The sequence below is a fragment of the Oncorhynchus nerka genome, linkage group LG10, assembly GCF_034236695.1.
Source record: "Oncorhynchus nerka isolate Pitt River linkage group LG10, Oner_Uvic_2.0, whole genome shotgun sequence".
Taxonomy (NCBI): domain Eukaryota; kingdom Metazoa; phylum Chordata; class Actinopteri; order Salmoniformes; family Salmonidae; genus Oncorhynchus; species Oncorhynchus nerka.
The window spans coordinates 83151071-83212018 of NC_088405.1; the positions used below are offsets into that span (position 1 = coordinate 83151071).

General features: G+C 42.2%; 1 protein-coding gene across 4 annotated transcripts; it reads left to right on the forward strand.

The window, feature by feature from the left end:
- The first annotated feature begins 29332 nt into the window (after nucleotides 1–29332).
- smfn (small fragment nuclease) lies at nucleotides 29333–41462 on the forward strand. Of its 4 annotated transcripts, none has more exons than XM_029671577.2 (8): nucleotides 29333–29743; nucleotides 30901–30984; nucleotides 31188–31265; nucleotides 35410–35521; nucleotides 35972–36080; nucleotides 36615–36668; nucleotides 40849–40978; nucleotides 41224–41462. In XM_029671577.2, exons 1-7 carry the CDS (start codon nucleotides 29345–29347, stop codon nucleotides 40964–40966), a joined length of 954 nt encoding a protein of 317 aa, XP_029527437.2. In that variant the 5' UTR covers nucleotides 29333–29344; the 3' UTR covers nucleotides 40967–40978; nucleotides 41224–41462. The 4 variants fall into 4 exon arrangements, 3 of the variants coding, with proteins under 3 accessions (XP_029527437.2, XP_029527435.2, XP_064879911.1); XR_010464936.1 differs by having other exon boundaries at nucleotides 29336–29743; nucleotides 40849–41017; nucleotides 41082–41462; XM_029671575.2 differs by having other exon boundaries at nucleotides 29340–29743; nucleotides 40849–41462.
- The last annotated feature ends 19486 nt before the right edge of the window (nucleotides 41463–60948 follow it).

Below are 60948 nucleotides of genomic sequence, written 5' to 3' on the forward strand. Positions count from 1 at the left end.
ACAATTAATCTTAATGGTTGTACAGTCGTCTCAAATAAAACTATGAAGGACCTCGGCGTTACTCTGGACCCTGATCTCTCTTTTGACGAACCTATCAAGACTGTTTCAAGGACAGCTTTTTCCCATCTACGTAACATTGCAAAAATAAGAAACTTTCTGTCCAAAAATGATGCAGAAAAATTTATCCATGCTTTTGTTACTTCTAGGTTAGCCTACTGCAATGCTCTACTTTCCAGCTACCCGGATAAAGCACTAAAAAAACTTCAGTTAGTGCTAAATACAGCTGCTAGAATCCTGACTAGAACCAAAAAGAAATTATCATATTACTCCAGTACTCGCCTCCCTACACTGGCTTCCTGTCAAGGCAAGGGCTGATTTCCAGGTTTTACTGCTAACCTACAAAGCATTACATGGGCTTGCTCCTACCTATCTCTCTGATTTGGTCCTGCAGTACATACATACACGTATGCTATGGTCACAAGACGCAGGCCTCCTAATTGTCCCTAGAATTTCTAAGCAAACAGCTGGAGGCAGGGCTTTCTGCTATAGAACTCCATTTTTATGGAATGGTCTGCCTACCCATGTGAGAGACGCAAACTCGGTCTCAACCTTTAAGTCTTTACTGAAGACTCATCTCTTCAGTGTGTTGTATGATTGGTGTAGTCTGGCCCAGGAGTGTGAAGGTGAACGAAAGGCTCTGGAGCAACAAACCGCCCTTGTTGTCTCTGCCTGGCCGGTTCCCCTCTTTCCACTGGGATTCTCTGCCTCTAACCCTATTACAGGGGCTGAGTCACTGGCTTACTGGTGCTCTTTCATGCCGTCCCTAGGAGGGGTGCGTCACTTGAGTGGGTTGAGTCACTGATGTGATCTTCCTGTCTGGGTTGGCGCCCCCCCTTGAGTTGTGCCGTGGCGGAGATCTTTGTGGGCTATACTCGGCCTTGTCTCAGGATGGTAAGTTGGTGGTTGAAGATATCCCTCTAGTGGTGTGGGGGCTGTGCTTTGGCAAAGTGGGTGGGGTTATATTCTTCCTGTTTGGCCCTGTCCGGGGGTATCATCGGATGGGGCCACAATGTCTCCTGACCCCTCCTGTCTCAGCCTCCAGTATATATGCTGCAGTAGTTTATGTGTCGGGGGCTAGGGTCAGTTTGTTATATCTGGAGTACTTCTCCTGTCCTTTCCGGTGTCCTGCGTGAATTTAAGTATGCTCTCTCTAATTCTCTCTTTCTCTCTCTCTCTCTGAGGACCTGAGCCCTAGGACCATGCCTCAGGACTACCTGGCATGATGACTTCTTGCTGTCCCCAGTCCACCTGGCCGTGCTGCTGCTCCAGTTTCAACTGTTCTGCCTGTGATTATTATTATTTGACCATGCTGGTCATTTATGAACATTTGAACATCTTGGCCATGTTCTGTTATAATCTCCACCCGGCACAGCCAGAAGAGGACTGGCCACCCCACATAGCCTGGTTCCTCTCTAGGTTTCTTCCTAGCTTTTGACCTTTCTATGGAGTTTTTCCTAGCCACCTTGCTTCTACACCTGCATTGCTTGCTGTTTGGGGTTTTAGGCTGGGTTTCTGTACAGCACTTTGAGATATCAGCTGATGTACGAAGGGCTATATAAATACATTTGATTTGATTTGATTTTGATTTGAATGCTGATTGGTTAAAAGCTCATTCCAGCCTATGACTATTCCACAAGTTACCAACAGCTAAATCTATGACGTTAAAATGCCTATTTATAGTGGCTTGCAATTGTACTCACCCCCCTTGGCATTTTTCCTATTTTGTTGCCTTACCATTTTGATTTAAAATGGATAGATGCCAAATATTTTTTATTGTGAAACAAACAAGAAATAAGACAAAAATACAGAAAACCTGAGCGTAAATAACTATTCACCCCCAAAGTCAATACCTTGTAGAGCCACCTTTTGCATCAATTACAGCTGCAAGTCTCTTGGGGTATGTCTCTATAAGCCTGGCACATCTAGCCACTGGGATTTTTGTTTTTTCTGTGTTTATGTCTGTACGCTACTCTTGTTTGGGTCAATGTGACAATATTTATTCAGTTCACTCCCTGTATTTGCTTCCCAATTCTTAGTGTACACGTTAATGTTCAGATTTTTCACAACCTTCTTGTTGATGGAGATAACACTTGAAGAAAATTGAAAGTCCTTTACTCCATTTCTATACAATTTTAAAACTCTAAAATGCCATTTGGAGAACAGCAAAAACAAGCAAAAAATTACCCCAGCTATTATCACCTTAGTTGCTGTAGCTTCATTCACCTCAATCGATGTACAAACACACAGCCTAATGGCACATATACACAATCCATTTCTTAATTGTCTCAAGGCTTACAAATTGTTCTTTACCCTGTCTCCTCCCCTTCACCTACACTGATTGAACTAGATTTAAGAAGTGACATCAATAAGGGATCATAGCTTTCACCTGGATTCACCTGGTCATTCTACACAGAGTGCAGAAAACATTAAGGACACCTGCTTTTATTATTAACATAGACTGAAATCTTTAAGCCTTAAGACAATTGAGACATGGATTGTGTATGTGTGCCATTCAGAGGGTGATTGGGAAAGGAAACATTTTAAGTGCCTTTGAACTGGGTATGGTAGTAGGAGCCAGGAGCACCGGTTTGTGTCAAGAACTGCAACGTTACTGGGTTTTTCACACTCAGTTTGTGTCAAGAACTGCAACGCTGCTGGGTTTCACGCTCTACAGTTTCCCGTGTATCAAAAATGGTCCACAACAAAAAGGACATCCAGCCAACTTGACACAACTGTGGGAAGCATTGTAGTTAACATGGTCCAACATCCCTGGGGAACGCTTTCGACACCTTGTAGAGTCCATGCCTCAACGAATTTAGGCTGTTCTGGGGGTAAAAGGGGGGTTGCAACTCAATATTAGGAAGGTGTTCTAATCATGATCATGATTTTACAAAAACAACACAACCTTCTGGTGGTGAAAAAAGAGAGAACGATAGTAGTATATCTCTACCTTATCCAGACATTAGGATTTACACTACATGACCAAGAGTATATGGACACCTGCTCGTCGATTAGGCTTGGCTCGCTGTTGCCGTTCCAATTAATCCCAAAGGTGTTTGATGGGATTAAGGTCAGGGCTCTGTGCAGGCCAGTCAAGTTCTTCCACACCGATCTCAACAAACCATTTCTGGTTTGGGGAAAGGACCTTCCCCAAAGTGTTGCCACAAATTTGGAAGCACAGAATCGTCTAGAATGTCATTGTATGCAGTAGCGTTAAGATTTCCCTTCACTGGAGCTATGGGGCCTAGCCTGAACCATGAAAAACAGTCCCAGACCATTATTCCTCCTCCACCAAATCTACAGTTGGCATTATGCATTCGAGTAGGCAGCATTTTCCTGGCATCCGCCAAACCCAGATTCGTCCATCAGACTGCCAGATGGTGAAGCGTGATTCATCATTCCAGAGAACGCGTTTGCACTGCTCCAGATTCCAATGGTGGAGAACTTTACACCACTCCAGCCGACGCTTGGAATTGCGCATGGTGATTTTAGGCTTGTGTGCAGCCTGTGTGGGGCCACTTAACAATAACAGCACTTTTTGACAGTTGACAGTTGACCGGTACAGCTCTACAGGGCAGAAATTTGACAAACTGACTTGTTGGAAATGTGGCGTCCTATGACTGTGCCACATTAAAAGTCACTGAGCTCTTCAGCAAGGCTAGTCTTCTGCCAATGTTTGTCTATGGAGATTGTATGGCTGTGTACTCAATTCTATACACATATCAGCAATGGGTGTGGCTAAATTGCTAAATCCACTCATTTGAAGGTGTGTCCACAGTATATGAAGGCGTGCCCATAGTGTATTTACTCTCTTCAGTGTCTTGCATTTGCAAATCGACACATACAACAACACAGAGTTACACATGGAATAAAAAAACATAGTCAATAATACAGTAGAACAAAAGAAAACAAAAAGTGCAAATAAGGTAAGATAAGGGAGTTAACCTGTTAGTCCTCTAGGGTCATTATTTCATTTTTGGATAAAAAGACGTGCCCATTTTAAGCGCAATATTTTGTCACGAAAAGATGCTCGACTATGCTTGGAATTGATAGCTTTGGAAAGAAGACACTCTGACTTTCCAGAACTGCAAAGATTTTCACTGTGAGTGCCTTAGAACAAACGCTTCAGGCAAAACCAAGATGTTTCAGCGACCAGGAAATGAACAGGATTTCCGAAGCTACGTTTTCCATGATCTCCTTATATGGCTGTGAATGCGACAGGAATGAACGGATCCTTTCTATCGTTTCCCCAAGGTGTCTGCAGCATTGTGACGTATTTGTAGGCATATCATTGGAAGATTGACCATAAGAGACTACAATTGCCAAGTGCCCGCACAGTGTCCTGCGTGCAAATTGGTGCGCAAAACTCACCTACTAGTATTTTTCCATCCGAATCTGAGAACAATGCAGGCTTCCAGGAACGGCATTTCAATGAAGAGATATATGACAAAACAACTTGAGGATTGATTCAAACAACGTTTTCCATGTTTCAGTCGATATTATGGAGTTAATTCGGAAAAAAGTTCGACGTGTAGGTGACTGAATTTTCGGTTAGTTTCGGTAGCCAAATGCATAGTAACAAAACGGAACGATGTGTCCTACACAAGAATCTTTCAGGAAAAACTGGACATCTGCTATGTAACTGAGAGTCTCCTCATTGAAACATCTGAATATCTTCAAAGGTAAATTATTTTATTTGATTCCATTGCTGGTTATTGTGAATATGTTGCGTGCTAAATGCTAACGCTAAATGCTAAGCTAGCTATCACCACTCTTACACAAATGATTGATTTTTTCTGGTTCAAAATCATATTTTGAAAATCTGAGACGACAGGATTGTTAAGAAAAGGATAAGCTTGAGAGCAGGCATATTTATTTCATTTCATTTGTGATTTTTAGAAATCGCTAACGTTGCGTTATGGTAATGAGCTTGAGGCTGTAGTCACGATACCGCATACGGGATGCGGCGTACTATGAGTTCACTCATATGAACGGAAAAACATCACTTCATACAGTTTACTTACTTACAAGATATTCTAATATTAGGAAGGTGTTCTAGTGTTATATTTAAAAAAAATCTTCAGTCTATTTGTCCGAAATCATCTGATATTGTGTGAGTTCCTTACATTGGCATTTTACATACTTACTTACATTTTACAGTTTAGCAGGTGATCTTATCCAGAGTGATGATCATTTAAATGGTTTTAATACTGAGGGCCTCTTCTGAACATATTAGTCCATTTCAATAGGAAATACACCAGGCTAATAAGTTTCTCTGTCATCTCATATCATCTATTGAACCAATGAAAAATATAACAAAGAAGTGCAAATGTAATTTAAGTGTGAACAGAACACTGTTACAGGCCTACTACACTGGACACAAGATTGTCCAGTGCAGGGCTCTCCAGAGGGTGGTGCGGTCTGCCCAACGCATCACCGGGGGCACACTGCCTGCCCTCTAGTACATCTACAGCACCTGGTGTCACAGGAAGAAGATCATCAAGGACAACAACCACCTGAGCCACTGCCTGTTCACCCTCCTATCATCCAGAAGGCAAGGTCAGCACAGGTGCATCCAAGCTGGGACCGAGAGACTGAAAAACAGCTTCTATCTCAAGGCCATCAGACTGTTAAATAGCCATCGATATTCAGCCTCCACCTAGTACCCTACCCTGAACTTCGTCACTGTCACTAGCCTGCTACCACCCGGTTACTCAACCCTGCACCTTAGAAGCTTCTTCCCTATGTACATAGACATGGAACAGTGGTCACCTTAATAATGGAACACTGGTCACTTCAATAATGTTTTACCCATTTCATATGTACAGTTGAAGTCCGAAGTTTACATACACCGTAGCCAAATACATTTAAACTCAATTTTTCACAATTCCTGACATTTAATCCTGGTAAAAATTCCCTGTCAGTTAGGATCACCACTTTATTTTAAGAATGTGAAATGTCAGAATAATAGTAGAGAGAATGATTTATTTCAGCTTTTATTTCTTTCATCACCTTCCCAGTGGGTCAGAAGTTTACATACACTCAATTAGTATTTGGTAGCATTGCCTCTAAATTGTTGAACTTGGGTCAAATATTTTGGGTAGACATCCACAAGCTTCCCACAATAAGTTGGGTGAATTTTGGCCCATTCCTCCTGACAGGGCTGGTGTAACTGAGTCAGGTTTGTAGGCCTCCTTGCTCGCACACACTTTTTCAGTTCTGCCCACAACTTTTCTATAGGATTGATGTCATGGCTTTGTGATGGCCACTCCAATACCTTGAGTTTGTTGTCCTTAAGCCATTTTGCTACAACTTTGGAAGTATGCTTGGAGTCATTGTCCATTTGGAAGACCAATTTGCGACCAAGCTTTAACTTCTTGACTGATGTCTTGAGATGTTGCTTCAACATTTCTCCAAAAAGTACAATCTTTGTCCCCATGTGCAGTTGCAAACCGTAGTCTGGCTTTTTTTATGGCGGCTTTGGAGCAGTGACTTCCTCTTCAACTGTTGCTGTATACAGTGCATTTGGAAAGTATACAGACCAATTGACTTTTTCTACATTTTGTTACGTTACAGCCTTATTCTAACATTGATTCAATTGTTGTCCTTCTGGAAGATTCTCCCATCTCCACAGAAACACCCTGGAGCTCTGTCAGAGTGACAATCGGGTTCTTGGTCAAGGCCAAGGCCCTTCTCCCCCGATTGCTCAGTTTGGCCAGGCAGCCAGTTCTAGTAAGAGTCTTGGTGGTTCCAAACTTCTTCCATTTAAGAATGATAGAGGCCACTGTGTTCTTGGGGACCTACAATGTTGCAGACATTTGTTGGTCCCCCTCCCCAGATCTGTGCCTTGACACAATCATGTCTCGGAGCTCTACGGACAATCCTTTCGACCTCATGGCTTGATCTTTGGTCTGACATGCACTGTCAACTGTGAGACCTTATATAGACAGGTGTTTGCCTTTCCGAATCATGTCCAATCAATTGAATTTACCACAGGTGGACTCCAATGAAGTTGTAGAACATCTCAAGGATGATCAATGGAAACAGGATGCAGTTGAGCTCAATTTCGAATCTCATAGCAAAGGGTATGAATACTTATATAAATAAGATAATAACCTGTTTTCGCTTTGTCATTGTGTGTGTATAGATTGATGAGGAAAAACATTTATTTAATCCATTTTAGAATAAGGCTGTAATGTAACAAAATGTGGAAAAAGTAAAGGGGTCTGAATATTTTCCAAATGCACTGTAGTGTTGCCAGACATCATTTTTTTAACCTTTATTTAAATAGGCAAGTCAGTTTAAGAACTAATTCTAAATTTCAATGACGGCCTAGGAACAGTGGGTTAATTGCCTTTTTCAGGGGCAGAACGACAGATTTTTACCTTGTCAGCTCGTGGATTCGATCTTGCAAACTTTCAGTTACAAGTCCAACACTGTAACCACTAGGCTACCTGCTGCCACACTATAGCAAGATACACAGGTCCTCTCTAGCGTACCCAACATGAGACATGTTTGTTTTGACAGAGGCCTCAGGGCCAAAGTGCACATATCATTAATTTATTGCCACCAGGGCCCACCGGTGTAACTGCTAAACTGCTTTCTGACTGTACACTGTACTGCATGATTGTAGGGATTTTACTAAAGTGTAAGTTCTAGTATGTTGACTATGACATGACAACTATGTAGGCTGTGGGTAGCGGTTAGCAGTCATGATATGAAGGTTTGGCTTGGAAAGGTTTTTTCGCCTGTTCACAGACAGCTGATGTGTTGTACACTGAAGTCCACAAGTGAATGGAAAAGGTGAGAGGAGGAGAGCGCATCAGTAGTTGCGAGCATAAATTATATATACAATGAGCAAAGTCATCATGCTGTTTTAAGTGGATGATATGAAAGTGAACAGTGTTTGTTTGTGATCAGGGGTGTATTAAACATTTTAAAACATTTCTTAAAAGGAAGCAAACAGAACAAAACGGGGAATGAATCCAATATGCTGCAATAGAAATAAGGCCATGATCATTAAAAATAATAATCCTCCTCCCTCATCTTAAACAGGACCGACCACCACTGATGCACACACACACACACACACACAGAGTGAGAGAGAGAGAGAGAGAGAGAGAGAGAGAGAGAGAGAGAGAGAGAGAGAGAGAGAGAGCGACAGAGAGCATCCCTGTAGTTCTTGATGGACCAGGTTTCCTAGGATCTACGAGAATCTGCACCTGTTATGTGTCTTTAGGATGAGACACTTCCACCCCATTGCTCTTTATGATGTGCATGACAAATGCTGAACAGAGCAGATCACAAAACAAAGCATATCAAATGCACCATATAACACCGACAACATTAGCAAACCTCCAAGGCGTGTCTGATTGGTTCACATCTCGTTTCGTCATCCCTTTTCCTCTGATTTCACGCTTCATCTTACTTACGACAAATTATCGTAACAGCAAAGGCAATTTTCTTTTGTCATGGTCAAAAGAACACGAAGAGAACAGTGTGTCTTAACAAAGTGCAACATAAGAAAAAAATACTTTAATTCCCTGTCATATCAAGCGTATTCCCATTTCATATAAATTTTTTGGGATTCTTAAGTCATGGAGTCAATCATGGAGTGAGTTGAAGAGGAAGATGAACTGGTTGTTTTATAGATGCTTTCCAATATGCTTTCAGATGAAAACAACTATCTTATTCTTCACTTGTCTAAATTTATGCTAACGCTAAACCAAAATTTGCATGAATTAACCTGTTAAACTACCCTCTCTGGTGAAATTGTCTAAATAACGCATAATATTGTATACTAATGTTATGCATTAAGTAAACCTCATTAAGTACATTTCGATTTCAAAACTATAAGTCTTACAAACACATGCTTAGAACCGTTAGAAAGGTAAGAACAGTGGGATTCAGATAATGGTGTCAGAAGCAATGTGACGACCACAGAGTCCGAGATGCAGCAGACCTATAAAAACTGAAAGGTACTTTTTTTTTTCTTTGGGTGGTACAGGTGCTCCCAATTGTCCCCATGTTGGGGAGTGAGAGACTTGAAAGTCTAGGTTTGAGATAAAATATGCCACCAATTACTGTTCCAAAAGGAATTTTATAAAAATCATCAAAACTTTTACCTTATGGTGGCATTGTAAACATGCGCAAATTCCCATTGGAACAACTTCCGGCGCCAACAGAGATGGACGTCTCGCTTCGCTTTCCTAGGAAACTATGCAGTATTTATTAATTTTTTTGATGTGTGTTATTTCTTACATTGTTACCCCAGGTAATCTTAGGTTTTATTGAAAACAAGGCTCCCCAAATTCTATCAGCATATCGATTGTGCTACCAGGGCTGGCAAAACCCTAGACCACTGTTATTCTAACTTCCGCGAAGCATATAAGATCCTCCCCCGCCCTCCTTTTGGAAAAGCTGACCACGACTCCATTTTGTTGCTCCCAGCCTATAGACAGAAACTAAAACAGGAAGCACCCGCGCTCAAGACTGTTCAACGCTGGTCCGACCGATCTGATTCCACGCTTCAAGATTACTTCAATCACGTGGACTGGGATATGTTCCACATTGCGGCGAACAACAACATTGACGAATACGCTGATTCGGTGTGAGAGTTTATTAACAAGTGCATCGGTGATGTTGTACCCACAGCGTCTATTAAAACATTCCCCAACCGGAAACCGTGGATTGATGGCAGCATTTGTGGAAAACTAAACAGGCGAACCAGTGCTTTTAATCAGGGCAAGGTGACCAGAAACATGATTGAATACAAACGTGTAGCTATTCCCTCCTCAAGGCAATCAAACAAACTAAGCGTCAGCATAGAGACAAAGAGGAGTCGCAATTCAATGGCTCAGACACGAGAGGTATGTGGCAGGGTCTACAGTCAATCCCGGACTACAAAAGAAAAACCAGCCCCGTCGCGGATCATGATGCCTTGCTCCCAGACAGACTAAACAACTTTTTTGCTCACTTTGAGGACAATACAGTGCCACTGACACGGTCCGCTACCAAAACCTCCAGGCTCTCCTTCACTGTAGTAACATTTAAACGTGTTAACCCTCGCAAGGCTGCAGGCCCAGACGGCATCCCCGGCCGCGTCCTCAGAGCATGCATCAGACATATTCAATCAATCCTTATCCCAGTCTGCTGTCCCCACATGCTTCAAGAGGGCCATCATTGTTTCTGTTCCCAAGACAGTTAAGGTAATTGTGCTAAATGACTATCGCCCTGTAACACTCACTTCCGTCATCATGAAGTGTTTTGAGAGACTAGTCAAGGACCATATCACCTCCACCCTACCTGACACCCTAGACCCACTCCAATTTGCTTACCGCCCCAATAGGTCCACAGACAACACACTGCACTAACTCATCTGGACAAGAGGAATAGCTATGTAAGAATGCTGTTCATCGATTACAGCTCAGCATTTAACACCATAGTACCCTCCAAACTCATCATTAAGCTCTAGACCCTGGGTCTCGACCCCGCCCTGTGCAACTGGGTCCTGGACTTCCTGACGGGCCGCCCCCGGGTGGTGAGAGTAGGTAACAACATCTCCCCCCCGCTGATCCTCAACACTGGGCCCCCACAAGGGTGCGTTCTCAGCCCTGTCCTGTACTCCCTGTTCACCCATGACTACGTGGCCACGCACACCTCCAACTCAATCATCAAGTTTTCCAGACGACACTACAGTAGTAGGCTTGATTACCAACAACAACAATACAGGCTACAGGGAGGAGGTGAGGGCCCTTGGAGTGTGGTGTCAGGAAAATAACCTCACACACAATGTCAACAAAACAAAGGAGCTGATCGTGGACTTCAGGAAACTGCAGAGGGAGCAGCCCGCTATCTACATTGACGGTGTCACGCCCTGGTCTTAGTATTTTGTGTTTTCTTTATTATTTTGGTCAGGCCAGGGTGTGACATGGGTGATTTATGTGTCTTGGCTTGTCTAGGGGTTTATTAGATTTATGGGTTTGTGTGTAGTATAGTAGTCTAGGAAAGTCTATGGTTCCATGGAGTGGTTCTCAATCAGAGGCAGGTGTTTATCGTTGTCTCTGATTGGGAACCATATTTAGGCATCCATATTCTTTAGGTATTTTGTGGGTGATTGTTCCTGTCTCTGTGTTTGTTGCACCAGATAGGGCTGTTTCGGTTTTTCACGTTTATTGTTTTTGTATATTGTTCGTATTTTCATCTTTTTAAAGATGTTTATGAATAACCACGCTGCATTTTGGTCCTCCTCTCTTTCGACAGAAGAAAACCATAACAGATGGGACAGTAGTGGAGAGGGTGGAGAGTTTTGTTCCTCTGCGTACACATCACGGACAAACTGAAATGGTCCACCCACACAGACAGCGTGGTGAAGAAGGCGCAGCAGCGCCTCTTCAACCTCAGGAGGCTGAAGAAATTTGTCACCAAAAACACTCACAAACTTTTACAGATGCATAATCGAGAGCCTCCTGTCAGGCCGTATCACCGCCTGGTACTGCAGCTGCTCCGCCCATAACTGGAAGGCTCTCCAAAGGGTAGTGAGGTCTGCACAACGCATCACTGGGTGCAAACTACCTGCCCTCCAGGACACCTAAACCACCCGATGTTACAGGAATGCCAAAAAGATCATCAAGGACAACAGTCACCCGAGCCACTGCCTGTTCACCCCGCTATCATCCAGAAGGCGAGGTCAGTACAGGTGCATCAAAGCGGGGACCGAGAGACTGAAAAACAGCTTCTATCTCAAGGCCATCAGACTGTTAAACAGCCATCAAGAACATTGAGTGGCTGCTGCCAACATACTGACTCAACTCCAGCCACTTTAATAATGGAAAAATTGATGTAATCAATTTATCACTAGACACTTTATATTATATAATGTTTACTTACCCTACATTACTCATCTCATAAATATATTTACTGTACGCTATACCATCTACTACAGCTTGCCATCTTGATGTAATGTATCACTAGCCACTTTAAACAATGCCACTTCATATAATGTTTTCATACCCTACATTACTCATCTCATATATATACTGTACTCTATACCATCTACAGCATCTTGCCTATGCCGTTCGGCCATCACTCATTTATATATTTTTATGTACATATTCATATTCATTCCTTTACACGTGTGTGTATAAGATATATTGTGAAATTGTTAGGTTATAATACTTGTTAGATATTACTGCATGGTCGAAACTAGAAGCACAAGCATTTCGCTACACTTGCGTTAACACCTGCTAACCATGTGTATGTGACAAATACATTTGATTTGATTTTAAAAGTGCAGGGCTTGTGCAACGTGCCATACCTTCATTTGATATAGTGTACATATGAGGAGAAAGCTGAAGTCTCTATCCATTTTGTCTGCAGGAACTCGTTCTTTTTCACTCGGTCCACTCGTCCATATGCTGATGTACACTGCTCAAAAAAATAAAGGGAACACTTAACAACACAATGTAACTCCAAGTCAATCACACTTCTGTGAAATCAAACTGTCCACTTAGGAAGCAACACTGATTGACAATAAATTTCACATGCTGTTGTGCAAATGGAATAGACAACAGGTGGAAATTATAGGCAATTAACAAGACACCTCAATAAAGGAGTGGTTCTGCAGGTGGGGACCACAGACCACTTCTCAGTTCCTATGCTTCCTGGCTGATGTTTTGGTCATTTTTTAATGCTGGCGGTGCTTTCACTCTAGTGGTAGCATGAGACGGAGTCTACAACCCACACAAGTGGCTCAGGTAGTGCAGCTCATCCAGGATGGCACCTCAATGCAAGCTGTGGCAAGAAGGTTTGCTGTGTCTGTCAGCGTAGTGTCCAGAGCATGGAGGCGCTACCAGGAGACAGGCCTGTACATCAGGAGACGTGGAGGAGGCCGTAGGAGGGCAACAACCCAGCAAGACCACTACCTCCGCCTTTGTGCAAGGAGGAGCAGGAGGAGCACTGCCAGAGCCCTGCAAAATGACCTCCAGCAGGCCACAAATGTGCATGTGTCTGCTCAAACGGTCAGAAACAGACTCCATGAGGGTGGTATGAGGGCCCACGCCCACAGGTGGGGGTTGTGCTTACAGCCCAACACCGTGCAGGACGTTTTTCATTTGCCAGAGAACACCAAGATTGGAAAATTTGCCACTGGCGCCCTGTGCTCTTCACAGATGAAAGCAGGTTCACACTGAGCAATTAAAGGAATTTGACACTCTAAACTATATTTTAGTATTTTGTCAATTAGTCCACTGTAAATATAAACCCAGAAAAGTTCAACTTTTTAAGATAAAACACTTACAGGAGAGCAGAAACTTGCCCTGACGCAAGATTTGATGCAAAAAGCATCACCTTGTAGTATTCAAAAAAGGGGGAAAGACTATTATGGTTCAATAAAGTACCTACCAAAAGGGACACTGCAATACAGTAATTATACAAACAAATGTACAGATCTTCCAACCATTTCTACACTTACAGCAATATGAAACATTAGCAATGCTCTTGCACCATCCAAAGGCTCAGATTGGAACTATCCTTGAGAAAAACTACCCTACTCTTGTGACAAATATAAAATATGTGGCCATATTGTTTCAGTAGATAGGCCTATACATGTCTGACTACTGGGTATTCTGAGGGGAATGAATCAGCTAATGTGTTCGTACCTCAGACTAAATCTCGAGCCAAATCAAAATGAACTATGTAATCCAGAAGTAGGGCCTTTAATAAGTGCCTTGCAGCTGTACGGTGTCCATATTAGGATATTCTCAGCAGGTCACCAGACAACTGTATGGTCACTGAATCAGCCTTCATGGCACCTGTACATTAAATTACCATTATGTGAAGGCACTAATAACACTGTTTTTACTAATTCAGATGCCAGTTGATCTTTCTTGTCAAATTATTTAACTTTATTCCACAAGCATCCGTGTGAAATAAACCAACAACAAAAGGTAGCGGAGAAGAAGAAAATGTCCTAACGCAACACACAGCAGTGAGAAAACACTCAAATCTACTAATTCCCACAGCTATTCTCAACATTATTATCCATAGTAAATGTAATGCTTTTACTAAATACGTGAAATATCTTATGTTATATTCTAAGTATGTCAACATGCATTAATATGGATATGAACGTGGTCGCTCCAATTCTAGTCTTGGCAGCGGATGCACATGGCAACCTCAAATAATGTCAATACTAATATCCACGAGGTTTAGAGACTATTTTCCCCAGTAAGTGCTTATTTGTTTAATATTTTTTGTCATTATGCCTGTTAGAATTCCACCAAAAGAACAGAAAAGGAGAGAGAGAGAGAATGTGTGCATGCATGTATGTATGTAAAAGAGGGACAGAGAGAGTGAAACAGAGGGAGGGATAGACAGAGTGGGGTTGAAGGAAAGACAGAAGAGAGAGCGAGATATAGAAAGGCATAGAGAGACAGAGAAAAAGAGAGTGCATGTGAGAGAGAGAGAGAGAGAGAGAGAGAGAGGGAGTCGGGGTGCGATAGATCTCAAAACAGAGAGAGATTAGAGACGGAGTGCTCAGAACACACAAAGGCATTGTGTGTTCCCGTGATGGGTTAAAGGAGTGAGCAACTGCCACCTGGTGGTCCTAGACAGTAATGTGAGAACAGGGCTCATATTCATGAAGCATCTCATATGAGTGCTGATTTAGGATCAGTTTAGCCTTTTAAGTCACAATGAATAAAGTTACATCAGTTCTTCTATTCTGATATGCTTGATACATACGACCCCAGGTATAATCTACGGTTATAGCAGTGGTGGGATACAGAAGGGGAGAGGTATCAAATGGATAGCCATGCTGCTGCTACTGCCGCTAGTGTTGCTAATTAGAGTTCTCTCCATGCTTTATTAGACAGCAGCAGTGGCAACCGATCATTCGGGGAAGGTGCCCCACCTGTTGCCTGTTGTCTTTTTTGTATGTTATTTTGGCATATTTGTCACATATCAGTTTACAAACCATGTAAAAAAATAACTAAATATTGACTTAATAAAGCCGCGTCTCTTTTTTGCTGTCTTGAGTAAGGCAGCTCCAAAATGACGGTGTGTCGTCATCAAATATTGTAAGAGCTTCATTGTCTGCTTATATGCACCCTTATCCTACGGTTCTGACTTGGTGTACAGGGAGAATACTGTAAGAACGGCCCATGTTCTGAAATCTGTCGCTGTACATTTCAAAAGTGCTGAACAAATAGTTAAATTGACCGGGTCTGTCTTAGCTCGCTCATTAATGTCTTAATCAGAATTACTTATTGCGTCTTATTCACTCATCGTTCCCTCATGCCATAGTTTGTAAATCTCAATTGTCAGTAGAAACCACATTTACTTTTTTTTAAAGCAATAAATGAGGCTGAATGAACTGTTTTGCGTGTTAAGGATTCACTCCATGGTGCTGAAAAGAAAGCTCTGCTGTTTATTTTTTATTTAACTTTACAAGTCAGTTAAGAACCAATTCTTATTTACAATGACAGCCTAACCCAGACAACGCTGGGCCAATTTTGCGCAGCCCTACGGGACTCCCAATCATGGCCTGTTGTGATACAGCCTGGAATCGAACCAGGGTCTGTAGTGACATCTCTAGCACTGAGATGCAGTGCTTTAGACCGCTGTGCCACTCGGGGACATCTTTATAAGGCCCTAACAGTTTGTGGGCACCGTTTGGCACCATTATAATTAATGTATTGTTTAGTGTTGTGTTGTGTAGTGGCTTGGCTGGCATGCATGCATTAAAAAAAAGTTAGTTTCCCACCAAGATTTACATGCAAAAATTGCCAGCAGCAATCAAAAGTAAGGGAAAGAAAATGCAGACTTATTATTGAGTGGGACACCCAAGGGGCCTGGTTACCCTCTCTGCCTCACATTGGAATGCAGGATTGGCTTCTAATCTTTGAAATGTGTGTACCGGTAAGAGGTGACTTGTTTCTGTTAAATCCCCTATCTATCCTACAACTCTGCCTGGACTGTAAAAAAACAGACTGGTTTATGCTCTGAAATGCTTGTTTTAAAGCTGAAGAGAGATGCTATTATCGTCTGATTAAGAGCACCATTGCTAGTCCATTGCTAGTTTCTTGTGCGTTTGCCAAGGCAGAGCTGTGTTGCAATAGATTTCCACTAATACACTGCAGCACTGGCGTTACGCAGTTTCTCTGGGCCCTTGTAAGGTCGGCATTTGCCTAACATTTCACAAAGCTATATAGTGCCGCAATGCTGCCATTTTTAGACTGCTGACTGGTGGCAATAATGTAATTACTTTTTCAGTAATTAAAAGTTGGAAATTCAAACATTGCAGATTGTCAAATCAATTTTCGTTACAACAGAATACTAATCAGCTACCAATTGATTTTTTATATATACAGCTGTCCTGTATAGGCTAGCTGAACCTGCATGACATGAGCTGTCCTCGCGCCCTCTCCCAGCATGGATAGAAAGTTGTTGTGAGGAAAAACCAGTCTATTAATGCCAAATAATAGTCAGTCCACACTAGCTAACTACAGATTGTTTCATTATGTAGTATACTATCTATACCTACAGTATATACTGTCTTTAGCTAAGATTTAGGTGCTAAAAATTACACATCAAATAGCCTAACAATGAGGAAAAATGAATCGGCTTGAGGATAAATTCAGCCACTATTTCTTGTTGAACTCAGCGGGTTTTTGTCACATCTGCTCCTGCCACACCCCCTAGTGGTCATCCAGTGTCTGCTTGACCTGCAGCCATTCCCCCAGTACACTCTCTCTCTCCCCCTCCCTTTCTGTTTGTGTGTGATTGTGTGGTTGGAGACGGGTGTGCTGGAGTCAGAACAGATCCCTACCAGCCGCAACTCGTTCCATTATCAACACCTCTACAAATACTCAGTTCTGCCACTTCCACTCAGAGTGGAAGTGGGAGAACTGATTATTGGCAGAGGTGTTGATAATGGAACGAGTTGCGGCTGGTAGGGATCTGTGATGCTTCTAGCCATTATTATTCACGATCCTGTTACCCTGCTGTACCTGTTTCCCTGCTTGATGCTGTTTATCCTCTCACTGCAGTTTTGCCCCCTGACTCTGGCTCCTGTCTCCTGTTCCACATCTCACCACCCTGTTCCGGACTCACCACACCACCACTCCCTTGGATTCCCCTCTGGACCTGTTTACCCTGTCCCAACCCATCACACTCCATCCTCAGCCTCCACATCTGGTTTCCTACAACTCATCCAAGCTTCCCCGGATCTGCACTCCGTATCTCCCTGTGTTACAATAAATACCTTGGTTCATTCATCTGTTTCCTCATCTGAGTCTGCTCTTGGGATCCCCTGTGCTGCTCCGCGTAACAGTACGATCTGGCCAAGATCTGAACCCAGCGGACTTGGATACTCTCCATCATTGGTATAGGCGCCCTGCTCAATCAACATGACCAGGCTCCGGGAGCAGTTTGTTCCTCAATGGTACTCCAGAGCGCTACGATGGTAATCTCGGAACCTGCAGAGCCTTTTTGGTACAATGTTCACTAGTTTTTGAGCAACAGCCCAACTCTTATGCTAGTGAACAAGCCTAGATTTGGTTTTTGATTGGTTGCCTCTGTGGAGCAGTGCTTTCCTGGGCCACTGATGTGTGGGAGAGAGTTGCCTATTTGCTTCTCCTATAGTAGATTCACGGAGGAGATGAAGAAGGTTTTCAACCACCCGGTTTGCGTGAAAGACGCCGCTAAACGAATCCTGTCCCTCTGTCAAGGCTAACAGAGTGTTGCTGAAATGGCATGTGAGTTCCGTACCCTCGCCGCAAAGAGCGGCTGGGATGAGGCTCTTCAGGGAGCATTCCGTAACTCACTCACTGAGACCCTCAAGAACGAATTAGTGTCCAAGGAGGAGCGTGATGATCTTGATGAACTCATTTCTCTCACTATCCGCATTGACAAGTGTCTCTGGGAGCTGCAGAGAGAGAGGGTAGCTAAGGTTGCAAATTCCTTAACATCTACTTCAGTGCTTTGTTATTCTCCTCCGACTGTATCCCAGGCATGTTCTGAACCTGAACCCATGAATCTTGGCCGGACCTATCTATCTCCAGAGGCGAGACAGCGGCGTGTCGATGCTAGGAGCTGTCTATACTGTGGTCAGGTTGGTTACCTGTTTTCCACTTGTTCCCTGAGTCCAGTAAGAAGAGGCTCGGGTGATTATGGGGAAAATACTATTGGGTCAAATTGCCTGCCCATCTTCCCCTAGACCCCTGTTTGAGGCCAACCTTGTGTGGCAGTCAGGCATTTCCTCCAGCTGCTCCTTTAGATTCAGGTGCCGACAAGAGCTTTCTGGACCGAGGTGTTGTCAACCAGTTGGGCCTGGACACTGTTCCACTTAATTCACCTCTCGATGCCTACGTTCTCAATGGTAAGCTTCTCTCCCGTGTCTGTAAGAACAGTTCCAGTCATCCTGCGTCTCTCTGGTAATCACCAAGAAAAGATCAGTTTCCACATAATCGACAGTCCCTGTTCTCCTCTGGTTCTGGGCCATCCATGGTTAAAACTACACAACCCACAGATTGACTGGACCACCGGGAGGGTTACAACTTGGAGTGCATTTTGTCATTCCAATTGTCTACATTCTGTCCTTCCACCTGCCTTGTCTGTACCCCAGTCCATTCCAAAACCCCCGGACCTGTCTTCTGTTCCTCCAGAGTATCACAGTTTAGCTCCTGTGTTCAGTAAGCACCACACCCTGTCTCTGCCGCCTCATCGCTCATACGACTGTGCTATTGACCTCAAGCCTGGAGCTCCCCTCCCCAGTAGCAGGTTGTATAACCTTTCTCGCCCCAGATCTAAGAATACTAAACCTGACACCGTCTCCTGTCAGTTCACCGCATACAACATCAGTACCGAGATAGAAACCATTATGCCATCCTCCTGCATCGTTGCTGCTGTCTCCTGGGAGATCAAGTCCCGTGCTCGTCAGGCTCAGCTGAGCCAGCCTGATCCAGGAAACGAACCTTGTAAGGCTCTCTTTGTGCCAGATTCAGTTCGCTCTGAAATTCTTCAGTGGGCCCATGCTACTCACCTGACCTGTCACCCTGGCATGAACTGGACTCTCGCCTTCCTGCGGCAGCTTTTTTTGTGTTTTTTTGGTGGCCCACCATGGTGAGAGAAGCTTGGGAATTCATCTCAGCCTGCTCGGTCTGTTCATCTCAGCCTGCTCCGCCCATTCGCCCTCTTGCCGTAACTCAGTCCAGGACCACAGGCACTGTTGTCATTGCACCTGGAGGAGGGACCAGTCAGTTCTTCGTGTCTCCGCCAGGACCCAAAAGCAAGCTAACCGTTACCATGCTTCAGCTCCAGTCTACACTCCAGGTCAAAAGGATTTCCATACCTCACACCCTGACAAGCCAGGTTGTGCGCCAGGTGGCACCCGTAGAGGGGGGGGGTACTGTCATGTCTGCTCCTCCCACACCCCCTAGTGGTCATCTAGTGTCTGCTTGACCTGCAACCATTCCCCCAGTACACTCTCCCCCCCCCTCCCTTTCTGTTTATGTGGTTGGAGACAGGTGTGCTGGAGTCAGAGCAGATCCCTACCAGCTGCAACTCGTTCCATTATCAACACCTCTACAAATACTCTGCCACTTTCACTCGGCCAGATCGTAATCTCTGCTCAGTCAGTTTATGCTTCTAGCCATTATTATTCACGATCCTGTTTCCCTGCTGTACCTGTTTCCCTGCTTGACGCTGTTCATCCTCTCACTGCAGTTTTGCCTCCCCGAATCTGCATTCCATTACAATAAATACCTTGGTTCATTCATCTGTTTCCTCGTCTGAGTCTGCTCTTGGATTCCCCTATGCTGCTCCACGTAAAAGTTTTATCTGGCTAATAGCCTACATAAATGGGCTGCAATATTCAAGGTAAATCAAATTGAATCCAATTTGAGAGACTCTCCTGAAGTACTCATTTTGTGTGTGCATACGTTTTCACCAGTGCCTGTAGGTCCAGGGTGCTCGCTCAACTGTTTTCTATACTAAGTATTGCCAACCCAGACAGTCTTTCCTGAGACATTCATTGTGCATTATATATCCATTGTACTGCACACAATTGAAACTTAGTCTTGAATGATACATGCCAAGATGCAGTGCCGATGTAAATTATTCCGACCTATTTTTCATAATGTTACCTTAGCCGTATTGTAAAAAGTATTAAATGTTTGATTAAATCTACACACAATAGCCCATAATGACAAAGCAAAAACAGATTATTTAAAAAAAAACATTTTTGCAAATTCATAAAGTATTCAGACCCTTTACTCAGTAAAGTTGAAGCACCTTTGGCAGTGATTACTGCATCAAGTATTTTTGGGTACGACACTAGCTTGGCACACCTGTATTTGGGGAATTTCTCACATTCTCTGCAGATCCTCTCAAACTATGTCGGGTTGGATGGGGAGCGTTGCTGCACACCTATTTTCAGGTTTCTCCAAAGATGTTCGATGGGCCCCTCAATGGCTGGGCCACTCAATGATATTCAGACTTGTCCCAAAGCCACTCCTGTGTTGTCTTGGCTGTGTGCTGTTGGAAGTGGAACCTTCGCCCCAGTCTGACGTCCTTAGCGCTCTTGAGCAGGTTTTCATCAAGGATCTCTCTGTACATTGCTCCGTTCATCTTTCCCTAGATCCTGACTAGTCTCCCAGTCCCTGCCTCTGAAAAAACATCCCCACAGCATGATGTTGCCACCATACTTCACCTTAGGGATGGTGCCAGGTTTCCTCCAGACGTTACACTTGGCCTTCAGGCCAAAGTTCAGTCTTGGTTTCATCAGAGCAGACCATCTTGTTTCTCATGGTCTGAGAGTCTTTAGGTGACTTTTGGTTAACTCCAGTTGGGCTGTCATGTGCCTTTTACTGAGGAGTGGCTTCAGTCTGGCCACGCTTCCATAAAGGCCTGATTGGTGGAGTGCTACAGAGATGGTTGGAGTCTCATAGCAAAGGGTCTGGATGCTTATCTAAATAAGGTATTTCTGTTTTTTTCGCTTCATTATGAGGTAGTGTGTGTAGATTGTTGAATATGTATATATATTTTTTATCTACTTTAGAATAAGGCTGTAACGTAACAAAATGTGGAAAAAGTCAAGGGGTCTGAATACTTTCCGAAAGCACTGTATACCAGAGATAAGAGACTGTTGATATCACTACCACACAACTCAAACTCCGGTTCACCAGTATGAACAAAAAAACGCAAACAACTTTTTTTGTTCAAGCCCTCAAAAACTGTTGTCAGCTAACTATGATCATCTCTTTGCATCTGCCAGTTTATATGCAGTCCAGTATCCAGATTACCTGTCCCCAGAGCTTCCTATACAGTTCATCTCTTTACATAACGTGTTGAGGCCGGCAAATAAGGAGAACGAGAGGCTCAATTAAAGATGCTGCAGAACTGCTGTATTTGAAGCATTCCTCTCTTTTTCCCAGTTTCCCTGGTGTTGCTATGGCAATCAAGCTGTTTTTACCATCCCTGTAACTGTTTCTCCTACAGAGAGATTGTTTTCTAAACTAAAATTCAGAAAGAACTAGCCTACATAATAAACACTGGGCTCTCGGTATGATATGAGCTTTCGAACACCTGAGTATTCTCCATTCATTGTACTGGTGCCATCGTAGCCTTGACCACGGCATTTGTTCACAGATATCCCCTTATACTTTAAATCATTTTTCCTTTTCAAGACCTGGGGCACTGCAGTACTTTGTGATTGTTGGGATGACTACATGTTCACCCTAGCAACACTTTCCTCTTAGTTACAGTTAAAGCCAGCTCACCAGCACCAAACAATCACACCTATCAAGCTTAGTATGTATTACCACTCACTCACTTTCTTTCTCTCTCTTTCTTTCTTTCATCCCTGCTTTTGTAGGCATTGTCATGTTCGTCGTAACGAGGAGACCAAGGCGCAGCGTGATGAGAATAAATTCCTCTTTATTAAAAAATAATACTTAAACAAACTAACAAAACAATAAAACGAACGTGAAGCAGTAAACACTAGTGCTGACACAGGCAACTATACATAGACAATAACCCACAGATAAACCAAGGAATATGGCTACCTAAATATGGTTCCCAATCAGAGACAACGATAAACAGCTGCATCTGATTGAGACCGATCTAGGCAACCATAGACATATAAACCCCTAGACTAGAATAACCCCTAGACATACAAAAACTCATAGACAATTCAAAAACTAAACACACCACCCTTGTCACACCCTGACCAAACCAAATAATAAAGAAAATAAAGATAACTAAGGTCAGGGCGGACTCCCGGCCGCAAACCTACACCTATATGGGAGGGTCTGGGTGGTATCTAACCTTGGTGGCAGCTTTGGTTCTGGACGCCGCCCCCCTTCTTTACACTGAGGGCTGGGGACCCTCGATGGAGACCCCGGGCTGGGGACCGTCGCGGGAGGTTCCGGACTGGGGACCGTCATGGGAGGTTCCGGACTGTGGCCTGTCTTGGGAGGTTCCGTACTGTGGCCCGTCGTGGGAGGTTCCGTACTGTGGCCCATCGTAGGAGGTTCCGGACTGTGGCCCGTCTTAGGAGGTTCCGGACTGTGGCCCGTCATAGGAGGTTCCGGACTGTGGCCCGTCGTAGGAGGTTCCGGACTGTGGCCCGTCGTTGGAGGTTCCGGTCTGTGGCCCGTCGTTGGAGGTTCCGGACTGGGTACTGTCGCCGGACGCTCTGGACTGGGTACTGTCGCCGGACGCTCTGGACTGGGTACTGTCGCTGGACGCTCTGGACTGGGTACTGCCGCCGGATGCTCTGGACTGGGTACTGTCGCCGGACACTCTGGACTGGCGAGGCACACTGTAGGCCTGGTGCGTGGTGCCGGCACTGGTGGTACCGGGCTGGGGACACGCACTTCAGGGCGAGTGCGGGGATCAGGCACAGGACGTACTGGACTCTGGAGGCGCACGGGAAGCCTGGTGCGTGGTGCTGGAACTGGTGGTACCGGGCTGGGGACACGCACTTCAGGGCGAGTGCGGGGAGGAGGAACAGGACGTACTGGGCTCTGGAGGTGCACAGGAGGCCTAGTGCCGGAACTGGTGGTACTGGACCCTGGAGGCGCACTGGAGGCCTGGTGCGTGGTGCCGGAACTGGTGGTACCGGGCTGGGGACACGCACTTCAGGGCGAGTGCGGGGAGCAGGCACAGGACGTACTGGACTCTGGAGGCGCACGGGAAGCCTGGTGTGTAGAGCTGACACAACCCATCCTGGCTGGATGTTTATTTGCAAATGAAGGGCGCTGGCACAGGACGCACTGGGCTGTGCAGACTCACCGGAGACACAGTACGCAGAGCCGGCGCAGGATATCCTGGTCCAAGGAGGTATACTGGAGACCAGGAGCGCTGAGCCGGCACCCTCCTTCCAGGCTGGACAGGCATACTGTTTTGTATTGCATGAATTACCACAAGTAATGAATGTAATTCCAAGGTCTCATTCAAGGGCCATTGTGGAGATATGTTCATTATTGTTGTCATATTCTTTATACAACAATATGACAATTTCTTCCTCTACTAATTATAGCAGTAGTATCGTCAGAAGACTTGCATGGCAAATAGTAAAAGCGATTATTTTTTACAATTTCACCCATCACTGCTTTTCCAAGGCCCTGGGTTATTACTTTTTAGATGCCCCCTGGGCAGTGAACTGTGTAAATTGAAAGCATGCTCTCACACTGAGAAGATAGTGTTGCCTGGTGACTATAGTGAGATACACAGGTCCTCTCTAGCATACCCAACATGAGGCACATACTTGCATATATGAAGTGCAGATACCTGCGTATATCAAGGTACTCCATGTACAGATACAGACACACACACACACACACAGGGGTGGCATCGTCTGCCTCTGATAGCAGTTCAGGCCTGAGATAGAGAGAGGTTTCCTCTCAGGCCTCAGGGCCAAAGTGTACACATAGGTCTACAGTACCTACATACAAATGATGAACAGAGCACATCACAAAATAAAAGCACATCAAATGCACCAAATAACACTGGTAACCTTAGCAAACCTCCCAAGGCTTGTCTGATTGGTTCACTTCTCATTTCGTCGTCCCTGTTTTTCTTTTTCCTCCGATTTCAAGCTTCGTCTTTCTAATGCAAAATTATCGTTACAGCAAAGCCAATTTTCTGTTGTCAGGATCAAAAGAGCATAGGAATAGAACAGTATGTCTTGAAAAAAATGAAGCACAATAAAATTACAATATATTATAATCAAGTTCATACTCGTCGCCAAACACACTGGCTCCACGTCATCTACAAGACCCTGCTAGGTAAAGTCTCAGCTCGCTGGTCACCATAGCATCTCCCACCTGTAGCACACGCTCCAGCAGGTATATCTCTCTAGTCACCCCCAAAACCAATTATTTCTTTGGCTGCCTCTCCTTCCAGTTCTCTGCTGCCAATGACTGGAACGAACTACAAAAATCTCTGAAACTGGAAACACTTATCTCCCTCACTAGCTTTAAGCACCAACTGTCAGAGCAGCTCACAGATTACTGCACCTGTACATAGCCCACCTATAATTTAGCCCAAACAACTACCTCTTTCCTAACTGTATTTAATTTATTTATTTTTCTCCTTTGCACCCCATTATTTTTATTTCTACTTTGCACATTCTTCCATTGCAAAACTACCATTCCAGTGTTTTACTTGCTATATTGTATTTACTTTGCCACCATGGCCTTTTTTGCCTTTACCTCCCTTCTCACCTCATTTGCTCACATTGTATATAGACTTGTTTATACTGTATTATTGACTGTATGTTTGTTTTACTCCATGTGTAACTCTGTGTCGTTGTATCTGTCGAACTGCTTTGCTTTATCTTGGCCAGGTCGCAATTGTAAATGAGAACTTGTTCTCAACTTGCCTACCTGGTTAAATAAAGGTAAAATAAATCAAATAATATAAAAAGTGTTCCTTTTCTAGCTTCTTCAGTCATGAAGTCAATCATGGAGTGAATTGGAGAGGAAGATAAACCGATTGTTATATGGATGCTTTCCAATATGCTTTCAGATAACAGCAACTGTCTAAATCTATGCTAAAGCTAAACCTGAATTTGAATTAAAACGTCAGTTCATTCCTCAGTACTCCCCTGATGTTTTCCTGACCACGTGACTTGACAAGGAAAAATCTAATTGTATTTGTCACATGCACCGGATACAAAGACTATTATGGTTCAATAAAGTACCTACCAAAAGGGACACTGCAATACAGTAATTATAAAAATTTGTTTACAGATCTTCCAACAATCTCTACACTTACAGCAATATGAAACATTAGCATTGCTCTTGCACCATCCAAAGGCTCAGTTTGGAACTATCCTTGTGAAAAACATACAGCTACGACCAAGCTCCGGGGTGAAGTTTCTCCTATGTACAGATCTAGGATCAGCTTCCCCTCGCCCAATCCTGACCTTTACCATGTGTGAGGAAAATGCAAAGCCTACCCAAGATCAGCAATAGGGGAAACTTACTCCTGCTCCTGTGACCAATACAGAATATGTGGCCATATCGTTACAGTACATAGGCCTATACATTTCTGGCTACTGGGTATTCTGAGGGGAATGAACCAGCTAGTGCATTCGTAACTCAGACAAGATCTCCAGCCGAATCAAAATCAACTATGTCATGCAGAAAAAAAGATCATATCCAAGTTTGAGTAGGACCTTCAATGAGTGCCATGCAACTGTACTGTGTACATATTTGTTCAGCCTGTCTCAGCAGGACACTGAAGCAGCCTTTAGCACCTGTACAGCATATTAAATGACCTCTGTATTATTCAGAAGTCATCTTGAATGCATTTTGTAGGACATTTATGCTACACAGGGCCATCACTTTAAGTCAACCTGTGCTGTCATGTCCCATTGCACACATTGTGCTGCAAAGAAGTGACTGTAAAATGGCTGAAATCAAACACATCATGCTCCAAAGAAGTGAACGCAATGTCTGACTATCTGTTGCATCACATTGCTGTGATGACAACACTCTGTCCAAAAAGGCACGCTTTTCCATATATAGTGCACTTATTTTGACCAAGCCACCTTTTGTTTGATGCCCAATGAATATGGGTCATATTCATTAGTGCACACCGTAGAGAAATGTTTTGAAACGGAAAACAAAAAATAGTGTTTCTTATTGGAAAAGTGCTGGCATAGTCCCTCCTCGTTTTAGTCTGTTTTCTTCCATTTGGTGCCTAGTGAATAAGACCCAGATGTCCCTGGCCTTTTACACTGTTCACTCGCCAGGGCCAGCTGGTGCAATTTCCTGTCTCGCTGGTATCACAACCCATGTCCCATGGTCGCCTGGTCGGGCAGAAGAACATTGATGCTGTCACATACGGCCAGTATCACTTCAGACATGGAGATGGCCCCAGAGTTCAACTGGTGTGAATTTAGGTGCGTCCCAAATGGCACCCTATTTCCTATGTAACTTGGTCAAAAGTAGTGCACTAAATAGGAAATAGGGTGCCATTTCCAAGGCAGATGTTGACTCATACATCATTCTGTGCCCTAGAGTTCATTCACACCGGTGAAGAAGATAACTGCTTCTCCCCAGTCTGAATACAAATATGCCTATGGCAGTTTCTTCAACAGCAGCAATGTACATCAGGATCTGTTTTTTGTTTTTCTATGTTTTAGAATGTGAGAAACAGGGGGATTTGATTGTGTGAGCCCCACTGTGGATTAAACTTTGAAGAGTGTCTGCGGAAACTGCTTGTTGTTATGTACTTGGCTAATACTGCTGTTTAGCCATCCAGCAAAGTGGACCTCTGTAAGGAATACCTAGGATAGGATAAAGTAATCCTTCTCACCCCCCCCCCCCCTCTTAAAAGATTTAGATGCACTATTGTAAAGTGGCTGTTCCTCTGGATGTCATAAGGTGAAAGCACCAATTTGTAAGTCGCTCTGGATAAGAGCGTCTGCTAAATGACTTAAATGTAAATGTTAAATGATCAAACCTGTCGGCGTCTGACGTAAGCTGTTTTGTGTGACGGCCTGACAGACGCTCCTGTTTATCTGCACTGCACTTGGTTTTAAATATATATTTTAATTATATAAAATCTCAATATATTTTCAGAAAACCCTTTTTGGATGTTAGGTACCAAAATAGGTGACACACTTCCTCAATGCAACCATCATGTATTTTTAATCTTGGCAAGAAAATGTAGTGTTGTACATATACATACAGTGCCTTGCGAAAGTATTCGGCCCCCTTGAACTTTGCGACCTTTTGCCACATTTCAGGCTTCAAACATAAAGATATAAAACTGTATTTTTTTGTGAAGAATCAACAACAAGTGGGACACAATCATGAAGTGGAACAACATTTATTGGATATTTCAAACTTTTTTAACAAATCAAAAACTGAAAAATTGGGCGTGCAAAATTATTCAGCCCCTTTACTTTCAGTGCAGCAAACTCTCTCCAGAAGTTCAGTGAGGATCTCTGAATGATCCAATGTTGACCTAAATGACTAATGATGATAAATATAATCCACCTGTGTGTAATCAAGTCTCCGTATAAATGCACCTGCACTGTGATAGTCTCAGAGGTCCGTTAAAAGCGCAGAGAGCATCATGAAGAACAAGGAACACACCAGGCAGGTCCGAGATACTGTTGTGAAGAAGTTTAAAGCCGGATTTGAATACAAAAAGATTTCCCAAGCTTTAAACATCCCAAGGAGCAATGTGCAAGCGATAATATTGAAATGGAAGGAGTATCAGACCACTGCAAATCTACCAAGACCTGGCCGTCCCTCTAAACTTTCAGCTCATACAAGGAGAAGACTGATCAGAGATGCAGCCAAGAGGCCCATGATCACTCTGGATGAACTGCAGAGATCTACAGCTGAGGTGGGAGACTCTGTCCATAGGACAACAATCAGTCGTATATTGCACAAATCTGGCCTTTATGGAAGAGTGGCAAGAAGAAAGCCATTTCTTAAAGATATCCATAAAAAGTGTTGTTTAAAGTTTGCCACAAGCCACCTTGGTCAGATGAAACCAAAATTGAACTTTTTGGCAACAATGCAAAACGTTATGTTTGGCGTAAAAGCAACACAGCTCATCACCCTGAACACACCATCCCCACTGTCAAACATGGTGGTGGCAGCATCATGGTTTGGGCCTGCTTTTCTTCAGCAGGGACAGGGAAGATGGTTAAAATGAATGGGAAGATGGATGGAGCCAAATACAGGACCATTCTGGAAGAAAACCTGATGGAGTCTGCAAAATACCTGAGACTGGGACAGAGATTTGTCTTCCAACAAGACAATGATCCAAAACATAAAGCAAAATATACAATGGAATGGTTCAAAAATAAACATATCCAGGTGTTAGAATGGCCAAGTCAAAGTCCAGACCTGAATCCAATCGAGAATCTGTGGAAAGAACTGAAAACTGCTGTTCACAAATGCTCTCCATCCAACCTCACTGAGCTCGAGCTGTTTTTTGCAAGGAGGAATGGGACACAATTTCAGTCTCTCGATGTGCAAAACTGATAGAGACATACCCCAAGCGACTTACAGCTGCAAATCGCAGCAAAAGGTGGTGCTACAAAGTATTAACTTAAGGGGGCTGAATAATTTTGCACGCCCAATTTTTCAGTTTTTGATTTGTTAAAAAAGTTTGAAATATCCAATAAATGTCGTTCCACTTCATGATTGTGTCCCACTTGTTGTTGATTCTTCACAAAAAAATACAGTTTTATATCTTTATGTTTGAAGCCTTAAATGTGGCAAAAGGTCGCAAAGTTCAAGGGGGCCGAATACTTTCGCAAGGCACTGTATACGTATTTTATATACAATACATATTGAGCAATTCATGTAATTTTCTTAAATCACATTCAACTCAGCAGTTTAGGAAAAAACATACATAACACAATATACATTTATTTCACATGTAGTGTTCCCTCTTGTTACAAACTATTTCCCTTTGTGCATATTGATTGCTTGTAATTACTTGTTTTTCTTGCACAATATTGTCATGTTCTTTCGTTTTGAATGGGAGTTGTGGGTAGTGGGAGAAAGGGAGTGTAATGTCACAATCTGGGGCACAATAAGACGCTGATAAGATGGCCGTTTATTACAAGTTTTACACAACACGTCGAGCAGCACCCACCTCTCTCAAACCATGCCATTGCTTCGATATACAACCATTCAGTACAAACAATAGTTAATGCTATGCCTTGTAAATACCCGATTATTTGCTTATTTAAATCGGTGCAGTTGCTGGACATGAAAATACTTTCTACATCTAATTAGTAGGAATGCTTGGGAACAACATTCCATACACGCTTGAGATGTTGCTGACGCAATGGTTTTACGACAGTTTAACGACAGTTTTGATCGGAAGTTGTTCCAGTATGCCGGCGTTCTTGTGCACTCGAGCATCGGCGTGGTCTTTCAGCTCGAAACTTCTTTGCAAGTTTGCGAATTTTCCTACTCTTCGCCCAAGCAGCAGTCAAAGGTTTTCAGCAAGTCGACATTTATTTTTGCAGTCAAGCACAAGTCTGAACTGCGCTATTTCTGAGCAGAGGAAAGGCCTAGCGCCAAGACGGACCGGGCTGAATATTTTTGTACATAATATCTCCACATACCGCAAGAAAATGTCATCTTCGCGGTCAGACCCTGGCATGAGGCAGAGGATGGTGTGGGTAGACTTGGAGGTAACGTTAACGTGCCTTGCTAGCTAGAAGCTAGCAGTTGCAACGGGTTTGTTCATTACTGGTAGTTAGCGAACAGCTGTTAGCTGTTAGGTAGGCTATAGCTAAGTGAGCTAAACAAAAACATACTAACGTTAGCTAGCTGTTCAGATAGAACTTGGCCTGACATTGACAACTGTAATGAGGTAATTTGCGGCTAACAACTTTTGATAGCTAGCCAGCCAGCTATGGATACCTAACTAGTGTTAGTATAATTAACACCATGGTGTTAGCTTTTTAGCTAGTCTACATCAAATATCTGCTTCTCTCATAATAATTTTTGCAGACGTCATAGTTAGTTATTGTCTTTATTAACTAGCAAATTACTAAATCTGTTATACATGCGTTTTGCCACTAATCCATCACTCCCACTGCAGTGAGCTGTCAACCTAGTCATTATTTTGTCAGTGTAATGTAATGGTTTTCGAAGGTTGAGATTCAAATGCTGTACTGTATCTAACTAGCTAAACATACGTGCCATTTTAAGTGTCATGATTAACGTTAGTATCTAACGTAAACTCACTCACTTTTGTACATCTCCTTGCTCCGTACAATTGACCTTATTTTAGCGCCCCAAAAACGTATTCCAGATCAACTGTAATTTCAATACCACTGTAAAGCACAATTTCTCCCCTTTCCAACAAAATAAATGACATAACCTAAACGCTGCCCGTTTCTGTATAATTCAAGCAGGCAATGAGCCCCGTCAGAAATAGTTGCTTTATGCCTGCTGTACGTTATGACATGACACGTCACGATGTAACGGAGGGTCCGTTTTTAAAAACTTTTCTCCAATACTATAGAGCCATTACCATGTCGATCAACGCTTGAATAGAAACCTAGTTCACACCCCCGATTTTGAAGTCAACACAGTGGCTACAGTCCCATTAGTTTTCTTTGTAGCCTCGTTTGAATGTTTACGTTAGCTTTTTAATTTTAAACGTCTCATGATTCTCTTGCATGTTATGGAAAGCAAGAAAAGGCCAGAGCAGAATGATGGTGCATTTTCGGTGATCTAGTTGTTTACTATAGCATAGCATTTTGAATGGGAATGTTGTCTTTGCATATTAGCTACAGTAGACCTACACCATTTTCTCTTATTGTGTACATTCTTTTTTCAGATGACAGGACTGGACATAGAGAAGGACCAGATCATTGAGATGGCGTGCCTCATAACAGATTCAGAATTAAATGTTTTAGCTGAGGTAATTTGCGTTCTGGCTGCCACCCAAATTCCTATTGCCTACTTAGTGGTCTATGTTTGACCAGAGCCTTAAGAGCCCTGGTCAAAAGTAGTGCACTACACAGGGAATAGGGTGCCATTTGGGATGCTAGACTGTCATTCAATTGGTTGCATTTAATTCCTCTGTACATTACGTGAAGAATGACGTGAAAGTTATGTTGACAGGGTCCCAATTTGATAATCAACACAACCGGCGAACTGCTGGATGGGATGGACAACTGGTGTAAAGAACATCATGGCAATGTAAGCATAACTTGTGGAACTTTGTCTAGGTCCCGATCCTCTACCCTTTTCCTGAAATGTGAACGTTGACACTCCCTTGTCATGGATTTCAAAGCATAGCATTGGTGTAAATGTTGGCTGGAAGAAATTAGCACCACTGTAAAAATCCATGTTAGAAAGTTTGCAAGTGAATGGAGAATTGGGACTGCCTATGCCACCTCATTGCAAGTTGTCTCAGACAGACTAAAATGGTCAGATGCGTTTTGCTTAATGAACAAGATGCTGCACCAGCACAAATAAGTCTCCCAATTCAAAAGTAATCAGTTTAATTACTCAATACATAAACCAAGCAAGCTGAATAGTTAATACATTCATATTGAACATACAGTTGAAGTTGGAAGTTTACATACACTTAGGTTTGAATCATTAACTCGTTTTTTAACCACTCCACAAATGTCTTGTTAACAAACTAGTTTTGGCAAGTCGGTTAGGACATCTACTTTGTGCATGACACAAGTAATTTTTCCAACAATTGTTTACAGACAGATTATTTCACTTATAATTCACTGTATCACAATTCCAGTGGGTCAGAAGTTTACATACACTAAGTTGACTGCCTTTCAACTGCTTGGAAAATTCCAGAAAATGTTGTCTTGGCTTTAGAAGCTTCTGATAGGCTAATTGACATCAATTGGAGGTGTACATGTGGCTGTATTTCAAGGCCTACCTTCAAACTCGGTGCCTCTTTGCTTGACATCATGGGAAAATCTAAATAACATCATCCAAGACCTCAAAGAAAATTGTAGACCTCCACAAGTCTTGTTCATCCTTGGGAGCAATTTCCAAACGCCTGAAGGTACCACGTCCATGTTCTGTCTCCTAGAGATGAACTTACTTTGGTGCGAAAAGTGCAAATCAATCCCAGAACAACAGCAAAGGACCTTGTGAAGATGCTGGAGGAAACACGTACAAAGTATCTATATCCACAGTAAAATGAGTCCTATATCGACATAACCTGAAAGGCCGCTCAGCAAGGAAGAAGCCACTGTTCCAAAACCGCCATTAAAAAAGCCAGACTACGGTTTGCAACTGCACATGGGGACAAAGATTGTACTTTTTGGAGAATTGTCCTCTGGTCTGATGAAACAAAAATAGAACTGTTTGGCCAGAATGACCATCGTTATGTTTGGAGGAAAAACAGGGGGTCGTACAAGCTGAAGAACACCTTCCCAACCGTGAAGCACGGTGGTGGCAGCATCATGTTGTGGGGGTGCTTTGCTGCAGGTGGGACTGGTGCACTTCACAAAATAGATGGCATCATGAGGCAGACACATTTTGTGGATATGTTGAAGCAACATCTCAAGACATCAGTCAAGAAGTTAAAGCTTGGTCCAAATGGACAATGACCCCAAGCATACTTCCAAAGTTGTGGCAAAAGGGCTTAAGGAACAACAGTCAAGGTATTGGAGTGGCCCTGACCTCAATTCCATAGAACATTTTTGGGAAGAACTGAAAAAGCGTATGCAAGCAAGGAGGACTACAAACCTGACTCAGTTACACCAGCCCTGTCAGGAGGAATGGGCCAAAATTCACCCAACTTATTGTGGGAAGCTTGTGGAAGGCTACCCAAAACATTTGACCCAAGTTAAACAATTTAAAGGCAATGCTACCAAATACTAATTGAGTGTATGTAAACTTCTGACCCACTGGGAATGTGATGAAAGAAATGAAAGCTGAAATCAATCATTCTCTCTACTACTACTACTACTACTACTACTTCACGTTATTAAAATAAAGTGGTGATCCTAACTGACCTAAGACAGGGAATTGTTACTAGGATTAAATGTCAGGAATTGTGAAAAACCGAGTTTAAATGTAGTTGTCTAAGGTGTATGTAAACTTCAGACTTCAATTAAATTATGTTCCATAAGTCTTTACTTAGTGACATTATCTTAGTGTCAACAACCACAATACCTGTATTGTGTGTAGATGAGTAATACATTTAATTTAATCAATTTGAAAAAGAAGGGGTCTGAATTAATTCCGAATGCGTATATACAGTGCATTCGGAAAGTATGCATGCCCCTTGACTTTTCTCCAGAGATGTTTGAGTGCGGCCTCTGGCTGGGCCACTCAAGCACATTCAGACATGTCCTGAAATCACTCCTGTGTTGTCTTGGCTATGTGCTTAGGGTTGTTGTCCTGTTGGAAGGTGAACTGTTGTCCCAGTCTGAGGTCCCGAGTGCTCTGGAGCAAGGATCTCCCTGTACTTTGCTTTGTTCATCTTTCCCTTGATCCTGACTAGTCTCCCAGTACCTACTGCTGAAAAACATCCCCACAGCATGATACTACCACCACCATGCTTCACCGTAGGGGTGGTGCCATGATTCCTCCAGAAGTGACGCTTGTCATTCAGACCAAAGTGTTAAAATCTTGGTTTCATCAGACCAGAGAATCTTGTTTCTCATGGTCTGAGAGACTTTAGGTGCCGCGTGGCAAACTCCAAGCGGGCTGTCATGTGCCTTTTTTTTACTGAGGAGTGGCTTCTGTCTGGCCACTCTACCATAAAGGCCTGATTTAGTGGAGTGCTGCAAAGGCAGATTACTATCAGGTTCTTGGTCAGTTCCCGGACCAATGCCTTTCTCCCCCGATTGCTCAGCTTGGCTGGGCGGCCAGCTCGGAAGAGCCTTGGTGGTTCCAAACTGCTTCCATTTTAAGAATGATGGAGGCCACCGTGTTCTTGGGGGCCTTCAATGCTGCAGACATTTTTTTGTTACCCTTCCCCAGATCTATCCTCAACACAATCCTGTCTCGGAGCTCCACGGACAATTCCTTCAACATCATGGCTTGGTTTTTGCTCTGACATGCGCTGTCAACTGTGGTACCTTATATAGACATGTGTGTGCCCTTCCAAATAGCCACTCAGATTTTTTACAAGCCACATTTTCTTTTTTGCCTCTAACAAAACAAAAAACGAATGAGCATGCTTTGTAATGTTTCTAAAACAGTAAATGTATTACTAGTAAGAAGTCGTGGTATATTGTTTAATTTCATTTTTTGTTGCCTGAGTTTTTTAAACTAAAATATCACACGAGACAAACATTTTCACTACTCCAGTAACGTGACTGTAGTCGGGTTTGTGCCAATGTGATTGAGTCTGACTAGTAGAAGCGTTGTCGTCTTCCTTAATAGTTGATGCGCAAACATAGAAAAACAACCTAGCTTGTGAACAAAACAATGTAAATAGCCAAGAAACACAAGGACAGAGTCTCACAGTAGAACTTCGTTTCAAGTAAATTAAACCAATTTCATGCCTGTGCGCAGTGCTTCTAAAAATGATTATTTCACTCAGCTCTTCACGTGCGCACAGCCCCCAGCCAGGCAGTGTTGCAGCGCGAGTTGGAATAGGCTACAGGATTTGTAGTTATTTGACTTTGTGCGATTCATTTACCAGCTATGAAACAAAACGGCAGAAATACTTTTTTGAACAGCTGCTGCAGCATTTATTTTACTATACATTTAATCATACTTGACTATTTTTTTATTCGGAAATGCATGTGGAACCCTGACACCCACCGATGTGGCTGGTGAAATTGACATTTTACCCACCAATGTCAAAATCTACCCGCAGGTGTTAATTTTAAGCCCTGATCTAGATTATGTTGTCACTATGCTCAGCACTTATGACCAGTTGTCTACTCTTAGACGCTTTGTGGATACGGCTCAGCTCTGACTCAAGCAAGATAATATTTCAGAACCCTTCCATTGAGAACAGCTCATCCATATTTTACGCTGTCATCTAGCCAGCTACATTGTGTATTAAATTGCCTAGTAAATATTTGCTTCAGTCTTTGTTTCCTTGCTCTCAATTTGCTTTGAGCAATGATCAGTAGAATTATGAGCTGGGATCTTATCAATAAATAAAATGTACAACTTTGTAGGGTTCACAAGGAGAGCATGTGTTAAGCTATTTTATAATGTTCTATAATAATGTTGCATAATCACCTTCCGGTGTAAAAAACATTAAAAAATGAGAATAGGCATTGGTCTAAAGCTGAAAAATAATGAGCACCGCAATGCCTATTCCACTTTTTCAGATTCAGAAAAAAAATTTGGAGGGGGGGTTTAATAGTGTATACTTACCCCTGTGCATTCTGTTTCCCAGTCTGGGTTGACACAGGCAGTGAGGGACAGTAAGATCTCGCTGCAGCAGGCCGAGTACGAGTTCCTCTCTTTCATCAGACAGCACACCCCACCTGGCCACTGTCCCCTTGCAGGTGAGTGGCCCTCTTTCTTCACTGGACTATAAACGTAGAGAATACCGTCATTAAAACTGTCACACCTGGGTCGTATTCAGTAGAAAACACTCTGAAAACGGTGAAACGGGGAGTTTCCCTGGGTGCCAGATCTGTTTGGGTTATCATGCAGACTCTTTGTCACTTGTTGTCATGCCAAACATGTTTGACTTGACAATAAGCAATGGAGTTGGCAGGAGTACAAACCGTTCTAGGACAAGGCTAGGTGTTTTTGGTACCACCTTGTTTAGAATGTTTTTAACACTGTTACCATTTTATTTTGTCACTTTGCAAAATTTAACTTATCCTTTGCCATGCAAAGGTCCTCCTATGCCACAGAGTGGAAAATATAAATTTTTCTTGCTGAGGAAGCATTGTAGCACTTTCGGCACATCCAAAACTGAATGACTGATGCTTTCTTTTTCCCTGCAGGGAACTCTGTGCATGCGGACAAGAAGTTCCTGGACAAGTACATGCCCCAGTTCATGCACCATCTCCACTACAGGATCATCGACGTGAGCACGATCAAGGAGCTCTGCAGGTGTGTGTGTGTCGATAAGGCATAGGTACTTCACCTGTTTACCCAAGTCAGTCAGTATTTCTTCAGAGCGAGTTGTCAGTCCAATGTGTCTCTGGCTCAGTCAACTCAGATGGATAGGTAACAGGCCTTAAGTTAGCTGATGTTTGTAATGGCTGTTTAAAGAGAGCTGAACCATGAACTACAGTTTCTCCCAGCCCATAGACTACTTTCAGCGTGAGAAACCATCTAACATCAAGTTGTAAAATAGTGAACTACTCCTTTAATGGCTATTTATCCATTTTCACATGCCTTGATGTGAACTGTGGTATTCATGCACTGTCATGCATTTTGTTAATTTAGCAGATTCTCTTCTGCTTAGCAACTTCCTTGTACGAGGTTAAATTTAACTTTCTAAAGGCAAAATGACCTATTCAATGCCTTACTTCATAAATGTATGAAACAACAGTGTCTTCAAACAGACAAATATTGCTGTTATGTGATGTCATTTCTGAGAAGGAGCAGAGTTTAATTTGTGTATGTGTCCCGCTACTCAAGACGGTGGTTTCCAGAAGAATACAAGCTCGCACCACAGAAGAAAGCGTCTCACAGGCAAGTCTGACAGAAGTGTTTTAATAGTCAAGCTCAAAGTACCATGGTCATGTTAGAAATGTCTGGCCTTTGACAGATGTCTATGAGCTGTGCCATGTTATACGCAAAGTGAACAGTCCAGTAAGAGCATTGGATCAAGTAGATATTGATGCATAGAAGTGTTACTGTTGTATGAATCTCCCAAATGGGGACTGAGGTTCGATTCCCATGCCCACCCTTTCCATTGTTTTTCCAACCTGCCTGTATCCGCACTTTTTTTCATGAACTGTCAATACATTTATAAAATACCCTTAAATACAGTGCCTTCAGGAAAGTATTCACACCCCTGGACTTTTTTCATGTTTTGTTGTCTTACAGCCTCAATTGAAAATGGATGACATTGAGATGTGTTGTCACTGGCCTACACACACTACCCCATAATGTCAATGGAATTATTCTTTTAGACTTTTTTATTTATTAAAAATGAAAAGCTAAAATGTCTTAGTAAGTATTCAACCCCTTTGTTATGGCAGGACTAAATAAGTTCAGGAGTAAACATTTGCTTAACAAGTTGAATAGTGAAGTTATTACACTTTGGAAGGTGTATCAATACACCCAGTCACTACAAAGATACAGGCATCCTTCCTAATGGAGAGGAAGGAAATTGAGGCTTGATCACCATGAGGCTAATTGTGATTTTAAGACGGTTGCAGACTAATGCCTATGATTAGGAACTGCGGATGGATCAACAACATTGTAGTTACTCCATACGAGTAACCTAAATGACAGTACCTGCAAAACACCAGCATCAACGTCAACAGTGAAGAGGCGATACTGGCCTTCTAGGCAGAGTTGCAAAATTATCATTTTCTCTGGTTTTACTATTTATAGGTATGTGTTTGTGTAAAATTTATATTTTTGTTTTATTCTATGAACTACTGACAAGATTTCTTCCAAATAAATGAATGAATCAAGCCACGTACAAGGTTGTTCTGGAAGAAAACTTGCTTCCTTCTGCTCTGACAATGTTCCCCAACTCTTGAGGTTTGTTTTTTCCAGCGGGACAATGCTCCATGCCAAAAACTTCTGGAATGTGATCAAGAAGATGTATGGGTCACAAGTCATCAAACAAATGCGCCAGGAGTGGCATAAAGTCACCCAACATCAATGTGAAAGACTAGTGGAGAGCGTGCCAAGACGTGTGATGAAAGATGTGATTGAAAGTCAGGGTCATTCCACCAAATATTGATTTCTGAACTCTTCCTAAGTTCAAATATTAGTATTGTGTTTAAAAATGAATATGAACTTATTAGGGTTAGTAAGTAGTCAGTAGTTTATAGAATAAAACAAAACATTTCATTTTACCCAAACACATACCTATAAATAGTAAAACAAGAGAAACTGATAATTTTGCAATGTTGTCTTAATTTATATAAATATACATTTCTATTTTTACCTTTCGTTTAACTAGGCAAGTCGGTTAATAATATCCTCTTTGGGAAAGGCGTGCCGCTAGCGGGACACCTCGACAACATCCGGCGAAATTCAAACTACTGTATTATAAATATTTAACTTTCATAAAATAGATCGAGATAAAGCTTAACATCTTGTTAATCCAGCCGCAGTGTCCGATTTCAAAAATGCTTTACGGCGAAAGCAAACCATGTGACTATCTGAGGACAGCGCCCCCGCATACAAACGCATGAAAAACATATTTCAACCAGGCAAGTGCGACACAAAAGTCAGAAATAGCGATGTAATAAATGCCTTACCTTTGATCTTCTTCTGTTGGCACTCCAAAAGGTCCCAGTTACATCACAAATCATCATTTTGTTCCATAATGTCCTTTATATCCATAAAAACTCAGTTTAGCTGGCACGCTTCAGTCAATAATCCAACCAGTTTCCCTCCCATCAAAATGCATACGAAATGAATCCCAAACGTTACTAATAAACTTTTCCAAACAAGTCAAACAATGTTTATAATCAAACCTCAGGTACCCTAATATGTAAATAAACAATCAAATTTAAGAAGGAGAATCGTTAGTCTTTACCGGAGAAAAATACCAAAGACCGCGCTCTCTTCCACGCGCTTGGAAAACACTACAGCCAAAATGGGAGCCACCTAGAAAAACTACAATTTCTGGCTCATTTTTCTAAAAACCAGCCTGAAACTCTAAAGACTTGACATCTAGTGGAAGCCCTAGGAACTGCAATCTGGGAGGACTTCGCCTTACAGTAAAAGTGATAGCCATTGTAAGTAGTGGTGGGATGGTTTGTCCTCTGGGTTTTGCCTGCCATATCAGTTCTGTTATACTCAGAGACATCAGTTTAACAGTTTTAGAGGCTTTAGAGTTTTCTATCCAAACCTACCAATTATATGCATAGCCTAGCTTCTGGGCCTTTAGTAACAGGCACTTTACTTTGGGCGCGCTTTTCATCCGGACGTCAAAATACTGCCCCCTATCCCAAACAAGTTTTAAGAACAAATTCTCATTTACAATGGCAGCTTACTCCGGCCAAACTCGGACAACGCAGTGGCCAATTGTGCTCCACCCTATGGGACTCCCAATCACGGCCAGATGTGATACAGTACCAGTCAAAAGTTTGGACACCTACTCATTCAAGGGTTTTTCTATATTGTAGAAAAATAGGGAAAACATCAAAACTATGAAATAGTCATGTAATAATAAAAAAAAGTGTTAAACAAATCAAAATATATTTTAGTTTTTCATTCTAGCCACCCTTTGCCTTGATGACAGCATTGCACACTCTTTGCATTCTCTCAACCAGCTTCACCTGAAATTATTTTCCAACAGTCTTGAAGGCGTTCCCACATATGCTGAGCACTTGTTGGCTGCTTTTACTTTACCCTGCGGTCCAACTCATTCCAAACCATCTGAATTTGGTTGAGGTCAGGTGATTGTGGAGGCCAGGTCAACTGATGCAGCACTCAGTCACTCTCCTTAGTCAAGTAGCCCTTACACAGCCTGCAGGTGTGTTGTTTCATTGTCCTGTTGAAAAACAAATGATTGTCCCACTAAGCGCAAACCAGATGGGATGGCGTATCGCTGCAGAATGCTGTGGTAGCCATGCTGGTTGTGTGCCTTGAATTCTAAATAAATCACCAACAAAGCACCATCACACCTCTTCCTCCATGCTTCACGGTGGGAACTACACACGCGGAGATCATCCATTCACCCACTTTGCGTCTCACAAAGACACGGCGGTTGGAACCAAAAATCTCAAATTTGGACTCATCAGACCAAAGAACAGATTTCCACCAGTCTTATTATTGGTGGCCTTTTAGTAGTGGTTTCTTTGCAGCAATTCGACCTTGAAGGCCTGATTCACGCAGTCTCCTCTGAACAGTTGATGCTGAGATGTGTCTGTTACTTGAACTCTGGTGCATTTATTTTGGCTTCAATTTCTGATGCTGGTAACTCTAATGAACTCTGCGTCTTCCTTTCCTGTGGCAGTCCTCATGAGAGCTAGTTTCATCATAGCACTTGATTTTTTTTACGACTGCACTTGGAGAAACTTTAAAAGTTCTTGAAATGTTCCGCATTGACTGAGCCTTCATGTCTGTAAGTAATGATGGACTGTTTCTTTTTGCTGTTCTTGCCATAATATGTACTTGGTCTTTTACCAAATATGGCTGCTATCTGTATACCACCCCCTACCTTTTCACAACACAACTGATTGGCTCAATTGCATTAAGAAGGAAAGAAATTCCACAAATTCACTTTTAACAAAGCACACCTGTTAATTGAAATGCATTCCAGGTGACTGCCAATTGTACAAAGCTGTCTTTTAAAAATGTTTGAACTTTTATTTAACTAGACATCAAGGCAAAGGGTGGCTACTTGGAAGAATCTCAAACAAATGAAATGTATTTCATTTTTAACACTTTTTGGTACTACATGATTCCATATGTCTATTTCATAGTTTTGACGTCTTCACTATTATTATGCAATGTAGAAAATAGTTTATTTTTATATATATATATATATATTTTTTTATGTGTAGGTGTCAACTTTTGACTGGTACTGAATATTCTCTATGTATACATATGTGTGTACATACAGTGTAGAGTTAGAAGTCATGGAGAATATACCCAAAATAGAACAGCTTAAAATGATTATACAGATTGTGTATGAGTTATAAAGTGCCATCTTGTATAATCGTCTTTCCCTTTCTAGAGCACTGGGCGATATTCAGGAGAGCATCAAGGAACTGCACTTCTACAGAGCACATGTTTTCAAATCACAAACAGAGGAAAAGAAGCGCAAGATATTGCAAAATTGCGACAGTGTTTGAGGGGGTTCCAAGGTGGGTGTTGAGGTTAAGAGATGGAGTAAGAGGTATTGCCTGAGTCCCAAATGGCACCCTAATTCCTTGTCAAAAGTTGTGTACGACATGGGGAATAGGGTGCCATTTGTGCGCAGCCAAGGTTTTAGATTCTGAAAATAAATACAATTTGCACCGCTGAATTTGAACTTTAATCTCCAGTCTGCCAAGAAAACTGTGATCATTGTTTTCTGATTCACACCTGTCTTTCCTCAATCCGTTTTTAGTTCCTATTTGCATTTGGCTGCAAAGGCATCTTGGTTTCCAGGTTCAACGTGGACATTTCCTTGTTTGGAAAAAAGCTGCTTTGCACTTGTTTTGGCTTTTTATGGGGATTTAGCCATTGTGATTTTGTCAATCTAAAATGTGTCCTTTCAGTTCTGTTGCCAATATTATCTGGGATTGATTCATCATTTTCATATTTTATCAGATTATACCAGAAACAATAAACTCCATTTTCTTTGAACCATCTTGTGCAAATTTCTGGCATGTCTAAATTTGATGTACTGATTCTAACACTAGATGGCAGTTTGTGCTTATATAAGGGATACCAATATTAAGAAATGCGACACAAATAGACAGTAGTGTGTACTGTCTATCCACTCAGTCATTGTCTGACTATGCCAGTTGGTGTAGGGTGACTTTTCCTCTAGACACTGATCTTGAGTCAAATTGGGTCATTTTCCCCACTTGTGTAAATTTAGAATTGGGCAAGGGAAGCTAATCCTAGATCTGAACCTAAGGGAAATGTCACCCTGGTGACTGGAAAAACTGCTTAGACTCACCACAAAACACACAACTGATGGTTAAGCTAAGCCCCTGAGGTGACAACGGGGTCTTGTTTAGAAGGGTGCAACATATAACATTGCAGATAGAAATGCTATGAATAGAGTTGAACCGATTCCTTGTCAGTGCAGAGCCAATCATTCTTTACACAATGTATTTCTATCTGAGCGTAGCCCTTGTTTTAGCCAGATCGTCTCTGTTCAATTGAAGAGCAAAGTGTTGTCTACTACTTTTCGTATCTGAAGGTTTTCAAAGGTAATTTGATCTTCGTGCATTTTAGCTTGCAATTGTTGAAGGGTGGGTGTGTGTTTTGTAAAATACTACTTGAGACAGGGTTTCCATGCTCTACTTTGAAAAACAACACATCAAAAATGTCAAGACTTCAGTAAACAACTGTATCATCGAATGACCTTGGCCAGTAACGCATTTCTGCCGAGGTTCAGAGCGATGGCATATGATTGTCAACTCCCAATCTCCACCGTGTTATTTCCTGCATGTGTCTCAAAGGGCTTTTATTAGGATTAAGATGACACTCTGCTTCAAGGCAAGACTTACAGCACTCTGTACAGCGATGTGACACCTCTTAAGCTACAACGTAGCCAACCAACTCTTAACATCCAGCTTCTTCCTCTTTGGGCTAGATAATTATTCAGGAACTGTTAGTAGGCTGAAAGTATGATCATCATAGCAATATTTGAAACACAACTTGTCTTGAACAAATTCTGTGTGAATTTGAAATGTAACCAAATGCAGTTCCCAATGGTTGATCTGTGTGTGTGCTTTGCTAAGTGCAGTGTGGAGTTAATGGCCTGTCTTATTATAGTGTTTCTCTAACCTTACCTCCCTCCTTCTCTGGGACTGCCAGCCAGGTGGATAACTCCAGGCTTTTTTTTACACCCCCTGCTTGACCTCTGCTTTTTTTAAACCCACTGAGACCTTGGGAGAATCATTTTTTAAAACACAGGCCATGACCCAAATCTGTCTAGCCTACTCCTTACTAAAACTACAGAAATCTAATGTGATTTGTCACATCCTTCTTAAACAATCGGTGTAGTATAGTAACAGTGAAATCCCTACTTACGGGCCCTTCCCAGCAATGTAGAGAGAAATATAGAACAAATAACACAAGAAATAAATGCTTTGTTCACTGCGGCAGGTAGGTTACCGGTTAAGAGCATTGTGCCAGTAACCAAAGTGTTGCTGGTTTGAATCCCTGAGCCAAGTAGGTGAAAAATGTCTGTGCCCTTGAGCAAGGCACTTAACCCTAATTGCTCCTGTAAGTCGCTTTGCATAAAAGCACTGTCACTGTCAACTGCGTTTCTTTTCTTCAGCAATCTTAGTGTAAATATTTGTATGAACATAAGATTCAACAACTGAGACACACTGAACAAGTTCCACAGACATGTAACTAACATAAATGGAATAATGTGTCCCTGAACAAAGGTGGGGCGGGGGTGGGTTCAAAAGCAAAAGTAACAGTATCTGGTATGGCCACCAGCTGCATTAGTACTGCAGTGCATCTCCTCATGGACTTCGCTGGCCATGGCAGAGCACTGACATTCCTGTCTTGCAGGAAATCATGCACAGAACGAGCAGTGTGGCTGGTGGCATTGTCATGCTGGAGGGTCATGTCAGGATGAGCCTGCAGGAAGGATACCACATGCGGGAGGAGGATGTCTTCCCTTTAACGCACAGCGTTGAGATTGCCTGCAATGACCACAAGCTCAGTCCGATGCTGCTGTGACACACCGCCCCAGACCATGATGGACCCTCCACCTCCAAATAGATCCCGCCTCGGTGTAACGCTCATTTCTTTGACGATAAACGCAAATCCGACCATCACCCCTTGTGAGACAAAACCGCGACTCGTCAGTGAAGAGCACTTTTGCCAGTCCTGTCTGGTCCAGCGACGATGGGTTTGTGCCCATAGGTGATGTCTGGTGAGGACCTGCCTTACAACAGGCCTACAAGCCCTCAGTCCAGCCTCTCATCCTATTGCGGACAGTCTGAGCACCGATGGAGGGATTGTGCATTCCTGGTGTAACTCTGGCAGTGCTTGTTTCCATCCTGTACCTGTCCCGCAGGTGTAATGTTCGGATATACCGATCCTGTGCAGGTGTTGTTACACGTGGTCTGTCACTGTGAGGACGATCAGCTGTCTGTCCTGTCTCCCTGTAGGGCTGTCTTAGGCGTCTCACGGTACGGACATTGCGATTTATTGCCCTGGCCTCATCTGCAGTCCTCATAACTCCTTGCAGCATGCCTAAGGCACGTTCACACAGAGGAGCAGGGACCCTGGGCATCTTTCTTTTGGTGTTTTTCAGAGTCAGTAGAAAGGCCTCTTTAGTGTCCTAAGTTTTCATAACTGAACTTAATTGCCTACCGTCTAAGCTGTTAGTGTCTTAACGACCGTTCCACAGGTGGTTCATTAATTATGGTTCATTGAACAAGCATGGGAAACAGTATTTTAAACCCTTTACTATGAAGATCTGTGAAGTTACTTGGATTTTTATGAATTTTCTTTGAAAGAGGGTCCTGAAAAAGGGACACTTTTAAAAAAAAAAAAAAAAATTACATTTCACACTATAATATGTTCTAGTTTTGCGTCATCAAAAAGTACTATTTAGAACGCAAGTATTGGTATTCGGACACCACCATGTTTTGAAAAGGAGGCGAGAAATGACGTGAGTTACCTTGCCAGGCCTCATCAAAGTATCTGGCTGCCCCACTAACCCCACTTTGATTCAAGTGTCCTCGTTCCTGTTCAGAGGCTTCTTATACAGGACAGACAAACAATCAGCAGATGAACACCACATCCCAAAGGCACCCTATATTCCCTTTGGGCTCCCGAGCGGCGCAGCGGTCTAAGGCAATGCATCTCAGTGCTAGAGGCGTCACTAGAGACACCCTGGTTCGATTCAAGGCTGTATCACAACCCGCCGTGATTGGGAGTCCCATAGGGCTGTGCACAATTGGCCCAGTGTCATTCGGGTTAGGGTTTACCCTGGGGTAGGCCGTCATTGTAAATAAGAATTTGTTCTTAACCGACTTGCCTAGTTATTTTTTTTTAATTGAACCTTTATTTAACCAGGAAGGGCTCATTGAGATTAAAATCTATTTTTCAAGAGCGCCCTGGCCAAGATAGACAGCACCAAGTCATTACAAAAAAATTGCAGACAGACAACATGAAAAACTACAAGTAATCTAGTAAAAACCATTGAATTCACAAGAGTATAAAACAGCAAATTAAAAACATTGACAGGTCAGGGAATCAGCCTCAAAATCCTTCATCAGTGATTTAAAAACACCAATCGGGACAAGTTCTTCCAGTTTAAAAGTATTTTGTAAGGTGTTCCAAGACATAAAAGCCTTTTTACCAAATTCAGTTCGGACATTTGGAACAGTTAGCAGGATTAAGTCCAGCGAACGAAGAGAGTACCCACCACATTTCTGAACAATAAAAATGCACAAATAAAAAGGTAATAAACCCAAAATGGCGTTGTAAATAAAAGTATACCAGTGACTTAGCCTTTGAGTGACTAGAGAAGGCCAGCCAACCCTGGTATACAAAGTGCAGAGGGGCGTAAGGGTTTTGCCATGGTAAAGAGTGTCAATTGATCTCAAACACTGAGCGGAAGCATTCATATATAAAATATCCCCATAGTCTAGTAAAGTCATAAATATAGCTGATACTAGCCTCCTGGCTTCAAAAGAAAAACAGGCCTTATTCCTAAAATAAACTGTAAAGTTAAATAAATTAGTGGGAATGCACTCCTTTTTACCAGGGCACTATGACAGGAATAGGGTGCCACTGTACAGTAAGCATGTTCTGCAGGTATACTGGTGCAGACAATTGGGAGGTTGGGTTGGTTGGAGGCATATGATGGGCTGTATACTGGGGGGACTGTTTATGTGAGTCTCTAGCTTTGAACAATCCTTACTTGATTTCACACAGCCTGTCTGTTTGAGAAGCAGCAGAAGCCTAAGAGCGAGCTTTTGAGGGAGGGAATGTGCATGTGAGGGATTGTGTATGCCAGTGAGTGTGTTTCTCATGTGTACTAGTGTGGGTTTACAGTTTGTGCGTACACTCTTGAGTCTTACTCTTCCTGAGTAAGTGTGTCTCTTGCCACTTCGGCGCTGATTCATCCCCTCACTTCCTTCGCTCAACTGTCCGTGCCCCCGGAGAGGTAACACCTGTGCACTCTTTTCCTCAAGTACAAATCGATGAAGGGGCAATCTCACCGCCTTGGAGGGCATGCGGTGTGTGACGTGCTTCAGCTCTCTGGGATTCAAACTAATCTGACCTGGCAGGTCAGAGAGAGGAGGAGAAGAAAGATAAACATCTGACCTGGCTTCACAAGGAGAAGGGTGCGTCTGAAGTAGCCTCCTTTTATATTGCACTACTTTTTACCAGATCCCATAGGGCTCCTGTCAAAAATAGTGCACTACACTATATATTCAAACGTATGTGTACACCCCTTCAAATTAGTGGGTTCGGCAATTTCAGCCACACCCGTTGCTGACAGGTGTATAAAATCGAGCACACAGCCATGAAATCTCCATAGACAAACATTGGCAGTAGAATCTCCTTACTGAAGAGCTCAGTGTCTTTTAAAATGGACCATCATAGGATGCCACCTTTCCAACAAGTCAGTTCGTCAAATATCTGCCCTGCTAGCGTTGCCACGGTTAACTGGAAGTGCTGTTAATTTGAAATGGAAATGTCTAGGAGCATCAACGGCTCAGCTGCGGAGTGGTAGACTATACAAGTTCACAGAACGGGACTGCCGAATGCTGAAGCGCACAATGCGTAAAAATTGTCTGTCCTCGGTTGCAACATTCGCTATCGAGTTCCAAACTGACTCGAAGCAATGTTGGCACAATTGTTAATCGGGAGCTTCATGAAAAGGGTTTTACCCTGCACCTGTTCCGGACCATGTGAGCTGTCAATTTTACTGCAATGGCACACAGCTAAGAGGGATGGACAAAAAAATATACTTACTAGGAACACTCTTTGGGTCACACATTGTCATATTTACATCCTTATGCTACATACTGTATCTCTTAAGAGTATAAAGGAAAGCAGACCATTATATTGTCACTTGCTCTGAGTATGTATGTTGTAACGTTTTTTCTTGCATCTGTCAGAATTAAACCACTCATTCAAGAAAGTCGGCATCCATGCGCGACCTCCCCTCCCATACAGGCCCAATGCTAAATCAACCCCTAAGCCCTACACATTATTCACTTGTAGAGATCCCATGGACTTTTCCCAGATTTTGTTGTTACAGCCTGAATTTAAAATGTATTACATTTAGATTGTCACTGGCCTACACACAATAACCGATAATGTGAAAATAGAATTATGTTTACAAATGTAATCAATTAAAAGCTGAAATGTTTTTAGTCAATAAGTATTCAACCCCTTTGTTATAGAAATAAAAATGTGCTTAAAAGTCACATTAGTTGCATGGAATAATAGTGTTTAGCATTATTTTTGAATGACTACCTCATCTCTGTACCCCACACATACAGTTAACTGTAAGGTCCCTCAGTTGAGCAGAGCATTTCAAACGCAGTTTCAACCACAAAGACTAGGGATGTTTTCCAATGCCTTCCAAAGAAGGGTACCTATTGGTAGATGGGTCAAAATAAAAAAGCAGATGTTGAATATCCCTTTGATCATGGTGATTTATTAATTACGCTTTGAATGGTGTATCAATACACCAAGTCACTACAAAGATACAGGCTTCCAACTCAGCTGCTGGAGAGGAAGGAAACCACTCAGGGATTTCACCATGAGGCCAATGGTGACTTTTTAAAGCAGTTAAGAGTTTTAATGACTATGGTAAGAGAACTGTGGCTGGATCAACAACATTGTAGTTATTCCACATTACTAACCTAAATGACAGAGTGAAAAGGAAGCCTGTCAGAATAAAAAATATTCAAAAACATGCATCCTGTTTGCAATGAGGCACTAAAGTAAAACTGCAAAAAATGTGGCCAAGAAATTAACTTTATGTAATGAATACAAAGCATTATGTTTGGGGCAGATCTAACACAACACCTTACTGAGTTCCACTCTTCATATTTTCAAGCTTGATGGTGGCTTCATCATGTTATGGGTATGCTAAGACTAGGGAGTTAAGACTGAGATTAGGATACAAAATAAAAGGAATAGAGCTAAGCACAGGCAAAAACCTTCCAACTGACACAGAGACAAAGTAACCTTTCAGCAGGACAATAACCTAAAACACAAGGTCAGATACAGTATACACTGGAGTTGCTTACCAAGACGACATTGAATGTTCCTGAGTGGTCTAGTTACAGTGTTGACTTAAATCAGCATGAAAACTTATGGCCAGACTTGAAAATGGCTGTATAGCAATGATCAACAACCAGCTTGAAGAATTTTTAAAAGAATAATGTTCAAATATTTTACAATCCAAGTGTGTGAAGCTTCTTAGAGACCTACCCAGAAAGACTCACACCTGTAAACACTGAGGTGATTCTAACATGTACTGACATAGGGTAGTGAATATTTATGTAAATTAGATATTTCTGTATTTCATTTTCAATACATTTGCGAACACTTACTAAAAACATGTTTTCACTTTCTCATTATGGGGTATTGTTTGTAGATGGGTAAGATTTAAAAATATATATTTAATCGCGGCTGTAACACAATGTGTAATAAGTCGAGGGTATGAATACTTTCTAAAGCCACTGTAGCTCCACCTTACCGTATGAATAGGCTAGGTGGAAGTTTCACCATGTTGCTTCTACCAATCAAATCCTCTGATCTTCAAGTGCGTAGGCCTTAGTTGTCGATTTGGGATTGGTGAATCGGCACCTCTGAGGCAAACTCAAAACCCACATCCGTCTTATCGATAAACCCCCGAACACCCTCTGGCACCCGATTTAGGTCCTTCTTTTAATGCTCTTCTGTTCGTACTTCGCCTCCACAGCAACTGTACAGCGACTCCTACTCTGCACTAGCAACCTACGCTCCAATGCCACTGATTGTCCTCAGAACCCCATTAGAAGAGCTGTTTGATTACACAGATTAAGAGCTGTGATTAGGGGGATTGATAGGATAGGGACACAGGCGGCGCAATAGATGGAATCAGGAGAGGCAACTTCCCATATGCCCCTGACTGCGTGTCGCATCCCAAATGGCACCCTAGTCTATGAAGTGCACTATTTTTGACCAGGGTCCATATGGGTCCCCGTAGGGTGGTGCCCTACATATTGAATAGGGTACCATTTGGGACACTACCTGCCTGGAAGGAGGCAGTGTTCATGTCGTCAGCAGCTTTCTCATCCTCAACTAAATCTGTGTTCCCCTTGCTTGCTCACTCTGTGTGACTGCCCAGGGAGAATTAATGATCCACTAGCACCGGTATGGCACGAGGCCTCCTTTATAGAGATGTCATTGCTGAGATGTGATTTTTGCACTGATTAATTAAGGAATGCTATTTCATTACATCTGCGGTAATTGATACAGATTGCTAGTCTTTTCCCTCAGATTTTTCCCCTATGTTGTGTTAATCTCATCCCTGCATTGGGTTTCCAACATATGCTAACGGCAATGGGCAAATCCAACCTTGAATGTTATCAGCGTATTTTTTTGAGGTTTTGGTCTTGAGTGACTGTGATAATATCTGATGGTGAACAGGCAGGAACCACATGAATAATGTTCATGTACTTTGGCCTAAACTGTTACAATTGGCCATGTAATCCTTTGGGCATTTTTACTGTAGTTCTGTCAGAGTGGTCATTGTATTCTTGGTCACCTCATTGACTAAGATCCTTTTTGTCCAGTTTCTGAGTTTGATCGGATCACCAGCTCTAAGGAAGGGTAGTTTCATTTTTTTTTCATTTCCCCAATGATGGAGACAATTGTCGTGTCTTTGGCTGTGCCCGATTAAGTTATATGACATGCTATTCTATAAAATCCTTTCTCTGTAATTAATATTACCTGATTGAGCTAATCATGTAAATGTAATTAACTAGAGAGTCGGGGCACCACAAAATAATATTTATAGAGCTGTTATCTTCCGAATAAACTCTTAAAGACCTAGTAATATTTTACATCAATAGCAGTCAATATTAATAGTCACTTTAATTCAGTCTCATCTGAAAGTTGGAAATTATTGGTTATCTTCATGAACCCTGCCTAACAAGTTGAATCAGCAATACAAAATTTGGTTTAATTATTTATTTACTAAATACCTAACTAATCACACAGAATTACATATACACAGAATTAATTATACCTTGATTACAAATGACGTCATAAAGGAAAACGTCCCTGGTGGGCGGAACAGATATGACAGCTGGTTACACAAAAGAAAAGGGGCTGGGTTTGAGTGAAAGAGCAGGAAGACTGAGGGACAAAGGGAGAAGCTGTGCTATCGTAAATACAGTATCTTATGCATTCTAAATTACCGCCCATTTGGAAAAGGAAAATGCAATAAATATTTACTCTGAGCTGCGCTTCGGTAGGTTGGTGGTAGATGGAAGGCCGTGTTGCCAAACCGAGTCCTTTGTCCTTTGAAGAATGTCTCTGGTGGTCAGTACGTTGTAGTAATGTCGTTGTGTGGTAGACGGGATACTCTGTCTGTTCTTTCCTAGCCCGTGTTTGCAGCTGCTGTTGCTAACTCAACGGCTAGGAGTTATCACTTTTGTAGTGAATAAGAGTTCAAAGTTCATACCATTCGCAACCAAAGCTCACGCTGAGGTTGGCTTAGTTCTGTAGTTGACATGTTAGTCCTTTTAACGCAGAGGCTGCAGACCTCATGTACTATCACGTAATATCCACTAGGTACAATGTGTAGTGTTTCAGATGGGAATAAAATGGATAGAGAGACACACAGCCCTGTATACCACATGAAAGACCATTGTGTTGTCTTCGGGCTGCATCCCAAATAGGGCTCTGGTGAAAAGTAGTGTACTTTGTAAGGAATAGGGTGCCATTTTGGAAGAAACCTCTGCGTTTTATAATCAAATCTAATTTCATTTGTCACATGCGCCGAATACAACATGTGTAGTAGACCTTACAGTGAAATGCTTACTTACAAGCCCTTTTAAGAAAATACCTATAAAAAAAGTAACAAATAATTAAAGAGCAGCAGAAATGCCTCTAACGTCAAGCCTATTGACCCACACAGGCAGGTAGCCAAAACATCTTCCTCCTTTCTCTCATCACATCTTGACTAAATGCTTGGGGAAAGTATGAATTTGTGTGGCCTACCTAAGGAAATGGGTGTCGGATGGGAAGGATCGATGCCTCTTGAATCCATACGCTTGACTTACAGAGCTGTAGCTAAATGACTCAAAGCCTATGCTGCTATTCTTCACCCCCAGTCTGTCAGAATGACTAGATTCATCAAAAGTGAGGGTTTACATTAACCCATGATTAATTCTATCCCAATTACTGGCATTTAATAGAGTGCATTTGTACTGAGAATGAGCCGTGTATAAATACTAAAGCTAGTTATTTAGTGAAGAGCACAATGCTAAATGCCTGATTAAGTGGCATGTGCGATGTTCAGTACAGTGTTGGTCATATAATATAGCAAACACCTCCGGACTTTGTGGTGGTCAGGGGCGGTCGGACCAGACATCGTTGCAGGCATTTCTGACACACTGTCCTTCTTCATTTTCCCATCCATGAGAATGGGCCGTTCCAATAAACTATTTTGGGGCCGGTGTCTGTGAAATTGGACAGCAGCTAATTAGCCAAATTATGATTATTCCGCACAAAAAGTGTGCTTACGATGGACTATCCCACCAGGCATTAGCCCGAACTGCCCCATGTCTAGTCTGTTTCTGGTGGCGGTCATATGAGGATCTGTTGCCGGTAATGTATTCAGAGATAAACCGAAGGTATGCGCACCTGAAAAGGTCAAATTCCATAACAGTTATTATGAGCAACATACTCACTGCACAAATTCAAGTTAAAACATAGCCATACATTTTTTACAAGCAAACTTCTCTTTGAACAGCTTCAGTAGCTAGTTTCCATGAACTTGTCCAGTGTTTTTTTTTTTTTTTACATTTATTAAGTTTTCATAGAATATAGCGTGCATTTCCATTGAACTGTCTTGTCAATAAAAATAAATTGCTGAATGTAATGACGTCACACCCCATTTAAAAAATATGTTTTAGCAAAAAAATAGTGTCAAATAAAATGGAAGTGGTTGAAGTGTTATCCATTTAGGCATATTACAGATGAATAAATTGCTGACAGCCTGTATGTCCTCCCATCTATCTGTTTCATGTCTCGGGTGGCCTGCATATGTACTTTGGTGTCCGTATTGATCGTGTCCCTGCTTACAAATATCTGGATAAATGAAAAGCTGTCTTATAAAAAGCATATTAATGAGTTAAGAAGCTGAGAATAAAAATAGGCTTCTTCTATAGAAATAGGTCCTGCCACTCGCTAAATAGTAGAAAGCAGATTATTCAATCAACGTTCCTATCGGTCCTGGACTATGGCGACATCATCTATATGAACACAGCTGCAACTTCATTAAAGCTGTCAGATGCCGTTGATCATAGCACACTGCACTTTATTACGGGCACCAATTTTAGTACTCATCACTGCATTCTCTACCAGAAAGTTGTTTGGCCCTCTTTAATGTCACGTAGGTTGGTACAGTACTATGTTTTCATTTATAAATCCCTTTCACAAAAAGTCCCACTGTACCTAACATCTTTACTGAACTAGACCTACAAGTTTCCACACCTGGTCTCAGGGATGGTTAACTCTGGAAATGCCTTTGGTGTCCACTGAGTTAGGTAAATCAGCTTTTAGTTTTCTTGCACCTTATTTGTAGAACAATCTTCAAAATGTTCTTACATTTGAAGTTCTTATGCCTCTAGGGCAATTCAGAAAGCTGATTGAGAACATTATTACTGATGAATATGTTTGTTTTTTATGGCTGTGTTTTTCTTTCTGCTTACATTTTTATTTTATTTTTTATGTGTGTATTTCTGTCATTTCTGTAATTCAAGGCTCATCTCTAAAATATACCCTGGTCTCAGTATGACTCCCTGCTAAAAAAAAATTAAGAAGGTTAAAACATTTTTTTTAAAGGTTTAAAAATATAAAAAAACTACAAGCCAGCATGGATAGAATGCAATCATTTAATAATTTTGCCATATTCTAATCATTCTCATGTGCCAATGTATCACCAGGGTCCGTGCCGTGGTGAAACTTGCCCTCCTGTAGATCTGAAATAAATTATTATTTTATACACCTGTCAGCATCCTGGTGTGGCTGAAATAGCCGAATCCACTAATTTTGAAGTGGTGTCCACTTACTTTGAATGAAGTGCTCTGGGGACCTTTAACAGAATGTGACTGGCAGAACGGATGTTGTATGTGGAGGATGAGGGCTGCAGTAAACATCTCAGATAGGGGGGACAAGCAAGGCCCAACTGACAGAGCTGTCATGAATTTCAGGCTGCCGCGAACCTGAAGCTAAATTCAGCTAGACATATTGGACAGTTTTCCATGTAAATGGACATATCTAGAAGACTTGTGTCTACAGTGTGTTTGATCAAACACCTGCATATAGTAATTCCCCATCATGTTGAAAATGTCATAAGACTGACTTCAGATTTCAGCTAGGCAAAGCACTGTCAGGTCGCCCTGGACAGAAACATAGACTGTGGCTCAAATGGCACCCTATTCCCTATATAGTGCACTACTTTCACCAGTGCGCATATGGCTCTGGTCAAAAGTAGTTACTATGTAGGAGATAGGGTGCCATTTAGGATGCACACCCTCTTACACATCCTTTCCAGAGCAGCATCAACAGTCACCCTGTCAACCAACCGGGGAGGGGGAGGGCCCTTTGTCAGGTTGTCAATCACCTGTCTGACCTTGTCAGTTAAGGGACAGACCTGGGAACTCAGCTCTTTTGAAGGCTGAGCAGCAACATGTACCGCAACTGGACATGGCATACCAGACAGCACTGGGCACAGGAAAAAGATAGGCTGACAAATGTCTGGACCAGTGGTAGTTCTGCCGAGTGTCGACTCCTGCCCCCTTGGACATGTTCAAAACCCGCCCTGCAACCTTTCATTCTGTCTCTCCCCATATCTGTTTCCCCATCTCATTCTGTACCTAAACGAAAAAGAAAATATACAAAAGGATAGTGCATGTTGACAATTCTTTAAAAAGAAAAAAGAAGAGGAAAAGATAGGCCAGCAGGAAAGTAGTGTTTTCTTTCGGAGTGATTGGGGTATTGGAAGGATGCATTTTAGTATCCAAACATGACCCCCATTAGGTTTGATAGGGGCCCTGATTGAATACTTCTAAAATGCATCCTTGTCTTGGTCTTCCTTGAAGTAATCACTGATCAAGCATGATTGGATTGTTGAGAGCAAGTGTTCCCCTGCGTTGATTCCACCGATCATGTCATGCTCAATAATTCTCTCAACCGTGACCATTTTCATGATGATATGTTGAACCTGTTGCCGCCTCATTGCATGTTCGGGTGACTGAATCTTTACTCGTTGTTACTCTGACTTTTTGTTTGGTATTTGTCTGCTTTCATTTTTTATTTGTTGTTGTGGGCTCTCATCATGTGCCAACAGCCACCATCTTGGTGTATTGTCCTTGCTAAGGATCAATCATTCAAATGTATTTATAAAGCCCTGTGTACATCAACAGATGTCACAAAGTACTATACAGAAACCCAGCCTAAAACCCCAAACAGCAAGCAATGCAGATGGAGAAGCACGGTGACTAGGAAAAACTCCCTAGAGAGGCAGGAACCTAGGAAGAAACCTAGAGAGGAACCAGGCTCTGAGGAGTGGCCCATTCTCTTCTGGCTGTGCCAGGTGGAGATTATAAGAGTACATGGCCATTAAGGCCAGATTTTTCTTCAAGATTTTCAAACGTTCATAGATGACCAGCAGGGTCAAATAATAATCACAGTGGTTGTAGAGGGTACAACAGTTCAGTACTTCAGGAGTAAATGTCAGTTGGCTTTTCATAGCTGAGCATTCAGAGGTCGAAAACAGCAGTTCCGGGACAAGGTAGCACGTCTGGTGAAACAGGTCAGGGTTCCATAGCCGCAGGCAGAACAGTTGAAACTGGAGCAGCAGCATGACCAGGTGGAATGGAGTCAGCCAGGAGTCATCAGGCCAGGTAGTCCTGAGGCATGATCCTAGGGCTAAGGTCCACCGGGAGAGAGAGAATTATAGGGAGCATACTTACATTCACACAGGACACCAGATAAGACAGGAGAATTACACCAGATATAACAGATTGACCTTAGGCCCCTGGCACATAGACTATTGGAGGCTGAGATGGGTGGGTTGGGGGAAACTGTGGCCCCGTCTGATGATACCCCCGGACAGGGCCAACCAGGCAGGATATAACCCCACCCACTTTGCCAAAGCACAGCCCCCCACACCACTATAGAGATATCAACAGTACAGTGCTACATAGAGCTATGACTTCATGGAACTCTATTCCACATCAGGTAACTGATGAAGCAGTAGAATGAGATTTAAAAAAGCAGGTAAAAATACACCTTATGGAACAGCGGGGACTGTGAAGTAACACATATAGGTACAGACACATGCATACACACACATGATAACATATGCACTATACACACACGTACACATGGATTTTGCGTTGTAGATGTGTGGTAGTGGAGTATGGGCCTGAGGGCACACACAACCTCTTGCGACGAGCAATCCCGTATCCGGGAGCGTAATCATAGCCTCAAATGCATTAGCATAACGCAGCGGACATAAATACCCCTAGAAACTTTTCCTATTCATGAAAATCGCAAATGAAATAAATATATTCAAACACAAGCTTAGCCTTTTGTTAACAACACTGTCATCTCAGATTTTCAAAATATGCGTTACAGCCAACGCTAGACAAGCATTTGTGTAAGTTTATCGTGGCATAATGCTATGCTAGCTCTGCTGGCAGCAGGCAACATTTTCACGAAAATAAGAAAAGCAACCAAATTAAATCATTTACCTTTGAAGAACTTCGGATGCTTTCACTCATGAGACACCCAGTTAGATAGCAAATGTTCCTTTTTTCCAAAAATATTATTTTTGTAGGCGAAATAGCTCCCGTTTCTTCATCATGCTTGGCTGAGAAATCGACCGGAAAATGCTACAACTATAACGCCAAACTTTTTTTTTTAAATTCTCCATAATATCGACAGAAACACGGCAAATGTTGTTTAGGATCCATCCTCAAGGTGTTTTTAACATATATATTCGATAATATATCCGTCGAAGCGATTGGAAAAATGGCTACCTCAGTATTTTACGCAAGATTTTCTGCGGGAGACACCATGTGACCACATGCTATATATGGTCCCTTACAGCCATTCTTCAATGGAAATGCCTAAAAAGACGTCACAATGCTGTAGACACCTTGGGGAATACGTGGAAAACGTAAGCTCATTCGTAGCTCATTCACAGCCATATAAGGAGTCATTGGCATGAGGCGGTTTCAAAAAATGCGGCACTTCCTGGTTGGATTTTTATCTGGGTTTCACCTGTAACATCAGTTCTGTGGCACTCACAGACAATATCTTTGCAGTTTTGGAAACGTCAGAGTGTTTTCTTTCCAAAGCTGTCAATTATATGCGTAGTCGAACATCTTTTCGTGACAAAATATCTTGTTTAAAACGGGAACGTTTTTCATCCAAAAATGTTAATAGCGCCCCCTAATGCATAACTGGTTAATGTGTTGTGACTGTAATGAATGTATTGTAATGTTTTTTAAATTATATAACTGGCTTCATTTTGCCGGACCCCAGGAAGAGTAGCTGCCTTGGCAGCAGCTAATGGTGATAAATAATAAATATACAAATACAAACAGACCACCATCTGACTACCCTGAGACAAGGCTGAGTATAGCCCATGAAGGTCTCCTCCACTACACGAGCTAGAGGGGCGCAAAACCGGACAAGAAGATCACACCTGTGACTTAACCTACTCAAGTGATGCACCCCTCCTATGGACTGCATCGAAGAGCACTAGTAAGCCAGTGACTCAACCCCTGTAATAGGGTCAGAGGCAGAGAATCCCAGGGAAGAGAGAGGAGCTGGTCAGACAGACAGCAAGGGCGGTTCGTTACTCCAGTGCCTTGCCGTTCACCTTTGCACCCCTGGGCCAGACTAAACTCAATCATAGGACCTACAGTAGAGATGAGTCTTCAGTAAAGAGAAATGTAGAGACCGAGTCTGTGTCTCACATGGATTGGCAGACCATTCCATTAAAATGGAGCTCTATAGGAGAAAGCCCTGCCTCCAGCTGTTTGCTTAGAAATTCTAGGGGCAATAAGGAGGCCTGCGTCTTTTGACCATTGCGTACTTGTAGGTATGTACGGCAGGACAAAATCGGAGAGATAGGTGGGAGCAAGTAGGTTAGCAGTAAAACCTTGAAATCAGCCCTAGCCTTAACAGGAAGCCAGTGTAGAGAGGCTAGCACTGAAGGAATGTTATAACATGTTTGGGTTCTAGTCAAGATTCTAGCAGCCGTGTTAAGCACTAACTGACGTTTATTTAGTGCTTTATCCGGGTAGCCAAAGAGTAGAGCACTACAGTAGTCTAATCTAGTGACAAAAGCATGGACTATCTTGTCTGCATCATTTTTTGACAAAAAGTTTCAGATTTTTGAAATGTAATGAAGATGGGGAAAAAAGCTGTCCTTTAAATATTCTTGATATGTTTGTCAATAGACAGATCAGTGTCCAGAGTAACGCTGAGGTTCCTTCAAAGTTTTATTTGAGACGATTGTACAACCATCAAGATTAATTGGGACCTAGAACAAGCATCTTTGTTTTGTCTGAGTTGAAAAGTAAAACTTTTGCCGCCATCCACTTACTTACAGTTGAAGTCGGAGGTTTACATACATCTTAGCCAAATACATTTAAACTTGCTTTTTCACAATTCCTGACATTTAATCCAAGTAAAAATGCCCTGTTTGAGAGAGAATGATTGATTTATTTCAGCTTTTATTTCTTTCGTCACATTCCCAGTCGGTCAGAAGTTTACATACACTCAAGTAGTATTTGGTAGCATTGCCTCTAAATTGTTGAACTTGGGTCAAATGTTTCGGGTAGCCTTCCACAAGCTTCCCACAATAAGTTGGGTGAATTTTGGCCCATTCCTCCTGACAGAGCTGGTGTAACTGAGTCAGGTTTGTAGGCCTCCTTGCTCGCACAAGCTTTTTCAGTTCTGCCCACAAATTTTCTACAGGATTGAGGTCAGGGCTTTGTGATTGCCACTCCAATACCTTGACTTTGTTGTCCTTAAGCCATTTTGCCACAACTTTGGAAGTATGCTTGGGGTCATTGTCCATTTGGAAGACCCATTTGTGACAAAGCTTTAACTTCCTGACTGACGTCTTTAGATGTTGCTTCAATATATCCACATAATTTTCTCTCCTCACAAAGCCATCTATTTTGTGAAGTGCGCCAGTACCTGTCCCTCCTGCAGCAAAGCACCCCCACAACATGATGCTGCCACCGCCGTGCTTCACGGTTGGGAAGGTGTTCTTCAGCTTGCAAGCCTCCCCGTTTTTCCTCCAAACATAACGATGGTCCGTTCTGTTTTTGTCAGACCAGACCAGAGGGCATTTCTCCAAACAGTACGATCTTTGTCCCCATGTGCAGTTGCACACCGTAGTCTGGCTTTTTTATGGAGATTTTGGAGCAGTGGCTTCTTCCTTACTGAGCGGCCTTTCAGGTTATGTTGATATAAGACTCGTTTTACTGTGGATATAGATATTTTTGTACCTGTTTCCTCACGTATCTTTCCAAGGTCCTTTGCTGTTGTTCTGGGATTGATTAGCACTTTTTGCACCAAAGGACGTTCATCTTTAGGAGACAGAACGCGTCTCCTTCCTGAACAGTATGACGGCTGCATGGTCCTATGGTGTTTATACTTGCATTGTTTGTACAGATGAACGTGATACCTTCAGGCATTTGGAAATTGCTCAATGGATGAACCAGATTTTTCTGAGGTCTTGGCTGATTTCTTTTGATTTTGCCATGATGTCAAGCAAAGAGGCACTGAGTTTGAAGGTAGGCCTTGAACTATATCCACAGGTACACCTCCAATTGACTCAAATGATGTCAATTAGCCTATCAGAAACTTCTAAAGCCATGACATAATTTTCTGGAATTTTCCAAGCTGTTTAAGGGCACAGTCAACTTAGTGTATGTAAACTTCTGACCCACTGGAATTGTGATACAGTGAATAATAAGTTAAATAATCTGTCTGTAAACAATTGTTGGAGAAATACTTGTCATGCACAAAGTAGATGTCCTAACCGACTTGCCAAAACTATAGTTTGTTAACTTCTTCGATATAGGGGGCGCTCTTTTAATTTTTGGATTTAAAACGTTCCCGTTTTAAACAAGATATTTTGTCACGAAAAGATGCTCGACTATGCATATAATTGACAGCTTTGGAAAGAAAACACTGACGTTTCCAAAACTGCAAAGGTATTGTCTGTGAGTGCCACAGAACTGATGTTACAGAAAAAAAACAGATAAAAATACAATCAGGAAGTGCCGCATTTTTTGAAACCGCCTCATGGCAATGACTCCTTATATGGCTGTGGAGGAGCTAGGAGTCAGCTTACCTTTTCCACGTTTTCCCCAAGGTGTCTGCAGCATTCTGATGTATTTGTAGGCATATCATTGGAAGATTGACCCTAAGAGACTACATTTACCAGGTGGTCGCTTGGTGTCCTCCGTTGCAATTATTGCGTAATCTCCAGCTGCAGTACTTTTCCGTTTGCTACTGAGGAGAAACCCAACTGCCACGAAGGATTTATCATCGAATAGATATGTGAAAAACACCTTGAGGATGATTCTAAACAACGTTTGCCATGTTTCTGTCGATATTATGGAGTTAATTTGGAAAAAAGGTTTGGCGTTGTAGTGAATGAATTTTCGTTTTTTTTTCTTAGCCAAAAGTGATGAACAAAACGGAGCAATTTCTCCTACACAAATAATCTTTTTGGAAAAAATGAACATTTGCTATCTAACTGAGTCTCCTCATTGAAAACTTTTTTTTTTATTACCTTTATTTTAGTAGGCAAGTCAGTTAAGAACGAATTCTTATTTTCAATGACGGCCTCGGAACAGTGGGTTAACTGCCTGTTCAGGGGCAGAACGACAGATTTGTACCTTGTCAGCTCGGGGAATTGACCTTGCAACCTTTCGGTTACTAGTCCAACGCTCTAACCACTAGGCTACCCTGCCGCCCCCATCCGAAGTTCTTCAAAGGTAAATTATTTTATTTGAATGCTTTTCTTGTTTTTGTGAAAATGTTGCCTGCTGAATGCTAGGCTTAATGCTATGCTAGGCTATCAATACTCTTACACAAATGCTTGTGTAGCTTTGTTTGAAAAGCATATTTTGAAAATCTGAGATGACAGTGTTGTTAACAAAAGGCTAAGCTTGTGTTTCAATATATTTATTTCAGTTCATTTGCGATTTTCATGAATAGAAAAAGTTGTGTTATGCTAATGCGTTATAGTTTAAATATTTTTCTATCGATTTCTCAGCCAAGCAGGATGAACAAAAGTGACGTTTTTCGCCTACAAAAATATTATCTTTGGAAAAAATGAACATTTGCTATCTAACTGGGAGTCTCCTGAGTGAAAGCATCTGAAGTTCTTCAAAGGTAAATGATTTAATTTGTTTGCTTTTCTTATTTTTGAGAAAATGTTGCCAGCTGCCAGCACAGCCTAGCATAGCATTATGCCATGCTAAACTTACACAAATGCTTGTCTAGCGTTGGCTGTAACGCATATTTTGAAAATCTGAGATGACAGTGTTGTTAACAAAAGGCTAAGCTTGTGTTTGAATATATTTATTTCATTTCATTTGCGATTTTCATGAATAGGAAACGTTTGAGGCTATGATTACGCTCCCGGATACGGGATTGCTCGTCGCTAGAGGTAAAGAGTGGTTGAAAAACGAGTTTTAATGTTTCCAACCTAAGTGTATGTAAACTTCTGACTTCAACTGTATGTCTGAAACAAAGGCTTCCAGGCTAGGCAATTGTGGGGATTCACCATGTTTCATCAAAATGTACAGCTGTGTGTCGTCCCCATAGCAGTGAAAGTTGACATTGTGTTTCCACCAAGAGG

Excerpts from the sequence above, each read along its gene's own strand:
- smfn (XM_029671577.2), top strand. The coding sequence starts at position 29,345 with ATGCTTGGGAACAACATTCCATACACGCTTGAGATGTTGCTGACGCAA. Across the intron at positions 29,744-30,900 it reads TGGTGTGGGTAGACTTGGAG|ATGACAGGACTGGACATAGA; the intron begins GTAACGTTAACG and ends TTCTTTTTTCAG. Across the intron at positions 35,522-35,971 it reads TGGCCACTGTCCCCTTGCAG|GGAACTCTGTGCATGCGGAC; the intron begins GTGAGTGGCCCT and ends TTTTCCCTGCAG.